We start from the raw sequence: 71,552 nt of genomic DNA, 5'->3' as shown, positions 1-71,552 counted from the left end.
CGTCTTTTTGTACTTAGAGCTACTACAATATGTCAATTTCCCTCTGGGATTAATAAAGTGATCTATCTATATCTAGATCAATGAACACAAGGCCTCACTGTCGCTTGGTTTTAATGTCAGATTTACATTGTGTTGTTTACATTGGAAAATTTAATTTAACGATTATACGTGACAATTTCTGAATTGTTCTTGCCTCAGTCACATCTAAGAGGACATTGTTTCAGCGGGTTTCCTGAAAGTACGTTGTATAGCGGTACTAGCTGGGCAAGGAACTACAAGTAATGTATTTTTGCAAGGCCACCGAGGTGATGTAGGTGATGTAGGTGAGGAGTTTACAGATGGAGGTGCCTCCAACACCGTCCCCCGACCCTTTACAAGCGCGACGGTGCGAGAAGGGTAATGCTGCAGGCCGGAGCCCCGGTGGGCGTGGGCAAAGGGCGGAGCATGTGTCAATCATTTTCCAATGCAGCCAATTAGATACTAGACTTTTGTTGTCAATCAATTTTTATTAAGCCAATTATCAGCCAGAGTTAGCTGTCAATCATTTTTTACTGCAGCCAAAAAAAATGCAGGACAGGAACAGGACAGGACAGGAACCGGCGTGGACTGCCGACGTGCAGCGGGGACAGGAACCGGCGTGGACGACCCCTCCTGGGTCGCGGGGACAGGAACCGGCGTGGACTGCCGATGGGCAGCGGGGACAGGAACCGGTGTGGACGACCCTTCCTGGGTCGCGGGGACAGGAACCGGCGTGGATGACCTCCTCCGAGTCGTGGGGACAGGAACCGGCGTGGATGACCTCCTCCGAGTCGCGAGGACAGGAAGCGGCGTGAATGACCTCCTCCGAGTTGCGGGGACAGGAACCGGCGTGGACTGCCGACGTGCAGCGGGGACAGGAACCGGCGTGGACGACCCCTCCTGGGTCGCGGGGACAGGAACCGGCGTGGACTGCCGATGGGCAGCGGGGACAGGAACCGGTGTGGACGACCCCTCCTGGGTCGCGGGGACAGGAACCGGCGTGGACTGCCGATGGGCAGTGGGGACAGGAACCGGTGTGGACGACCCTTCCTGGGTCGCGGGGACAGGAACCGGCGTGGATGACCTCCTCCGAGTCGCGGGGACAGGAACCGGCGTGGATGACCTCCTCCGAGTCGCGAGGACAGGAACCGGCGTGGACTGCCGACGTGCAGCGGGGACAGGAACCGGCGTGGACGACCCCTCCTGGGTCGCGGGGACAGGAACCGGCGTGGACTGCCGATGGGCAGCGGGGACAGGAACCGGTGTGGACGACCCTTCCTGGGTCGCGGGGACAGGAACCGGCGTGGATGACCTCCTCCGAGTCGTGGGGACAGGAACCGGCGTGGATGACCTCCTCCGAGTCGCGAGGACAGGAAGCGGCGTGAATGACCTCCTCCGAGTTGCGGGGACAGGAACCGGCGTGGACTGCCGACGTGCAGCGGGGACAGGAACCGGCGTGGACGACCCCTCCTGGGTCGCGGGGACAGGAACCGGCGTGGACTGCCGATGGGCAGCGGGGACAGGAACCGGTGTGGACGACCCCTCCTGGGTCGCGGGGACAGGAACCGGCGTGGACTGCCGATGGGCAGCGGGGACAGGAACCGGTGTGGACGACCCTTCCTGGGTCGCGGGGACAGGAACCGGCGTGGATGACCTCCTCCGAGTCGCGGGGACAGGAACCGGCGTGGATGACCTCCTCCGAGTCGCGAGGACAGGAACTGGCGTGGATGACCTCCTCCGAGTTGCGGGGACAGGAACCGGCATGGACTGCCGACGTGCAGCGGGGACAGGAACCGGCGTGGACGACCCCTCCTGGGTCGCGGGGACAGGAACCAGCGTGGACTGCCGATGGGCAGCAGGGACAGGAACCGGTGTGGACGACCCTTCCTGGGTCGCGGGGACAGGAACCGGCGTGGATGACCTCCTCCGAGTCGCAGGGACAGGAACCGGCATGGATGACCTCCTCCGAGTCGCGGGGACAGGAACCGGCGTGGATGACCTCCTCCGAGTCGCGGGAACAGGAACCGGCGTGGACGAGATGTCCTCGGGGGGTGGAACCACCGGGCCGACGTCACCGGGGGGCGGGACCGCCATACTGACGTCACCGGGGGACGGGACCGCCATACTGATGTGGCCACTACTCCCCCCCAAAAAATTCTTGGGGAGCCTTCGGGGAGTGGCTTCCGTGGTCAGCGGAGGGAGGTCCTCTTCCTCGGGGTCCTGGGCAAGCCTGGAAGAACACACAGACACAGAAGCCTCTCGGTTGCTCTCTCTGCGACGGCTCCACCTCCCTCGAGGCGTCGGGAGCTCGCAGTGGTCATGGAGAGCAAACCGAGGGTTAAGCCAACGCTCGTCTGTGCGCTCATTCCGTCTGCCCGCGACTTGCACTACAGGTTGCTCCTGCCTGTAGTGTTCGCCAAGCCGGGCAGACACAGAGCGCTCGATAGGAGTCTCGTCGCGAAAGCCAGTCGAAACCGAAAGTGACTGCACTTTCCTCTGCTTGCGATGAGACGTCCTTGTTCCCACAGAGCCAGGGGTATTCCTGTCTCCGGCTCGTTCGCGCTGTAACACACGAGAGTTAAACTACACGGAAGCAGCCAACAACTCGTTACAGCGACTAAACTCACCGGAGTCTCGCTCCCTCGCTGTGTCTTGGTAAGATCCGTGGTTATGTAACGTAGCTCGCGCTACGGAGCGAGGAGACGGACACAAACGCTGAGGAGAGCGAGATTTATTACAGGGCATACCATCATCGGAGTCGGATAACCAGTCCGGGTTCATAACGGGAGGGCAGTCAGAGTAACAAAGGTACACAGGCATACTAAACACGACGGAGAAACACAGACAAACTCACGAGCAAGATGAAACAGCGAACAGCAATCAAAAACCAACAGCATGAACAAAGCACAAACTGACGGATTAGACAAAACCACGGATGACTAGACTGGGGAATAACGGGACTTCTATACATAGAACTGAAACAAGGAACAGGTGATAACAATGACAGGGGGCGTGGTAACAAACGAGGAATCACGGAGACAATGAGCAGGGCGGGATAAACAGGCAGGGAACACAGACACGAGGGAACCCAGAGTGACAGCTAGGAGAGGGGGCGTAGCCATACATGACACCTCTGTTCATTGCAGATGCACTTTTGAAATAATAATGTTGCAGTAGGCAAATTGCCCTAATTTGCACTGGTGGTAGTTGTTGTTTTTTTATTTTTTTACATTTATTATTTATATTTAAAAGTTGTTCTCTGCACTACGTTATGTAAAATAGTTTTAAAATATTTTTTGTGCAACACCTTCATATTTATTGCTTGTTATATGGTAATATTTAAGTCATTTGCTTTTTATTTGTTTCTTTAATAGTGACACAATCAACCCAATGATTGATGATGCAGGGGGCACCAACCAAAATCTCGCCTAGGGCACCACATTGGTCAGGGCCGGCTCTGGTTGGAGTTATCGGACAGAGTTGATCAAATCAGAGTTAATCCAACTCAATGACTCCCGCAAAGATGTAATTAAACTCTGCCCACAAATTTCTCTTGGCGAAAGATGTACACGGTGAGCATACGATAGCTAGCTAGCTCTCCATAATTATGTGCGTATATGGGAGGAACAACACCCCACCGCGTCCCTAGAGCCGCCACCCGGGGCTGTGGGCGGTTGTGTTTCGGGGAAGGGGAGAATCATGCCCCGACGCGCGTCCTCTCCCGAGCGGGTACCTGAGAGCGCCAAGGAGAGGAGAGAGGAGGTGTTCCTCCAGGCGGCGTGGAGAGAGGGGCTCCGCGCTATGACGCGCGATACCAACCCCACTGCCAAAACCAGAGAGGGTACGGAGGACCCGCTGGTCATTTACGTGGGGATGGTGAGCGCCAACCCTCCAGAGGACGAGTCCGGGAGTGAGGACTCGGAGGAGGAAGAGAAGGAGGGTGGAGCCGGCTACTCACCTTCCGTCTACTCCGCGCTGACTGTGTACTATGGCGAGGAGACGGAGGACACCAGCCCTCCGCCGTCGGAGTGGTCAGAGAACACTGAGCACTCTGATGAAGAGGAGAAGGAGGTGGTCAGCCCCCCTCCGTCGTGATACTCAGCCTCGTCGGGAGACGAAGAGCAGGGCGAGGAGAGTGAGGGGGAAAGTCTCCGGTCCGTGAGTTCGCTCCCGACCGTTTATAAAGGGGGTGGGAGCGGACCGAACAGTCCGCCCGCGTCGGAGAGCGGGGACTCCGGTGAGGAGGAACCCATGGAGCACTCGCTGTGTGAGACCCCAGCTCGGTCCATGGACTGGAACGTAGCCGAGGAGGAAGAGCCGGCGATGGACACCACCCCCGATACCGGAGCCAGGGGAGGCTGGCCTGGCACCGGAGGGGCCTCCTACGGGGGGTTCCCAGAGAGGGGGAAGGGGCGCCGGCAGGCTTATGGGGCGGCAAGCCCCTACGGCAATCCCGGAGGAGGGAGCCGCGGACCTGGGAGGATGGTTGCCGCGAGATCCGCCGGTCGCGCTGCCTCCAAGCGGGATACAGGTCGAGCTGCACCTCGCGGGTCCACCGGTAGTGCTGCCACCAAGCGGGCGACCAGTCGCGCTACACCCAGCGCGTCCGCTAGCCGTGCGGCACCTGGCGGTGAGCGGGCGGAACAGGTGGGAGGAGTACCGCCTTCTGCAGCGTCTCCAGCCCCTGGAGCTTTCGCGCCGCTACAGGCGTTGCCTCAGGTGGGATGCCTGGCTCCGGTTATGAATGTCTGTGTACCCGTGTTTGTGTCAGTCCCACTGTGTCTCCTGAACCCACTGTTCCCGTTTGTGCCTTGTGTGTTCAGCGTCCCTGTGTGCATGTTTGTGCTTGTGCCTTTGTTTAATGTTTTCCCCCTGTCTTCCCAGGGAGGGTGTGCTAGAGCTGTTCGCGGCGGTTCCCGCCGTCGGGGGTGAAGGCTCTCGGAGGCTCGTGATCCCGGCGGCTCCGGACCTGCCCGTCGGTGTTGGTTCGGGGCTTTCCAGCTGCGCGGGATGCTCCGGGAGTAGCGAGCCCCTGGTGGGGGGTTCTGTTACGGAACAGCTCCGGACCCTTCCCTGTGGGCGTGTCATGATGTCGTCTGCGTGCAGTTATGTCCATGTTTGTACTTCCGTGGGTGTGGGTTGTTTGTGAGCGTGTTCGTTTGTTACATCTGTGCCTTGTCTCGAGGTCACGTGGGACTGTGTAATTCACCTATTTAATGTGTGTTCGCGCAGTGTCGTGTGCTCGTCTTTGTCTAAAGCTACGTGTCTGTATGAGTGTGTGTGCACTACTCTGACTACGCACGGAGCTTACACTGGTCGTTTACAATAAATGTTATATGTTTCACCGTAATCGTCTTGGTGCCTGCATCCTACACCTGGACGTTACAACAATAGTCTCATTTAAACTAGACTGCAGGATTTTGTTTTGGTTTGTATTGATTCCTAGCCAACTTCATGTCCAATTCTGTCTCTATGGTTCAGCATTGGTGATTACCAGAGTGTGGTTTGCTTGTTACCTTAACCCATGCACCATGTTCCTTAAAGAGACAAACTCTTTGTTGTGTGAGAATCAGCGTTGGAGCAGTTGTGAAATACACCAAGTTGCAGCCCTACAAGCAACACCTAAGCTCCAGTTCCACGTTTTCATTGTATTTCAATGAACGGAAGTACTTGTCTATACAGGTTCTTACCACTTAACAGGCACATTCTTTAGCAAAGTGAAAATGCAAGTGTCCTGGATAAGAGATTTTATCCATGCTAGCTATAAGGAACCAACATTCACTTGTTTGTTTAATCCAAGCATTTGTCAGGCCATCATATTTAAGGCATCATCATAAATGGAAAAATACTAGTACATTATATAAGTATGTTATAGACTACTTACTTCTGTTTGCAGGTCCCCATGCATGATGCTGAAAATCTAGCTATGTGGGAGTCTGAACCCATGAACGTGGACCTGATCTGCATTGACCCGAGGACAAACTTTCCCAAAGTCTTTGGAAAGGGAAGCATCAAACTGCTGGAAATCCTTGATGTGAGACGTGCTTTTCAAACAGCTCCAAAAAGACTTAATTTACGCCCCTCAGTGCCAGTGCTAACATGAATGAGAACAGTTGGATGATGTTTTTGTTTTGTTTTTTTTTGTTCTACAGAAATCACCATTTACCCACCAGTTTAATTTGAAACTCAACAAATGGGTAAAGCTTGTAACATATTCTGCTTTTATTCCTGTGTATTTTATTTGAAAAGCGAATGAAAAGGGGGAATAATTGTGACAATTTTCCCACATGTAGGTGATTTGCAAGCTAGAGGCAAACATGATTTTCACATATGGGTCCTTTGGATATGGATACTCTCACCAGGTCCAGACCAGAGCAGATCAAGATTGTAAAAAAAAAGTCTTGCTGGCTAAGTTGTTTATAATATGGATAATAGTAATATAAATAAGGATATAATAATTCTGGTGCCCATGTTCTTCCAACAGATAAAACACCCATACCGAACAATGCAAGATGAAGTGGAGAGATCCATCTTCCTCCGTGTTCCTCCTCCTGAGGACCGTAGAGAATCTCACTAGTGAGATATTCACTTTTCAGTTATTAGATAGTGATTAAGAGTTTGGGTCATATTCTTTTCAAATCTTCAGACATGTTTGTCTATATCAGTAGTTACCACAAACTTGATTTTCTTGTAATCCCTGACCTCCATTTTCAAAAATTCTCCCTCTGTAACTCAGTAATGTGATTACCCCAAGCACACTGCCCCCAGTAGACATCATTAGCTCTCTGATCCAGCAACACTCCCCAATGAGCAGTGGCTGTGGGATGTCTGTGTTAGTAGAACACATTCAGAAGAGAGGCCGGTCAGTGTCACGTTTCACCAACGTCTTGACTAGGGAAAACTGTAGAGCCAGAGTTGATATACTGGCTTCATTTATTTATGGTTTTTTTCCCAGGAACCTCAAAATAAATTTTATGAAGTAGTTTTTTAAGTAATCTTCATTCAGTATGTCATTGCTGAGTAAACCTAAACTTAATCAAATTTGCAGTAATTCGGTATATTTGTAATTTTACAACCCCTGTATGCGTCCGTCTATGTCAGTGTGCACCCATGTTTGTAGGTTGTTTGTGTGTTTTACATTGTTAGTCATATCACCTGTCTCTTGTCTCCTTGCATCTGTTTCTTTGTCAGTTGTTGAGCTGATTACGTGTTTGTTAGCGCTAAAGCGCTAGACCGCTTTAAGAATACAGACTTTCATGTTCAACACTGTTTTCGTTTTAGCTTCCTGCCTTCACCTCACCTATCTTTACAATATTATGGATGAGGTCTGGTTATAAATGTTTAGGGCTGCGAGAGACAAGATACATAATGTAGCATTGAATCTACATTCTTTTACTATAACCCCCAGCACAGAGGTAAAGAACGGGCGTCACAATAGACCCAGATCTCTCGTTCGATACACATATTGTGGCGTGGTGTGGGAGTGAGGAGTCAGAAACAGATCCATTTTTTAAATATAAGGACCTTTATTCAAATCGCCGTGGCAACGTAATCACGCTTGGAGCCGTGAACACGCAAGACAGACTCAACAACACATGAAACATGAGGGCAGGTCATTAGTACAGTAACATCACACACACATGGCAGGTGGACTCAGACAATGTACAACTACTTAAACTAATACAGGATGACTTAAACTACATAACACACGCAATGAAAGACATAACTAATAAGTACATGCACCAACATTACACATAACAGGAACAATACCGGAGCTGCAGGGGCTCATGGGAAATAGCGCCGTCCCCCAGCGGACCGACGCTACAATATTAATAATATAACTAGGGTAGCGTTCTTTCACTTGCGCAACATTGCCAAAATTAGAAACATATTAAATATTAGTGATGCAGAAAAACTAATCCATGCATTCATATCCTATCGTTTAGATTATTGCAACAGTCTCCTAGCTGGATGTTCTGGTAAATCGATAAACAAACTCCAGCTGGTACAGAACGCAGCAGCACGAGTTTTAACAAAAACTAAAACGTTTGATCACATTAGTCCCGTACTATCGTCATTACACTGGCTGCCAATTAGATTCCGTATTGACTATAAAATACTTTTATTAACATATTGTGACGGCGGTGGACTAGTGGACTGGTGGGCTCCGCCCACCTGCTGTGGAGGATGCTGGGAAGCGCATCAGTCTTGTACATAATTCAGTAATAACGTTTCTTAAAGTGTTCTATAAATGTGTGTTAAGTCAGTAGTTGTTTAGATAGTTGGTGGGAATACTTTGGGGGGAAAAGGTGTGTTCAGGGGGCAAGTCACCATGAGTGGGGAATGTATGTGAATGCATGACATGGCTGCCATTAGCGCCAGTGTGAGAGTGGATTTGAATGGCATTTTCTGTGTTACTCATAAATAAATAAGTCATCTGAGTAGAAATGAGCTTCCTGAGCCAGTCTCCTCACTCGCCGACGCCACAACTGGTGTCAAGAAGTGGGCCTCTGGGCGATCTTCGGCCGTTACTGGACAGGATCGACGAGGTAGAAGAACTAATACGGCGGCAAGAGACAGCGGTGAGACGAGAAAAGCTCCGATGGGAAGCGGAAGGACGAAGCGCCGCGAAGGAGGCGCGTCGACCAGCGGATTGGCTGGAAGCGTTCAACAACGACGCCCAATCAGAAGCCGAGAATCGGATGACGCTGCAGGAAGAGGTGCGTCGGCTGGTGACGGCGAATGGCGCCGCGCAGATTGATGCCGTGAAGCCAATGACGACTGAAAGGGCCGTCGGGGAGCGACGCGACGCCGGAATTGAGGACAGCGGCGCGCCGGATTACACCACACCGAGCGGCGTGGATACAGCAGCCGGCGCCCCACTACTAAACAGGCCGATAACACCGCTCGAGCTACCTTTGTACGACGGATTGTCGGACTGGGGAGAATACGACGCGCAGCTGAGAATAGCAGCCAGGTGCATGGGATGGTCGGACGGGGAGACCGCGGCCCGTTTGTGTTTGTCACTCAGAGGCCAGGCCAGAACCACACTGACGGAGCTGAGAAACGAGGATCACGGCGACCTATACGCGCTATGTGACGCGCTAGCAACACGTTTCAGTAGACAACCCTCGAGTGCTGCTGCGAAGCAAGAGCTGAGTCTGCGGAGACGCGCCTACGGCGAACGGATTGGGATCTTGGGGGCGGATGTTCTGCGACTGGCACGACGGGCATACCCAACGCTGTCAGAGGACACAGTACGGATGTTGGCGCTGGACAGGTTCGTGGAGGCGCTGGAGCCATTCGAACTGCAGTCGCACGTGCTACTGAAGGACCCGTCGTCACTTCACCAGGCGATCGAGGAGGCAGAGAGGGCGGAGCTGATCTTCTCCAGAAGGCCCAGGGCACACTCGACCACCGCAACTGGGCCACGACGTAGAACAGCGGGGCGCCGGCCGATGACGTGCTGGACCTGCGGCCTGCCGGACCACAAAGCAGCGGAGTGCACGATGCAGGGAAACGAGAACGGGGCCGGCCACTGAGGATCAGGTCGGCCCCCGCTCATCTCGTCGGATCCTCATTGGCTTCGTGTCGCTTGGGCCTGGACAGACAGTATGCCCCACTAGAGATCAACGGATTTGCGGTGAGTGCTCTTGTCGATACGGGTTCTGCCGTCTCTGTGTTGCAGCATAATGACGACAACATGTCCAAGTGCGGTATTAGACCCATAAGGGGCGAGCGCATTAACCTCACCACGGTAACAGGCGAGAAGGTGACACTTCACGAGCACACGTTAGCTCGCGTAGATTTCGGACAGGGGCCCAGCGTTCACAAATTTTGGCTTGGTGCAATTAGCGAAGAGTGTATACTGGGAATCGACTTCCTAAAACGCACAGGGGCGCACATAGATTGCAAAACTGGGGCGATTTCGTTTAACGGTGTGCCACCTGATACGCGCGCCGCGAGCAGCATAGGACAAACGGCCGTGACGCGCGACGAGACTGCGATCGCTGCGGCCGTCCGTGACCTATGGAAACGCTGTGTAAGCCACCTTACTGAGGAGCAAGGGGACCAAGTCTGGTCACTCTTGGAGCGTTACATGGACATCTTTGCGGTATCAGAAGGCGACTGCACTAGGACCAGCTTAGCTACACACGATATTATAACAGGCGATGCGCGGCCAATTCGCTCGAGACCACACCGGCTGCCGTTCGCAAGGCGCAAAATAGCGGAGCGACAAATTAAAATTATGGCTGAGGCGGGCATAATCGAGCCATCGCACAGCCCGTGGTCGTCGCCGGTTGTGCTGTCAAAGAAGAAAAACGGGGATTGGAGATTTTGTGTGGACTACAGACGTTTAAATGCGGTGACAAAATTGGACGCGTACCCGCTACCGCGTGTAGACGAGTCCCTAGAACTGCTTGCGGGGTCGGCGTGGTTTAGCTCCCTTGACCTACGCAGCGGTTACTGGCAGGTCCCCCTAACCGAAGCGGCTAAGGAACGTTCTGCCTTCACTATCGGTAAGGAACTATGGCAGTTCAACGTGTTGCCCTTCGGGCTTTGTAATGCACCCGCGACCTTCGAGAGATTGATGGAGAGGGTATTACAGGGGGTCCCGTGCACTAAGTGCATCGTCTATCTTGACGATGTACTGGTGCACGCTAATTCATTCGAGGCGGCGCTATCGAGCTTGGAGCTAGTTTTGAATAGGATCAAGCACGCTAACCTAAAGCTTAACCCTGAAAAATGCAATCTGCTGCAAGAGCGCCTGAGTTTTTTGGGCCACATTGTCAGTAGCGAAGGGGTAAGCACAGACCCAGCAAAAACGGAGGCGGTCAAAAACTGGCCTAGGCCCAATAGCGCCAAGCAGGTCAGGAGCTTTCTGGGACTGGCTTCCTATTATAGGAAGTTCGTGCGAGGTTTTGCGGAGATAGCGGCGCCTCTCCATGGGCTTACAGGGGGTAGGGCGAAATTCGCGTGGTCGGCTGAGTGCGAGAACGCGTTCACGGAACTAAAGAAAAGGCTGTGTTGCGCACCCATACTAGCCTTCCCTGTGTTTAATAATTAATTTATTATCGACACAGATGCGAGCGACCATGGTATAGGTGGCGTACTGTCACAGGTGCACGGTGACATAGAGCGCGTTGTGGGGTATTTCAGTCGCGCCCTGAGCAAGACGGAGCGTAATTACTGCGTCACCAGGCGCGAGCTGCTGGCCATGATAGCATGTTTAGAGAACTTTAGGCCGTACGTATATGGCACTAAATTCTGCCTACGTACAGACCACGCATCCCTACAGTGGCTCATAAACCTCCGTGACCCCGAGGGGCAGCTGGCTAGGTGGCTGGCCAGGTTGCAAGAATTCAACTTCACTATCGTGCACCGGCCGGGTAAAGTTCATGGCAACGCGGACGCGCTGTCGCGCAGACCGTGCCAGAGCACGGACTGCAAGCACTGCGTGAAGGCCGAGGGGAGCACGCCTGAGCCCAGGTGCTGCGCTGCATTTGGACCGGCAGACAGGACTCTGCAACGGAGTGTAGACGCGGTGGCGACCGACCAGTTTAGGGATGGCCAGTTGGCCGACCCAGAGATCAGCTGGGGGTTAAAGCATTTGGAGGCCGGCTCCACGCCCAATTGGGACGTGGTATGCCCGCTGGGTCCAGTAGCAAAGGCGGTCAAGTCAAACTGGGCCAATATGCGCGTGATTAATGGACTACTTTGTAGAGAATGGTCTGAACCCAGCTCAAATAGGCGCACCCTACAAAACGTGGTTCCGGCACAGTTAAGAGAGGCGGTTCTCGGTTCGGTGCATGGAGCGCTCGGTAGCGGACACTTTGGGGTGTCAAAGACGCTACGCCGCCTTAGGCAGCGATTCTGGTGGCCAGGGTGCAGGCGTGATGTGGAGTTGTACGTCCACTGTTGTGACCAATGCGCTGCTAAAAAAGGTCCGGCCACAAAGCCTAGGTCGCCGCTCATACCGATGCAATCAGGCTCACCCATGGAGAGAGTTGCCGTGGATGTGATGGGTCCATTCCTGGTAACCGAAGCGGGTAACAAGTATGTCCTGGTGGCAATGGACTACTTCACTAAGTGGCCTGAGGCCTACGCCGTTGCCGACCAGAGCGCGACCACTACTGCTAGGGTGCTGGTGGATGAGTTTTTCTGCCGGTTCGGGGTGCCAGAGACGCTACACAGCGACCAGGGGCGAAATTTCGAGTCGGAGGTCATGGGTGAAGTCTGTAGGCTGCTGGGGATCAACAAGACCAGGACCACCCCACTGCACCCTCAGGGGGACGGACTCGTCGAGCGATTCAACCGCACGCTGGCAACCCAGCTTGCCATGGTTGTGAGTAGGCACCAGAAGGACTGGGACGTGAGATTGCCCACGGTCCTACTTGCATGCCGGTCGGCAGTCCAAGAGTCGACTGGGTTCACCCCAGCGTGCCTTATGTTTGGTAGAGAACTTCGCACGCCCGTGGACCTAGCCTTTGGGCCGCACCCGGACGCGGATTCACTTTGTGTGCCTGGGCCAGCTTTCGTCAGGGACCTGATGGGCAGGCTTAGGGACGCTCACAGGGACGCGAGAGACGCTCAGGGGTCCGCGAGCCGGAAACAAAAGCGAGCATACGATGTGCGGTGTAGTGGTGGACCACTAGCTAATGGGCAGGATGTGTGGTTATACAACCCTAAGCGTACGAGGGGCCTCTGTCCGAAACTACAGTCAAACTGGGTGGGGCCGTGTTCCGTGGTGGCTCGCGTTAGTGAGGTGGTTTACAGGATCAAGGTGGGCAGAAAACATGTTGTCGTACACAGAGATCGGCTGGCACCGTACAGGCCCAGGGGCTACCTTTGCCAACCGGGCGTTCAAGAGGGCTCACCGCGGTTCGTCCGATCTCACCCACAGGATGCTGACAGTACCGGCGGGGAGGGCCCTGCGGACTTGCACGGTGGCGCGACGGAGAGGCGCGCGGGGTTGGACGATGGACGAATGGACGCTGAGGCGCCTCTGCCTCCCAGCCCTCCCGTTGCGCACGGACTTCAGACACCACCGTGCCCTCAAACTGCTAGACCGCAGAGAGTCCGTGGACCACCCCGTCACCTGGATGATTTCATCACCGGACTTGGAGTTGAGAGTCGCCGGGACGGCTGACTGTAGGGGGGGGGGCTATGTGACGGCGGTGGACTAGTGGACTGGTGGGCTCCGCCCACCTGCTGTGGAGGATGCTGGGAAGCGCATCAGTCTTGTACATAATTCAGTAATAACGTTTCTTAAAGTGTTCTATAAATGTGTGTTAAGTCAGTAGTTGTTTAGATAGTTGGTGGGAATACTTTGGGGGGAAAAGGTGTGTTCAGGGGGCAAGTCACCATGAGTGGGGAATGTATGTGAATGCATGACATGGCTGCCATTAGCGCCAGTGTGAGAGTGGATTTGAATGGCATTTTCTGTGTTACTCATAAATAAATAAGTCATCTGAGTAGAAATGAGCTTCCTGAGCCAGTCTCCTCACTCGCCGACGCCACAATATAAAACGCTGCATGGCTTAGCTCCAGACTATCTTAGTGAACTTATTGAACAATATAACCCAGCGCGTTCACTTCGCTCGCAGGACGCAGGGTTATTAACTGTTCCTAGGATCAAAAAGATCACAGCAGGTGGAATATGGGGTCAAATTAGGGTCTTTAATGGTGACGAAAAAAAAAATAATATCGCAAATTTAAGATTAGCATTTTGCATTTTACGTTCCTAATTTGTTTCTGCAATACTTTCCATCTTTTGCGTTTCTTTCTTTTCTTTGCGTTTCACATTTTATGTTGCTGCTTTTTTTGCAATACTTTCTCCCTTTTGCGTTTCTTTCTTTTCTTTGCGCGTCACTGCTTTTCTTTGCGTCTCGCATTTTACGTTCATAATTTTTTTTTGCGCTTCTCTCTTTTCTTTGCTCCGGTTTTACCCTCTGTGTGGGGGCCGGGAAAGAGGCGTGGCCAAGAGCGAAAGGCGTGCTGTGAACGTTCAGCGTCAGTTCTATGGAGTCAAATTAGGGTCTTTAATGGTGACGAAAAAATAATAATATCGCAAATATAAGATTAGCATTTTGCATTTTACGTTCCTAATTTGTTTCTGCAATACTTTCCCTCTTTTGCGTTTCTTTCTTTTCTTTGCGTTTCACATTTTATGTTGCTGCTTTTTTTTGCAATACTTTCTCCCTTTTGCGTTTCTTTCTTTTGTTTGCGCGTCACTGCTTTTCTTTGCGTCTCGCATTTTACGTTCATAATGTTTTTTTTGCGCTTCTCTCTTTTCTTTGCTCCGGTTTTACCCTCTGTGTGGGGGCCGGGAAAGAGGCGTGGCCAAGAGCGAAAGGCGTGCTGTGAATGTTCAGCGTCAGTTCAGCTTCCTTCCACTCGCTGAACTGAACTGCTGCTGCAGCGCATCTGGTGTTAAAGGAAGAGAGAGGTCGGGTGTGTGCGAGGTGGTGGCGCATTTCAGGGCATTGTTTTTATTCGCTCAGGTTTTCAAAAGATCATTTCAAACCGACCTCAGTAAAATGTTAATAATAATAATAATAATAATAATAATAATAATAATATATATTTTTAAACAAAGTTTTAAAAGGGCACTTTCGTTGATAAAGGGCAGAGTTGGTGGTGCTTTAGCACCTGATGTCTATGTCTGCACGCATATACCTGTGGTCCAGCTGGGCGACTGTCTGCCATGATACCAGTAACCAAATTGCCACGCTGTGTGACGGTTCAACTGATGACGCTGAACGTTCACAGCACGCCTTTCGCTCTTAGCCACGCCTCTTTCCCCGCCCCCACACAGAGGGTAAAACCGGAGCAAAGAAAAGAGAGAAGCGCAAAAAAAATTATGAACGTAAAATGCGAGACGCAAAGAAAAGCAGTGACGCGCAAACAAAAGAAAGAAACGCAAAAGGGAGAAAGTATTGCAAAAAAAGCAGCAACATAAAATGTGAAATGCAAAGAAAAGAAAGAAACGCAAAAGAGGGAAAGTATTGCAGAAACAAATTAGGAACGTAAAATGCAAAATGCTAATCTTATATTTGCGATATTATTATTTTTTCGTCACCATTAAAGACCCTAATTTGACTCCATAGAACTGACGCTGAACATTCACAGCACGCCTTTCGCTCTTGGCCACGCCTCTTTCCCGGCCCCCACACAGAGGGTAAAACCGGAGCAAAGAAAAGAGAGAAGCGCAAAAAAAAATTATGAACGTAAAATGCGAGACGCAAAGAAAAGCAGTGACGCGCAAAGAAAAGAAAGAAACGCAAAAGGGAGAAAGTATTGCAAAAAAAGCAGCAACATAAAATGTGAAACGCAAAGAAAAGAAAGAAACGCAAAAGAGGGAAAGTATTGCAGAAACAAATTAGGAACGTAAAATGCAAAATGCTAATCTTAAATTTGCGATATTATTTTTTTTTTCGTCACCATTAAAGACCCTAATTTGACTCCATACAGTTGGAGCCTACAATACCAGCATCGCTGCTCCGACACGGAATGAAAGCCTGGCGTTCATCAACAGACATTTACAGTGACAATATCATAACCCAGAACTTTCATTTTTACCTTTACTTAGTCTGATTGTGTGATTTGTGTGTGACTTGTGTATTTGTCTGTGTTTTGTGTAATATGTGTGTTAACAGGCCGCCCAATGGAGGATGGGTTCCCTTTTGAGTCTTGGTTCTCCCGAGGTTTCTTCCTATTCCCCACCATCATAGGGAGTTTTTCCTCGCCACTGTCGCCTTTGGCTTGCTCATCAGGGTTCTGGACCCATAGTATTGTTAACCTTTTAAATCCTGTAAAGCGCTTTGTGACAACATGTGTTGTGAAAAGCGCTATACAAATAAACTTTGATTGATTGATTGATTGATAAATGTGTCTAAAATGTGTCATAGAGAGAACCAAAAATGTATATCTAAAAGATTCTGAAGTGAAGAGATGAACGGGGCCTTCAAGGTGCGTTAGTGTAGCTTTGCATATACTTGTAACTTCTGCCTAACTCATGTCCTAACATAATGTTATGTGCTTGGTTCAGGCTAAATGAAGAAGAATGTTTTTAATTATTTTCAAATGTATTTATTGGCTGATTGGATTCACTGCCCAATTAGCAGGGGAAACACATAAAATTAGCACACCTTCAAAGATGAAAGGCTCACCAAGATCACTTTTGAGCATTCACCGACTAATCTCAGTTAAGTAGGTAGTCTTAAAGAACAGTCGTTCTCTTTGCAGTGTGCAACAATAGTTATAGTGCTGCTAAGACATAAGACATTAATCAGAAAATAATAATAATTAAGCATGAGTATTTCTGAGTAAATGCCTGGGTTTTTTTTTCTTCAGGGTGCAACCCTTAATCAACAGGAGAAGTCTGCTTTCTTTTTAAAAGCTCCATCTTTCAGAAGACAAACAATAGTTTACAGACCCACTCACTTACCACCCAAACCTGCTCCATGTATCACCTCGTCCTCAGAGACGAGGAGACCAGGATCACTGAGACATGAGGTTGTAGTTCCACCATCTTCGGCAGAAGAGTCTAAAGAGCAGATACTCTCTTTTCAGAAAGCTCTAGTCAAAAAAGCAGATTCCAAACCCACTCAATCTTCACATGCAATGAAAGCTCCAAAGCAAACATCAAGTTCAAGAACCACTTACTCACCATCCAAACCTGCAGTGTCTAGCTGCTTATGCCCTGGGATATCCCCGAGCATATCGGGATGCAGGGGGGGCAGTTCCCCCAGCTTCAGGGCAAGAGTTTAAAGAACAGTCACCCTACTTTCAGGACGGTCCGGGGAAAGAGTCTGATTTTATGCAGCGGTGCACTGCAGAAAAAAGCAGACCAAAAAGGCTAAAAACTCCTGACACTTCTAGAGGCTTTTTTAGATGGCATTCGGTTCTTCACACTAAAAATAAGAGTGCACTAGCATCTTCTACGGAGACAGCAGAGTTGAGCGCACCCTCTTCTTATGTGGTAAGCTCTCTCTCGGCTTGGTCTGGTGAGGCCATCAGTGGTATGAATGACCAGCTCAACAACAGATCTGCTGGAAGCATTCCGGCTTCACTGGAGTTTGTGCACAGCATCAACAACATTGCTTCTTCTCCTAGTCCTTTGGAGCAGGGGTTGTGTGCTCCCAAAATGGATATAAGCCCCATCCGCAGTTATATGATCTTCTCCACTCTAACGCACACCTCCCCACCTCGTAACTGCCCATGCCCAGGACGGATCCTCAACCTCAGACTTAGCCAAAGGCGTTTTGATTTTTTTCAGTGGCCGTACCCAAAGCGCCAATACCTTCGAGACAGTGATCACTGTTAAGTGGTTTGGGATCTTTCGACACAAATAGTGGCATTATGGCAGTGGTGTGTAGGAAAATTCCCAAGCCACATTTGCCTATTACATCAAATGAACCCATTTGAATTAAATTATACTTTCCCCCTATACTAGTCCTCTACATTCAGTCAATCTCCACCTTCAACAGTCTCCACTCTCATCCACATTTTTCCTCTACCACAAATACCTTCCACAGCATAGTCATCATTAAACATAAATACACCAAACAGCAAATTTCTACACAACCACACATATCCCCCACAACTACATCACAAGCACAATATAACCAGACATATCAAAATGCCCATCAACCACAAATCCCTCACATCTACATCACAATCACAATTAGCCCTAACATAATGCCCGTCAACCACAAAAAACAAAACACCTTAACCACAAATCCCTCACATCTACTCTATTCACAATGGGTGAACAATATTCATGTGCAAATTATCAGACACCACAGACTACAAAATGAAAAAGTGCACTAACATTAAACCTACATAGTTTTTCTTTTATCAGTTAGTCAGTGTGTTGCATAGCAGCTGACACACAGTACAGCTCAACAATGTGAACATGCTCTGTTAACAAGTGCAATACTGAACATTCAGAACACTGAACATCATCTCTGTGTTTTTTTTCTTCGACATTTAAAGTATACAACACGATATTGGCACAGCAGCCCCGAGGGCGTGTGCGTTTGCGAGGTGCCATCATCCTACGTCTGCAGCAAGACAACAGCAACCAGCAAATTAAGGATTAAGAACTAAGTAGCAACGCAAAAGGCCAGCCGAACTCATGTAGCTCCGAATCGGCAGTAATCCCTATAGCACTATGCAGCAGACACCCTGCTTTTAACAGGCTGCAGCAGCACTGGAAGAGACAACCAGCAGGCCTAAATACAGGGGGGCTATAGAGCAGGCACAGGTGCACAGGATTAGTAATGGGGTGAATGGGAGCAGGACAGATGTGGTGGGTGGGCGGGTGGCTGTGTCTCTCCTACTGGGTGCTGGGCGCACCGTGACAGACGGCGTGACCTGTCACCAACTCTCCATTTCCTTTCAGGGACACTAGCTGCATAGTTTTCTGTGGGCCAGGTTATTTTTCCTGTAGTAATAATAGTACTCGTTTGTGTTAGCAAGCAGCCTTTCCATTTTGATCATTCCTCCCCAATACCTCGATCACACAGCACAACCATTTTTGCAGTGTTACCGTGACACCTGTCATGGGTTGGGATATGTTGGGTAGCAGGTGAGCTGGCTGTTCTGAAAGTTGGCGTGTTGGATGTTTAGGTGACTGAGTCGGAGAATCTCCAAACATCTTGTTCCTGGTATGCGGTAATTAGTACCTACCCAAAATAGTCCAAGGAAGGACACCTTGTTAACTGGCGACAGGGTTATATGGTTGCAATATGTATTTATTTAAGTAGTGACAATATATATATTTATTCATTCATTTTGTAATGTGATGAATCTAGATGGAACCGGTGGCATTGAACATGCATTAATTATGTCGGTGGCTTTGCTCACCGTGTAGGTCAGGACGGATCTACAGTGTAGGAGAATGCTTGGTTATATAATAGATAGAATCCATGTGGAACCAGAAGCACCATTATGCATAAATCACTGGGAAGGCCAATTTGGGTTTTTACCAGTTGTTTGTCAGCTGTTGTCTTGACTACGTGGTGTTGCATGTTGCTTGTTTTTAAAGCGCTAACCTGTTATCCGCGCTACTCTTAAATAAAAGCTGCCTCAACCTTGGCGTCTGGCTCTCACCATACACCAACATTACACAAACATTCATTACATCACTAGACGTGTTTCAGTAGTCCTGATGTTTCCACACATACTTCCCTTAAGATCAGTCTGTTTTAGTTACAATAATGCCATTTTTACACATCCTAGTCCAATACAGATTTCAACAAAATATGTTGCATCTATAATTCTGTTAGATTTTGTTAGTTTTATTAGACTAACAAGCCTAAAAAGACATGAAATCTGAATATAGGTGAATGTTTTTATCACATGCACAGACAAAACATGGCCAAAACAATCCCCCAACAATCTGGGCATTTTTAGGCCCTGTTAATGCACCATGCTGATAACGAATGAATGAATGTTCAACTTATATAGCGCCTTTCTAGACACCCAAGGTCGCTTTACAATTTTAATACAGGTACAACTCTTACACAACCAATCACACACCGGTGAGAAGCGGCAGCCAATTGAGCACAGCGTACTCTCTACCGGGATCCACAGCCCCCTGGGGGACTGAATGGGGTGCAGGAAGGGGAGAGAGGACAGACCCCCAGAGCACCATCCACCACTGGGCACACAAGCACACACACATTCATTCTGAGACAACTTTTTTTTATTGAACATGAAGAGACACAAACACACTCAGGGAGAATTTGTCAGGGACTGCTAATTTTTACCTAACCTCCATGTCTTTGGACTGTGGGAGGAAACCAGAGACCCCGGAGGAAACCCACGCAGACACAGGGAGAACATGGAAACTCCACTCAGATAGGGACTTGAACCCAGGACCCCAGTGCTGAGAGGCAAACGTGCTAACCACCAAGCCACAGTGTTGCCCATAATAATGATAATCATATATAAAGTGAACTTAATTTATCCTCTCTAGCCACACACTTCTGTGAAGTAGCCACACACACACACACACACACACTGAGAAGCAGTCTGACCAATGCTTGCATGTAAAGCATGTACATGATCGACTAGTTATAATGTGCCAGAAGGCAGAACCTATAAAGAATGGTCAAAGCAATGTAGAAGCATCCGCACAGCATGAAGTACAGGAAGTAATGTCAATATAAAAGGAAAAGCCAAATCCTGGACAATTTAGGCATTGTAGGAATCCTAGCAGTGATAAAATGTCTTAACTCCCATAAAGAAGAACTGCACAAACAAATAAGTCAAACATCACACATTGTGAAAAGTTACCCATTAAGCACCATTTTGAAAAATAATGAATACAAACTCGTTTTTCATACTATGCTCAGAACGCAAATATCAGGGCAGTTTGTGTTTTTGGTTTAGTGGCGCATCCCTTGTATGTCCACTGATTAGAACAGACCAGTAGTATTCCAAAATGGTTTGGGAATAAAAACATGGCATTTAAACAGCAGTAGTCCGTTATAATGGCCTTGATGCCTTTGTGTCTCTGATGCCCAGTGTCTGGCAATCGGTAAAAATATCAGAGATTAGTAAAAACAGCAGCTCACATTATGGATCAGTGGAAGCTTCTTGAAAACTTGACTGTTTAAGTCACCTACAGGTCAGACATATTTTGATGGCATGGAAGCTATAAAGTACATCATAACTTTACTCTTTGCTCTGATACAACTCTACTGTTGTCCCTTTAAAATCAGACACCCATATCCGTTCTGAATGGGAGCACTATAATGAAGACAGCACCACTGATGCACTTGGAGGCGTTTACAATGTCACTGCAGAGTGAGAGCACCTCCCCTCACTTCAGAATTAGTGAACAACTGGTAAGTGTGACGCGGTGGAGCTCAGGGGGAAGTGCGTCGTATTGTGGCGATCGGTGATCGGTTCGATGCTGGACGCGGCGATATGCTGGCTGTCTTTCTGTCCAAGTCCTCTGATTTGACGCACCTTTCTCTGAAAGGCATCCGTACGAGTCCTGGAGTCCCGTTCCTACAGATCAGTGCAGGATGCGGGACAGAACTGTGTGCGTCTTGTCGAGTCTGGGCGGGTCGTGCTCACTATTCATTGGAGAACTCCGCCCCACAATCTGTCACCATCACATGCTCATAGGCTGGAAGGTCGGTGGTGCAGTAATTTGGTTCAGAGAGATGTCCAATAGTGTATTGATCATTGCCGACCACTTCCTCATAGCTGGGCACACCATAGCATTCAGCTTCTTCTCTTTGCCTACACATACAAAAATACAGACATATGTTGCTCAAATCGACCATGCTTTCATTTCCCCCCATATTTTAGGGTGGGGGTTGTTTCAACGATTTAAGCACTGAAAAACATTTAGCATAGAATGGGTTTCTAGCTTGTATTCTGTGCATTCAACATAAATGTTTTCACTTGTTCATATATGAACATCTGTTTTTCTTCTGTATGGGGTACATATGACGAATTTACAATACATTTAATAGTGTTGAAAAATGCAAATGCTTATTTTGTAGTTATACTTTAGCATTGAGAGAGGACATGTACTGAATTGAAAATGAATCAAGGTACACCGTGTAGCAATGTAGCACTTGACCTTACCCGGTTTGACCCCAGGTGAATAACCACACAGCCTCCAATGATGGAATCTAATTTCTCCCGTTTCTCAATTTATTTACGTGTCTGTTTGCTCCCTTACAAATAAATTTAAGCAAACTGTTTGCAGCTTGTCTCTCCATCTCTACATCGAAAAGGTTATTGTGTTCTTGAATAAACGTGTTCTGAGCAAGACTGACTGTGCCTAATGTCTTTAGAATGCTCCAACAACACCACTGCATCGGGGTCTGTGTTTGAACCCCTGTAACGCGTTCACTTCCTCGTCCTGACTGAGCGTGCTCGTTCTGCGGCTGGGCGGGAGCTAGAGTGTGCTGGAGGGTGCGCTCACCTCTCACCCCCCCCTGCTGAAGAGGGCACGCCGTCGCTGGACTGTTGCTCTCCCCGTGTACACTGTATCATTTTGAATACCAGAGACAGCAGCAGAAAGATCATGCCTGTGCACAACGGCACTATCGACCAGGAGATTTCGGGGGAGCCCGTGCCGCGCTGGTGTTTGCTCTTGTCCCTGTTCCACATTGTCATGATCACACCCATGACCACCAGACCCAGGCCCAGAGCACCCATGGCACACAGAGTGCGAGACTTCATGCTGTCGGTCTGGCCAGAGCTCGGAGGAGGCCGGCCCCTGTAGGGTATGGTGGCTCTCTCAGATACACGCCTGTCTCAGTCATTCCCGCACTTGCGTCTTTCAATTAATCTCATCCTGATGCTCTTGGAGAGGCGTCTGTGTTGTGCACTTTCTCTGGCGTGTAGTTTCTGACCTGAAAACAAGAAGCACAATTAGTCAACATTAACAATGATGAGTATTTTACTCAAAAACGCGAATCTTAAACTCACATTGGAAACAGTACAGCACTGTGCACCTGAGAAGATTGTGTTTAAAGTTCCAGATCATATTAATATGAATATTTATATGAACATGTTAATATTTACTTGCTTACACAAAGAAGAACATGGCAAACAAACAAAATAATAAAACCTTCCAGGATTCTTCCACCGAAGCTGGCTGCTCTTCATTCTCTGTTAGTGTCTGACTGTCACGAGAGTGTTGCTCTCTGACTTCAGATAAGGTGGCGTACTGCCCAAACTGCCAAGAGACAAAAGAAGCTCTTAACTGTATTTTAGTTGCAGTTGAAGTCATGTTCGAGATTTTTTTGGTTTTGTAAATCATGACTGCATCATTGTTGCTGTGCCATGCAGAACAGTAGAACAGAAGGTTTACAACTATATATTTTCCAATAGGAAACAAACAACTTTTTATAATACTAATGTACAATTGCCAAAGTATTTTACTGTGGTAGTGTTTTTATGTATTATAGAGTGTTCTGCACATTAACACTTCATGCCCAGATAAATGACTTTTCATTTCTCATTATTTCATTTTCTCGGTTGCCTAAGATTTTTGCAGTTGTATATAATCGCAATCACAACCAGAATTACAAATATGCTCACTTTTTAGGTAATATATTTCATTATTAGGAACACCTGTGCATTTGCTTATTAAAGTAATTATTCAATCAGCCAATCATGTTGCAGCAGCACAAGGTCAAGCGTGGCAGTTGTGTGAATGAAAATTAGGGCTGCCATGATTAGTCGACTAGTCACGACTATGTCGACTACTAAAATAGTCGACGACTAATTTATTAGTCTATGCGTCGTTTTTTTCCCTCTCCAAACTGCTGCGACAGTTTCCACTGCTGCGTCTGCGTTTCTGTCCTTGACGCACAGTTTAGTGGAAACCGGGGTAGACAGTTGACGACATCCCAGGACGTTATACAGACAGGCTCTGTTATCTAGTGATGGGCAAATGAAGCCTCTTGAAGCAATGAAGCTTTCCAACCCTTTGCTTTGCAAAAAGGTTCATTACTCGAGGCTTCATTCATCACTCACTAGTGACATCTACTGGTGAAACTGTAACAGCCTCGTCATTCAGTTGGATCATACTTTCAAAAATTTGTAAATGCAATATTGTCACAAAGTTTCCATCAAACTCATGTTTAGTAACAGGAGAATCAATTAAATCATACTTAATTGTCATGTTTTAATTATTAAAATGATTTGTAGCCAATCTAATCCTTGACCATTAGTGGTTGTGTTGGGTTTTCTTGTATGTCATGAACGTATTTGACAATGAAGATATGTTGTACTTTACTATATTGGGAATTGAGTGGTTGTTGAGGCAGACTGAATATTTTGAGTTAGAAACTGATTTAAAAAAAAACAAAATGTGTTTTAAATAATTGCTTTTTGGGGGTTCTAGATCTGGTTTGGTAGTCATGGCCTGGTGGTTAGGGAAGGGAAGTGGTTAGGGAACTGGTCTTGTAACCGGAGGGTCGTGGGTTCGATTCCCAGACCTGAGGCCATGACTGAGGCGCCCCTTAACCCTCAATTGTTCACTTATATAAAAATGAGATAAAATGTAAGTCGCTCTGGATAAGGGCGTCTGCCAAATGTAAAATGTTTTTAACATTACAAATAAGGTTTGCCTCTTCCAATGGTTTTTAGTCTGTTTTTGATGTGTGAATCTGATGTACATCCTGATCAAACAAAAAGAATTTAGAACGTTCCAGATTTTAAATTTAACCACCTTCTACAACACGAAGCAACAGGGTTCATAGCGCTTTTATTTTGAAAAACGATACGCAAAATGAAGCAATGACGTAGCCGATGTAATGCGAGGCCTCGTTTGTTGCTGATCACGTGATTTTGCTCAATCTAACACAAGCTCCGAAGCGGGGCTTCATCGGACACGCCCCTTTTTACTCGGTACACGCTTCGAAGCGTAGCTTCAGATGTCCCATCACTACTGTTATCGTGGCTACCCGGCTACGGAACTCAAAAGTGCGGGATCATTTTCCGTAGTCGGGTTCCGAAACGCGTGCAATATCTGCAAGGCAGAACTTGCCTTCCACGGCAGCACAACCACGTACCTGAAGCATGTTGTGGCTACTTGTGACAACGATGAATAGGGACCGTCATCTCTGTAATCTAAATTGCTCGTTAGCTGCTAAAGTTACCATAAACAGAGCGCTAACTTAGTACTTAATTATCGCAGGGTTGCCAACTTTTTTTTCGGCGTGAGATATCGGATGTGTGGTGTGTGAGCGTGTGAAGACGGTCAAATGCGTGTGTCTCACTCTCAATGCGTGAGAGTTGGCAACCCTGCTTATCGTGGTAACTGTAAAAGTTAACATTAGTGATGGCAATTGGTTTAATTAGCCTTAGCACGCATTCGTGTATTTTCTGTAACGTCAGTGAGACCAAAACTTTATTTTTGTGAATAACTCCTTAGTTTCAGGTCCCTACCTAATTTGATTTAAATATAGCGAAGTTTGATGCCAGAGACTAATGAAAGAAAGAAAAACCTAAAAAAAAATTCTTTATTAATGTAGGCCTATTTATTTTTGTGTTTTTAAAGGCAGTGCCTTATCCTTATTTTAATAATTGTTTGTTGCAACAAGCTGCATATTTCATTAAAGGTTTAATCTTAATTGTTTTTATTTTTAGTTATAGCTGAAATCTAATGATGGTTATATAATAGCAGTTGCATTCTAGTGTGATAAGCTGTATGTTTTATATTCAATTAACGTACAATCCGACTAGTCGACTAATCGCAAAACTTAATCGGTGATTAGTCGACTATTAAAATAATCGTTTGTGGCAGCCCTAATGAAAATGTCTTGCTGATCACAGGTCAGAGAAGAACAGCCATACTGGTTTGAGCTGATAGGAAAGCTGAGATTTTTAAATTTATTTTTTACAACTGAAAAAGTAAACATTTCTTGTTGTTCAGAACCTTTCGCAAGGTCCTTGGAAATACAATAAAATACACAAAATTGACTTCATACAATGCACCAGACCACCTGCCTAATACTGGAAATACTGAGATGTTCAAATCACCAAGAGTCAGGAATCACTAAAACCAAGTAGAGAAGAATGTGTGTAAGGCCACATGCCAGGTGGGAAATTCCGTCTTGATGACAGTGGTTCTAAGGTCTGACGTTCTTCGAGTGCACCTGGATGCATTACACTATGTCAGCATGGACGCGGACTTCAGAAAGCCATACAGCCAGTGACCTGGATGCGTTGTGGGGCAGGGGGGGGGGGGGTGGGGTTGGAAAATATCAATATCCCCTGTAGACCTACTGGTAACATTCTTACGATCTAATATTGTGGCAGCCATCACACAAAGTCAGTGTTTTGTAGACAAATCTTTAAAGACATGTCCCAAATTTACTAAGGCAAGTACACATCTGAGAAATAATAATAATACAATTAAAAGTAATAAATTATTTTAATGTTTATAGCTAAATTAATGCTTTCTGGGTAATCTGAATGAATAGCTTGTTTAATTAATTAGATTCCTTCCCATCTTTCATTTTATGCAAATTGGCATTTCAGAACATACATGTCAAATCTTGAGGTGGACTGAAGATAACAGCAGAACAGCCCAAGACATCAGGCTCCTGTCAGCCAAGAACAGGAACCCGAGCAGAATTAGGCAGAAGCCCTTCAAACTAGATGGCTGTAGAAAGTTTAGTCTGGTGAATCTCACTTTCTTCTGTGACGATCTGGTTTTAGGGTCAGCACTGATAAATCGGCAGCAGTTACGTGACTCAGTCACAGTTGTGGGTACAGCAGAAAGAGGGGCAGCCTGCAGCAGGTTTTAGAATAAAAACAGATGCATAAATGATTCTAAATGATGTTTGGAACAAGAGTAACGCTGAATGTACCGTAAACATTCAGAAAAGGCAATTTCCAATATGGTTTATTTTTACAAATCCTGCTGACCAATCAGGAACCTGAGAATTATCCAACTGTTTTCTAGTCCTTAGTAACAACCTGGTTAACTAGCATTTAATTTCCTCTGGGTCTACCTGTAATTACTGAATTTCAGATTTATCTATAGTGAAGTTCCTTCTTCCTTGAATTACAGCCTTTTTTCCTTTATCCCTACAAGTAATAATTCCTGATAACCTGATGCCGAATACTTCCCAATCCTACCTGGTTACGAGATGTTTATATTAATTAATTAATTGCTATTCAAGGATAGCCATACAATATGACTGCCACGTGAATGGCCAGATTTTTGTCTCATCTGGAGAAACTGTCAGAAGTGATTAGAAAAGTAGGTTCAGTGTAACCAGAATGATCTCCAGATCTGGATCTGTTCCTGTGCAACCTGCTGTGCATCACCATATGGCAACAGCGGAGGTGGCACAATGAGCTTTAGCCTCTGTGCTGCTCTGGACTGGCTGCCACAGAGCAGCAGTCCAGAGACGTAAGCTAATCATGCCACCTTCACGTCTCTTCCATTGTTTGAGAAGACCATGTTGTTTATGAAAATTAGATCTCATAAATCAATCTTGCAGCTTACAACTAAGCTAGTGTCTTGACCTGCTGAGTCCTGGTGGTTCTTTCTAAACTACAGTGTATTCAAGTATGAATTGACTTACTAAGTGTGAATGACACTTACTGTAAAGCATGTGATCCAATTAAGGAGAACTGTAGAAATACAGAATGAATAATACAATCATCTGTGATCAACAAAACTATATTTCATAGCCTTCATAAAATGGAAAGACATGGGAATAAAAATCTTGTGTTGTCACTACAAGGGGTTTAAAAGTGCACACGCATGGTGAGTGCACCAGAATGTGGTTAATTCTGTGGAAGATCTTGTGCACTCCCTCTGCCAGGAAGTGCCAGTTCTTTCCTGCTTTTGAATGGCTTTTTTTTTTTACCTCCAAAAAGACCAAGAAATAACAGTATGGGATAATAGAACATACCATGAAGATGCTACAGTTCTCACTGCACAATATACCTGTATTTCAATAGAATTCAGTTAATTATCCAATTAGATTTACATTTGATTTAAAACACAAAAAATACATACATATTTGAAATATAGTATTCTGATTTGTATTTGTACAAATTGATTAATTAATTAATTAAAACTTAAAGCAGTAGGCCTACCATCCATAATAACGAACCTGTGCATACAAGTATCTGGTGTATCTCGAAACCTTATTACTACTGAACTGCTGCTTTTCACACAACTACCTCTAAAAAAATCAGTTAAAAGAATCAGATGTAATGTAGTTCCAAAGTCCCACCTTTTTAAAACTCATTTTTTAATTCCTTTACCGTTCATACTCTTCAGTATCATTTCATGAGTTACCTACCCACAATGTAATAACTAAAGGTTTGTTAAGAAAAAAGATTTTGACAATTTTCTCTGTGGATTTTTCTAAAACGTACCTAGAGAGGACTTGAACCCATGGCACCCAGAGTGGCCCTTACAGCGACAGTGTTGTTGAACACTATACCAACCTTGTAAAGTATTTGTAACGTTACTAAACCCAAATAACATGCCAGAGAGTGTAACTAGCTCGATAGTAGTGACTTGGACACTTTTTTCAACATTAATTAATCACACTTAAAATAGTTGTATTAGATGCAGCACAATATAACAAAAAAGATGCCTTAATTGTCAAATTTGATCAAGGCAGTCCAAAGATATTCAAATTTAAATCGGCCTTAATTTTTAATGCAATTAACCTAAAACAAAAGGAAATCGTGTGATCAGGAAATGTGCTCTAGTTTTAGCATGTGGCTAGTTTTTCTTTTTCGTGTCCGCCGTGATACTTGGTTCATCGGACCAACACGTTGTCTTGGGACCCTTAAAACTATCTTAAACTGTTCAGACTGAGATAAAACTTCAGGAAACAATAAACAAGAATATAATGTAACAGTCCACTAACCTATTAATATCTTTTGAACAGTCCAACGATGTTTTTGAACGGTCCAAACGCGAAGTTAAATTTCAAGCAGGCTCAAAAAGAAATAGAAGCGCGAAATGCGAATTCTTCTAACGCAGGCATCCCCAAATGGCGGACCTCGGTCCGAATCCGAATCCGGACCGAGTGATTGTTCTGTCCGGACCCATGCCCAACATGATAAATTCACAAAATTAGATCATTTTCATGGAGCATTTTTCCGGCGAAAGACAGGCGCAGAGTCAAGCAGAAATGTGGGCAAGAGGCAGGGTTGCCAGGTCCTACAAAAATATCCCGCACAAAGTCAGTGTAAAACCCGCCCTTCAGAAGCCTAAATTAGCCCAAAGCCCAAAGTTGTTGGGGGGGGGGGCGGCGAGTGTAAAATGGAGACAAATTGAGTATTATATCGCGATCGATTCTTAGTGTTGACTTGTAACTCCCGTGGTAGCCCAACTCAAAAGTAGCCCAAAAAACCGCACCCCGCGACTCCTGAATTTTTATCCGCGGCTGGATTTTCAAACAAGCCAAATTTGGCGTGAAAACCGCGAACCTGGCAACTATGGCAAGAGGTTACCTCTACTACAGTTATTACGGTAATAGCGGCACTCAATTGTGCTAATCAAATCTTTAGTTGGCCCTGCGCAGCCAGTGCCGCTATCTCACCCGGGCAAAGCCGAGCAGAGCGAAGGTATGGCTTGTTCAAAATAAGAAAAGTTGATGCTGAAAACCACTGTTTTAAAGATGAGTGGACAGATAAGTTTAAAACATAAGCCAAAACATGTTTGTCTTATATGCTCAGAAACGGTTGCATTAATTAAAAGTGGCAACGTGAAACGCCACTACGAAATGAAGCACAGCTCTTTTGAGCAAAGTTATCCGCTGAAGTCCGAGCAGAGCACGCAAATTAACCGAACTGCCCAGTATGACAGATCTACCCGACTCATCACATCACAAAGAATCTTAGGGTTATATATAAGCAGAAAGGTTCAGTTAACTCCAAGGACCAGATTCTCATCCAGGGACCCAAATTGGCCTGATGGTGGCGCTATAGCAGACTATGTTGACTTTTGGTCCATATCTCCTACACCAGGGGTGGGCAATTAATTTTTACAAGGGGCCACATGAGAAACCTGAATTGTGTCAGAGGGCCACACAAACAATAATGACGTCATCATAATGGCTCCGCCCACCTCACGAAAACTTCCGCCAACGGCGGAGGCGTTTATACTTGCCGCGTCACATTCTGTGCAGTGTTCTCCGAAACGATGTGTGTTGGTATAAAGAAACACCCCTCAAAAACAGGGGAGGGAGCATTTACCTGACCAATTTTAATATTGCTCAGACCCTCCAGAAAGTCGCGATGTTGCGATTTGCAACTTCAACGCAACTTCAAGCAAACCCCGCGAATTCAGGGCGGTGTTGCAACTTCAGCCAATCACCGCAACTTTCCCGCAAATTTGACCAATCACTGATGTCGTCTTGATGTGACGTCGACAAACTCCCGCCTTACTTCCGTATATACGTTCAAGAGGAGCAGACTGAAAGCAGCATGAGCGACGCAAATAACGGCAAAAAGATCGGGAAAAGCAGTATCCCGGTACACTACATAAAAGCGGGGATAAACTGTCCAGATCCGACCCGCGAATTGATTATCTATGGCCCCCTGGATGGTATTTAATTACTATTAGAACCGGCCCGCAGGCCACAGCCGCCCGATGGTGTTTTGCACGCACAAACACTACATTCCCCACAATGCAACGGTAGCCCGCGAAGTCACTGCAGCTCACGCAAGCGACGAGGGTCTGAGATAAAGTTTATAAGTTTAAACTTTAAACTGAGATAAAGTTTAAAGTCAGAGATAAAGTTTATTTATCTCTGATCCATATCTATGAGTCACTAGTTCGCTCTGGCGCCAACCACTGGCGATCGATCTCGATATAATACTTAATTTGTGTCCATTTTACAGGCCGCCCGGTAACAACTTACGTTCGCCACCCCCTCCAGGTTCAAATCTCATTTCAAGCAATCTTGAAAAGTTGGCAACCCTGAATAAATAGGTAAATAGATAATTAAAATGGACTACTAAATAGAGGAAACCATACAACATTTACTCCCTATTGTAATGTACTCACAAAAAAGCAAAAACACACTGCAACTTCCATCGCAATTTTTTTTTAAAAACACCCGCAACATCAAACATTTTAGCCCGCAACAATCACAAAAAAGGCCCGCGAAATCCTGGTGGGACTGATTGCTTTTTGTTTCAGATTTGAAAAGTGCTGGAATTTAGACTAAATACTTGAAAATGTTTGAAATTGTAACTACTTCGTTTCACAACAAATAGCCATCTGAATCAACAGTTTTCTTGTATTACGTTAACAAATACGAGCCTCTTGTAATTCCAGGACGAAACATGAGAGAACGTGAAGACGTTAAGATTGGGCGTTTTGAAAATAAACAACAATTAAATAATGTGATAAAAAAGCGAATTATTTCACTTTTTAAAATTTATTTAAATATTTAACTTAACTTATTTAAATATTTAACTTAATTAAGTTTAACGTGCTGGGAAATATTGAAATGGACCTTGAAAGTTACGTATAAATGCTTTAATTCCACCTTGTAAAGGTGTATGAACCCTGCAAACATGACTTTGTTCATTGCGCTGAAGCGCAGCGCGCGCGCGAAGTTACAAAATTCGAGAGGTGCACGACCTTGCGAATCAACAGCGCGAGGCCCTCCGCCACCACGATTACATAATTTTCGCCGCGCGCAGGTATAAACCTGGCTTAAATCTAGCTTTAAAGCACTTCTACGGCACTTTCAAGGTCCATTTATTTCCCAGCTGACTCAGGTTCTTTCTAAGCTCGGTTTCTGGAACGGAAAACCTGAGCTTTCGTTAACTCTGAGTTTACTTACCCGCTTTCTGGAATACCCCCCTGTTCAGTCAGATACAGTAGTACCTCGAGATACGAGCTGCTCTACATACGAGCGATCCAAGATACGAGCACAGAGCCGAGCAAAATTTCTGTTCGACATATGAGTGCACACTCACAATCTTTAAGTCTAGGTTGAAAACCCACTTATTTAGTTTAGCGTCTGATAATTAATATCCCCCCTTAGATAAAAGTACAGATCCAGGGGTTCATAGACGAAGGGTTTTATGGTAGACTGGGGCGCTGGTGCTGTCGTCCTGTCACTGCTCGTGGTCACTCAAGTTTGTTGACAGTGCAGTGGACGGATGCCATTGTCTCAGAATGCCCCCAAGCCTATGTTACCTTCTGGTTCTGCCTTATTAGCTAGGCTGTAATAATTTAACTAAATGCCGGAGTTGCTGCCACACTCCGGAAATGTTTATAATTTTACCTGTCCTGTATATGTCCTCATACAGAGCTAATTTTCCCTGTTTCATTTCTCCACATGGCTGCCCGCCTGCTTGAGGAATAATGAGATGAGGAGACCAGCGATCCATCCTGAGCCAGCCACCTCCTGCCTAACCGGATGCATACATCATGATGGACATTATTACATATTTTTCCTTTTCTTTCTCTTCTTTCTGTCTAAATTGTTGTTGTTGTCATGGTGACCGGTGTCGGCCAGAGGAGGATGGGTTCCCCCCCTGAGTCTTGGTTCCTCTCAAGGTTTCTTCCTCATGCAAAAAAACTAGGGAGTTTTTCCTTGCCACTGTCGCCTTTGGCTTGCTCACTGGGGCTAGGACTCGGCACTTGTAAAGCTGCTTTGTGACAACAACTGTTGTAAAAAGCGCTATATAAATAAAATTTGATTGATTGATTGATTGATTGATTGACGCTCGAGATACGAGCATCAACCACTAGGTGGCAGTACAGTACTATATGGAAAAAAAGAAATCATTAATTAGCTCGTGTGCTTTGCGCTCGAGTGCTTTGCAACGAGTAACAGTACGTACGGTGTATACAGTACTGTACAGTATTTCAATACTGTACTACAAAGGTTTTTTTTTGCATTATGGCTCCAAAGAAAGGCTCTAGTAGTGGAAAGTCCAGTGAGAGGAGAATGATAACTGTTGAAACTAAGCAGGAGATTATTCACCTGCATGAGAAAGGCACTCGTGTAGCCGAACTCGCTCGAGTACATCCACCATTAGCACAATCCTGAAGCAGAAGGACAACTTTAAAAGTGCAAACACAGCGAAAGGCTTGACGATATTGTCCCAATTTACTGTATTGTTTAATTATACATGTTGCGTGTGCCTTTATTAATAAAGAACATGTCTTTTTTCCACATTTATGCTAGTTTTGTGATTTTTTTAAGGACCGGAACCAATTACAATACTTTACATTGTTAAATTGCTTCGAGAACCGAGCAGTTCGAGATACGAGCACGGGTCTGGAACGGATTAAACTCGTATCTCGAGGTACCACTGTATTGTGAATCGAAATACAGTTACAATTTCAAGCATTTTCAAGTACTTTAGCCTAAATTCCAGCACTTTTCAAACCTGGAACACAATGCACAATTAAAATTTGTCACGTAAATTTTCCGCCGTTTGCGTAGGTTCGCACGAGGTGCAACGTTCACTCCCGAAAGTATAATTTCAGCTTTAACTTGTCGCTGATCACCTACAGTGTTTCTCGCACAACTCACACACACACGCAGGTACGTCCACACGGAATTAACACAAACGTAGCGCTTTCAAGATAAAAGCGTCACAGTTGTATCGCACGCACGACATAGATATTTGTTTCATTTATGATTGGCCTCTCGCGGGCCGGACAGGGACGCACAACGGGCCGGATGTGGCCCGCGGGCCGTAGTTTGCCCAGGTCTGTCCTACACCGTAGGTCCTACAACCAAAATTCCAGTTCCTATACATTCCTTGACTAAATTCAATAGGACAATTAATATACAACCATCAAGCTCCGCTCGCTTAGATTTCGAGTTAATTTGCATAATGTGCAAAATCGCACATATCTTTGAGCGCAAACTAGTCCCTGGATTTTTCACATTCATGCACATATGTGGTATCAAAACATTCAGAAGAGGCTGACCTTTAAAAGGTATCCAACGAAAATGCTAATTTCTTCACTACCTAGTCAGTATACGCCAATCAAATGAGGGGGCGTAAACTCAATAGTAAATTTTGCGCATATGGAGCTCTAACTGAAGAAAACTTGCATGCAATGAGATGGCACTTCACAGACAGCTTCCCTGTGAGGGTCTGGGGCATTTCGCAGAGGTTGCCATACCTCACCTGCTAGGGGGTGCTATAACATGCAAAAATTTGCCCCATGCACTCAGATTGGCCGATCCACATGAAACTTGGCAGACATCATTTATGGGCCTCTGGGAACCAGGTCCTAAAGCAGACACGCCATACTTCCAAAATGGCTGATGTAATCGGCCAATCAGTGATCGGCACGAGTTTGACAGGCTTACCATTGGTCGATCTGCACAAAACCTCTTGGGTGTGGGCAAGTGCGCTATGAATATGACATGCAATTGGACTCTTTTGATTCCTTGCAGTAGTGCGAACAACTTTCCCATTACATGTCCTATTAAAAAATGCACAGTTCATTTACAGTTAATAATAGTTTGAAATCATCACTTTTCATACTCCTCCTAGGATTTTCATACTATCATGTCAAGCAAAGTCTTATAATACTCTACAGAGTGTGAAAAAAAACTATCCAAAGATTTTGGATCTTAGGCCACTTATACCTGCTAAATATTTTTTAAATGGACAGCATCGATACATATAATATTCATATTCTTGAAGCTCTTTCATATTTTATCCAATTCTGACCAAAATGCACAAGCCCATTCACAATCTCATCCTGAACAAATTTGCCAAGTTTCATCCAAATCGGTTATTGTATGGCTCTACAGTGCAATATTATATACAATGCATAAAAATGCATGTTACAGTGCCTCTGTCACATTCTCCCTCTCACACACACTCAGTCTCTCTCACACTCTCACCCACATTCCCCCTCCCATCTCTGTGCCCTAAGTAAACATTGCTCTGGCTACCTAGAACCCTCTGTGTCTATTATACAGGCACAGGCACAAGCAGGCCTTCCTATAGCATTCACAATGACATTTCTCTAGCCATACCCACCCATATCTCAGTGACTAACACATGCTCATACAAACTGATATTTGGCTTCTTTTTTTGTCTATCTCTCACACAAACACACAGACACACACACCTTTATACCTATATGTATGTATAGTTTCTATGTATGCTTATGTATGTATATATATGTATTAGTATACACTACCATTCAAAAGTTTGGGGTCACTTAGAAATGTTCTTATTTTTGAAAGAAAAGCAGTTTTTTTTTCAATTTAGCTAACATTAAATGCATCAAAAATACACTCTATACATTATTAATGTGGTAAATGACTATTCTAGCTGTAAACATCTGGTTTTTAATGCAATATCTACATGTATGGAGACCCATTTCCAACAACCATCACTCCAGTGTTCTAATGGTACATTGTGTTTGCTAACTCTGTAAGGAGGCTATTGGATATTTAAAAAACCCTTGAAAACCCTTGTGCAAGTAGGTTAGCACAGCTGAAAACAGTTTTGCTGATTAGAGAAGCTATAAAACTGACCTTCCTTTGAGCTAGTTGAGAATCTGGAGCATTACAATTGTTGGTTCGATTAAACTCACAAAATGGCTAGAAAAAAACAACTTTCAATTGAAACTCGACAGTCTATTCTTGTTCTGAGAAATGAAGTCTATTCCATGCGAAACATTGCCAAGAAACTGAAGATTTCCTACAATGGTGTGTAGTACTCCCTTCAGAGGAGAGCACAGACATGCTCTAACCAGAGTAGAAGGAGAAGTGGAAGGCCCCGCTGCACAACTGAGCAAGAAGACAAGTACATTAGAGTCTCCAGTTTGAGAAATCGACGCCTCACAGGTCCTCAACTGACAGCTTCATTAAATAGTACCCGCAAAACGCCAGTGTCAACGTCTACAGTGAAGAGGCAACTCCGGGATGCTGGCCTTCAGGGCAGAGTGGCAAAGAAAATGCCAAAGATTAATATGGCCAAAAGAACACAGACATTGGACAGAGGAAGATTGGAAAAAAGTGTTATGGACAGATGAATCAAAGTTTGAGGTGTTTGGATCACACAGACGAACATTTGTGAGACACAGAACAACTGAAAAGATGCTGGAAGAGTCCCTGACACCATCTGTCAAACATGGTGGAGGTAATGTGATGGTCTGGGGTTGCTTTGGTGCGGGTAAAGTGGGAGATTTGAACAAGGTAAAAGGGATTTTGAATAAGGAAGGCTATCACTCCATTTTGCAACACCATGCCATACCCTGTGGACAGCGCTTGATTGGAGCCAATTTCATCCTGCAACAGGACAATGACCCAAAGCACACCTCCAAATTATACACAAACTATTTAGAGAAGAAGCAGGCAGCTGGTGTTTTATCGGTAATTGAGTGGCCAGCGCAGTCACCAGATCTCAACTCCATTGAGCTGTTGTGGGAGCAGCTTGACCGTATGGTACGAAAAAAGTGCCCATTAACCCAATCAAACTTGTGGGAGCGGCTTCTGGAAGCATGGGGTGAAATTTCTCCAGATTACCTCAGCAAATTATCAGCTAGAATGCCAAAGGTCTGCAATGCTGTAATTGCTGCTAAGGGAGCATTCTTTGACGAAAGCAAAGTAGAAAATTATTTCAAATAAAAAAAAAACATTATTTCTACCTTGTCAATGTCTGGACTATATTTCTATTCATTTTGCAACTCATTTGATAAATAAAAGTATGAGATTTCAGGGAAAACACAAAATTGTCTAGGTGACCCCAAACTTTTGAACGGTAGTGTATGTTGTCATAGTTTAAGTACATACACTACCACACACACACACACACACACACACACACACACACACACACACACACACTTCTACCTAAATGTATGTATAGTTTGTATGCATATCTATAGTATATGTATAGTATATGTCAGTCATGCCAGTGATGTCAGTCAAATCAGTCATATCAGACATGCCAGTCATGTCAGTCCAGTCATGCCAATCATATCAGTCCAGTCATGTCAGTTATATCAGTCATGTCAATCATGTCAGTCATGTTCTGCAAGTCATGCAAGTCATGTCATGCCAAACCAGAGGAAAATTTTATTGCTTAAATGTTGATCTTTGATGTCTCAGGACACTTATTTGAGATTCTCATTTATGTTTCATTAAGATATCAACTTTGTCACAGATGTTTCTCCTAAAAGTTCTTAGGAGAAATAGAATTAGACAAAATTGAGACTTGAGAAATCTCTGAGGTTAAAGGAGTCAAAACTGAGAATTCCAAATGATATCTCTTTCTTGTATTGAATTAATCTCCTTCAAGGCTCCATTTTTACTATAGAATGAAAAGGAAATGACTCAGTTACATTTTGTTTCCCCAAATAAACAAATTCATTTTAATTAAGACACAACATTTTACATACATACATTTTATTCTTGCATGCATCTTGCAACTTCTTTTTTCTTGAACAGAAATGTTGCATATGTACAAAAAGAAAAAAAAAAGAAATTGCAGGAGTAATAACTGAGGTGTTGGTGCAATGTCAGAAACTGAAGTACAATTTATGTACAACTGAATTAGATGCTAAATAGATTCGAACAAAATACAAACAAAAAACAGTAGCATAATATGATACATCATACACGACAAAGGTAAGACAATATTCCCTGCAAAACACTGTCTTTTGAGCCTTATTAATTTAACTTAAAAATTTAACTTAAAAAATTAAAATAACTTATGTTAACAAACAATGCTAAATATTAACAATACCAAAGCGTAAAACAAAAGAACTCACACTACAAATATGAATTGTCAAGTCAAATCTGGCCAATAGACTGTATGTAATGTAATATAATATATTATATAATATGTACGTAATAACTTGTATCCTACAATTTTTCCCCTTTTCTTCAACTGAAAGATTGCTATGCTCGTTTCAAGCATTACTTCTAATAAGTAATATAAACAATTTTCATTAAAAAGATAACACTTGTGTGTTAGAACTGTGTATTAACCACGAACTGTGTATCTAAAACTAAAATATTATTAAAAAATACCTTGTTCATGAAGTTGTACATCAGTGTTCTGCACAAAGAACCTTAGTTTCTTTGGTGGACAGCGGGTTCTCTTGAGCATTTCCCGTGCACCTCACCTACCAGGACTTGCCATTCTGTGAAAAAGATAAAATTGTAAGATTGTCTAAACTCAGGAAATCCAATTTAGCAGAAAATATTTTATTTTAATAAAATAATTGTTTGTACATGTGGAGTCTAGGCTAACATACATACATTATATATATATATATATATATATATATATATATATATATATATATATATATATATATATATATATATATATATATATATACACGTGCACACACAAACACACAGTATACAGAGCAAGACCAACAACACTTACGTGTCTGAGCAAACTGGAACCCCAGTGATTTTCCAATCTAAACAACCCAAAAATAAATATTTCTGTAACACACTAAAGTAGGAATACTAGTGTATATGTTAATAAAGCAGGCATTTGACGATCATTCTTTTTGTCTGGATTATAATGGCTGCAAAAACATGTTTGCAAGTAAACTAAACTATATTAGCATAAATATAGGATGATGCTTACTAAAATTAATCTGGAGAAGAGCTGTATTTTCAGACATATATGCTAAAAATGATTTAAGAAAAAAACGTAATGTTTTATGACAAGATGCAATTGGCATGTATTTGTCAAACTACAAACTCTGAACAAAATGTAGAAAATGTCTTGGTTATATTGCTAGCATACCAACATCGTTAGCCAGATATCCAGCGGACCGTTACGAAGCTATACCACTAGACTAACAAGTTGTTAGTAATGACACCTGAAATATAACTTAAAACATAGCCTTGTCTTTCGACAAAAATATCACATTTTAAACCAAGTAATGTTAAATAACGTTACTCGTATAACATTCAATGTTTGGGTCTATTTACCGTGTGACTTCCCGTCGGATTCCTCAGCAGTTCTTCGTGACTTCACTGAAGGAGGGACTTGCACTTGAACGGACCAATCACAGTCCATCTCCCGTACTATTGACTAATTAGGATCGCACACCGCTTTCAGCAGTTCTTTAATTGGATGATGTGGGATGACAACGAAAGGTGCGTTCACAGATCTCTCCTTCAGAACTGGGGCAATGGCGCAGCGTCTTCTGAAGAAACAGCTGATCCACGGTCAGTTGTTTCAATCTCTTTCATTATTTCCCAGTACAAGTTGATCGCAAACCTGGCGCATGCGCGATGCTAGGATGGTTGTTACGGTTACGTGGAAGTTCAGTGCTACTTCTCTCACATAATTTGGCCCGCCTTCTGGCTTCGTGCCTGAATTTGTAGTATGCACTGATAAAATGACAAATGTTCAATGAACTTTGCGTTGGGCAAAAAAAATCTAACTGGGTGTTATAAATATAATTTATCTTATATTGTAGAAGGAATCTAACTCAGGAGCCCAAAACAACAATAGCATTATTGGTATTTATGGTATATGATAATTATACAGGCAAGTATCTGGTAATTATATAGGCAAGTTGAATCTGACACTTGACCAAATGCAGAGTTTGTCCAGTAAATCTTGTCATGTATTTGTATCGTTAGGGTTTTTTATTAGTGCTTGCTGTTTTACCATCCAAACGTTCTATGTGTAACCCTATAATGTGAATTGACTTATTCCAGTCTCTTCTCTGAGGTGTGGGAAGGAAAAATAGTCGGGTTACAATAAGGAATTTCTCTTTATTTCCAGCCGAACAGCTCAGTACAGGGAAAAACTCGTAGCGCAACAACGCACACACTCTCCTCTCTGCGAACACAAGGTCAGCCCCCTCAGGTGTCCCTTAATTAGTCCCCCCACTGGGAAGTCAGCCCATCGGAACTAAAGTGAACCAAACTGCAGTACAGAGCTACGGAACTTGTATATAATATAACATATAACATTGCATCCCCACATTTTACCCATACATTTTAACTATGAAATTAACTCTGAATAATAAACATATATATCCATCGCCCTCACAGACGTCCCCTTCTTCCAAAGAAATGTCCTCATTTCAACTCGTAAGTCATCAAACATTCAAAAGCAATACTGACCAACAATCCATCAACAAGTTGTTTTTTTTTTTTTTTTTAAATCATCAGTGCCGTAAAGGCAAAAAGCCCCCTGAGGCATTACCCTCGCTTAACCTGCAAATCACACCACAAAGTTCTTGAATCTGGCAGGGGGTCTAACTATGCGGCCACTGCGTGTTGTGGCTAGATGAGCAGGGGTAACTGGGGAGGGAGACCCAGGTCCGGAAGAAGGCACCTGCTCTGGAGAAGTACTAGGCTGAGAGTCAGTCCGGAGGACAGGATCAGAAGCAGTTGGGCTACCCACAAGGGCAGGTACCGTATGCACCCTTGGCCGAGAAGGCACAAAGATACGGGCTGGAGGATGGAAAGGAAGAGCTCCTGATAATGCAGTAAGGTTGGATTGCGGTGGGCCGTGCTGCGTTCCGGCCTCAGTTGAAGTGGCAGGTTTCGGACTATGGACTGTCTCCTTTTGAAAAGTCCCTTTGTAAGGTTTAAGACGATTGTGGTGTACTACCCACCGTCTGGAATGCTGGTCCTTGGAATCTGTAATTTCATATGTGACACCTAAGTTGCCGTCTTTGTCCATCCGTTTGAGGATGACGAATGGTCCCTTCCATCGAGGAGCTAGCTTGTTCTGGCGTTGAGCCGGATCATCAAGCCAGACCAAGTCTCCGGCCTTGTGAGGGTGAAACACAGTCTTCTTGTCATATTGAAGCTTCTGCTGTTGTTTGGCAGCAGTAGAATTCTGAGCAGCAGCTCCAAGGGCTTGTGACAACCGTGCAGTGAGGTCCTGTGCATAAGCAGCTGGGGTACCAGGTGTGGGTGAGGTTAGTGTTGGGTCACACTTTAACAGAATGTCAACAGGTAGGTGTGGCTCCCTGCCATGGGCCAGGAAGAAGGGGGAAAACCCTGTGCTTGAATGTACACTGGAGTTGTAAGCGAGTTCAAACTGTGGCAGATAACTGTCCCATTCACCCCCTCTCTGTGACATGTATTTAGCCAGCTGGTCCTTCAGTGTCCTATTCAGTCTCTCAACCATGCCATCTGACTGGGCATGATATGGTGAGGTGCGGGTTTTCTCGATGTTCAGCATCCTGCACAGTTGTTTCATCAAATCAGAGTCGAATTGTCTGCCCTGATCCGTGTGAATGGCTTCAGGAATGCCATGCTGACGGAGGTATTCCTCAAAAATACACTGAGCTACAGTAATGGCCCGCTGGTCTTTCAAGGGGAAGAGATTGACATATCGGGTGAAAAAGTCCATGATGACCAACACGTACCGATGTCCCTTGGATGTAATGGGCAGCTCTGTGATGTCCGCAGCAATTCTCTGAAAGGGACGGGTGGCATGAATAGACTGCAAAGGGGCTCGCTCGTGTGGAGCCGGGGAACTGCGTAATTGGCAGGGGAGACACTCTGAGCAAAACTTGTGAATGTCACGAGACATATATGGCCAATAGCAGATTCGTCTTGCTCTCTGCAGGGTACGATCTGCTCCCAGATGTCCACTAAACTCATTACCATGCAGAGCTTTCAATGCAGTAGGTATGAGCACATCAGGGAGGACAACCTGATACACAGGCAATGCGTACGGTGAGCCTTTGTATTTTCTGCATAGTATTCCATGTCGCAGAGACAGTTTGGGAAATTCATGCCAGAGTTTCCTCACAGCAGGAGACAGACCCTTTAAAGAGCCTAACTGTGGCCGGCATCGGCCTTCCTCCATCCAAGCTCTCACCGTGCCAAGTGAATCATCTGCCTCCTGGCAGTTGCGCATCTCATCTGGATCAATTTCCAAAGTTGGGCAGAAGTCTGGAACATGCTCGTCAATCACCCTGTCACCACTAGATGTCATCTTGTCCCCCGGAACTAGGGTGGTTAAAACACTCTGGACAGCTTTAGTGTCCCCCTGCAGAATGGGATGTCTTGACATGGCATCAGCGTTGGCATGTTTCTTACCCTCTTTGTGAGTGACCGTGTAGTCATACACACCAAGTTCCAGTATCCAACGGCCCCGTCTACCAGTCGGATCATTCTGAACAGCAGATTTTTGGAGACTCAGCAGGGGCTTATGGTCCGTAACAATCGTGAAGGTGGTACCAGCCAGGAAATGTTTGAAGTGTCTCACGGACCAAACAATTGCCCAGAGCTCACGATCATATGTGGACCATTTTTGCTGTGAAGGTGTCAGTGTATGACTCGCATAAGCTATAACTCGCTCCGTCCGCTCTTGAACTTGAGCCAGGACTGACCCTATGCAGTGCTGCGAGGCATCAGTGTACAGTAGAAACGGCTGAGAAAAAACAGGGTGGGCAACAATGGGAGGGTTCGTGAGAGCATGCTTTAAGGATTGGAAAGCGTCCTCACAAGACATAGTCCAGCTAAACAAAGCACCCTTTTGTGTGAGAGCATGAAGGGGTGCAGCAATGACTGAGAAGTTCCTGATAAAACGTCTATAATATGAGCACAACCCCACAAATGCTCTCACCTCTGTTGTGGTCCGAGGGGTTGGCCAGTCACGAACTTTGCCCAGGTTCTTTGCATCCGGCTGGAGTCCTTGGCTGGAAACCACATGTCCCAGGAATGTAACTTGGCTGCATGCAAAGTGACATTTGCTGGCTTTCAGCTTAAGCCCAGCAGAACGGAAACGAGTCAAGACTTCTTCAAGGCTAGTCAGGTGTTGTGAGAAAGTCCGGCTAAAGATTAAGACATCGTCAAGATAGATAAGGCATTCTTTCCAATGCAGGCCACGAAGCACCAGCTCCATCAGACGTTGAAATGTTGGGGGAGCATTTGTAAGTCCCATAGGCATGACTTTAAATTGATATAAAGCCTGCCCTGTTGTAAAAGCCGTCTTCTCCCTGTCCTGTGGCTCTAGTTCCACTTGCCAATAGCCGCTAGCGAGGTCCATGGTGCTGAACCAACATGAACCTGACAAGCTGTCCAAAGCATCAGCAGGACGTGGTAATGGATAGGAGTCTTTAACAGTAACAGCATTGAGTTTACGAAAATCGATGCAAAATCTGTAGCTTCCATCTTTTTTTTTGACTAATACAACAGGGGAGGACCATGGGCTACAGCTTTCCTCAATGATGTCTCCATCCAGAAGCTGTTGGACTTGTTTGTCTATTTCAGCTCGAATGTTGTGGGATGTCCGGTAAGCTCTCTGTTTTATGGGCCGGGCATTATCTGTCCTAATGGCATGCTTGACTTTATCAGTACGACCATAATCATGCTCATGAGCACTGAAAACATCAGAGAATTTAAGGAGCAAGGACTCCAAACATTGCAGCTGTGCAGGATCCAGTGCTGAATCGCCAAGTTTGACTTTGGCCAGTGACTGTGACTGTGTCTGAGTGTTTATTTCTGCCACTGTGGCCTCCACTATGCAGAACTCTTCTCCAGTTTGGTGCATTAAGGAATGAAATTCCCCTATTCTAGTATCTCTGGGTACATGGCAATCGTCTTGTGTGGGGTTCATTACACGCACACTAATGACACCACTTTTAACAGGGGTCAATGTTCGTGCCACTAAGAGACCTGGCAGACTATAAGGGTCAGGTTCCAAGACACCAGTGTATGTGAACATGTGCTCTGGGTCACCGGTAGCTAACTGAATCTTAGCTAAAACATTCATTTGGGACATGGCAGGCACCGTCACTGGTGATAATGAGACAGCACTACATTTAAGGGGAGCAGTCTGTGAACAGCACAGCAGGGGAACTGTCCAGTTCCATAGCTTTAGGTGCTGCTCTCTCAAATCAATGACTGCATGATGCTTTTGTAGAAAATCCCAACCCAGGATTACTGACTGTGCTGCATTTCTCACAACCTGGACATCATGAGTAAACCACTCCTCGCCCAACCTAATGGTGACTGATAATGTGCCTAGAGTGTCCAAGGAGTCACCGGTCACTGACTTTGCCAGGATGAAGGACTTTTGAATGGGTTTTTGTCTAAGAGAAGGCACTGCCAATTTGAAGGCTTCACTAATTATGGAAATCTCAGAGCCCGTGTCCACAAAAACTTTGACAGCTGTGTCTTCCAGAACAGCAAACACATATGACATAGGCTTACCATGTATGGTACTAGAGAAGAGAGGTTGCGGGCCCCCGTGTTCCCGTGAAGCAGATACTTGGCCCTCAGTGTCTGCTACCAGCCGTTTCCCTGATGGAAGGTGTTCTCATCTCTAAAACTGACATGACGATCATGCTCCCTGGAGGGTCGACGTCTGTCCCCTGGGGAGGCACTGCGCCTTGGACCGTAAGCAGGCAGCTGCGAAGCATCTAATTCGACAGGGAAAGAAGAATCCTGATGGGCAGGGTATCTGGAACCTGGGCTGAAACCCCGTCGTGGGTCGGTAGAGGAATACTGAACACGACCATACTCCCGAGATGAGTGGTGGGCACGACGAGGAGAGGATGGGGGTGTTGGTGAATGTCGCCGCCGTTGTGAGCCATTTGGTGCAAAGTCCTGATAGTGAAGGTTGTCATAACGTCCTGGGGATGAATGGGGAGAGTAGCGATGCGTGTCTAAACTTCTACCCCACCTAGACCTATCAGGTGAATAGTGTCTGTTCCCCTGAACATGGGTCGGGCTGAGATAGGCAGAACGGCCACGATGCTGCTTTAGCTGGTTAACCTCGAGCCTGAGAGCCTTCAGCTCAGTAGACAGTTCTTTCACCACTTGCACTAATTCTGGAGGTGAGCCCTGCTTCGTAGATACCATTGCTGTGGTGGTCTCGACCGGGAACCCGAGAGTAGAGACTGTCTGAGCATTGGAAGGGGCGGCTAATCTCAATGCCTCTCCTGCACGTTCCAACTTGCATGCAATGGAAAGAGCTTCATCTAAAGTTGTGGCTCCATGTTCATGACACTTAGATTGGAGGACTGGGTCTAGACCAGCTACAAAGCGCCTAAAACGTTCCATGGCAATGGCAGGCTCACCATAGTTAGGAAAAGCTTCTAGTACAAGTCGTGTGACTTCAGCTGCATAGACTTCCAATGGCTCTTTGGGCAGACGCGGTCTTGCATTCACAAAAGTTTGAAAATGGAGCAAAAACTGTTTCCTCCCAAAAACATCACTGAGCTTTGCAGTGCTCTGTTCATAATCCTGTTGTACTGACGGTGGTAAGGACAGCCAGTAAGCTAAAGCGTCTCCACCGAGCCGTGTGGGGAGAATCGTGACTAAATTCTGAGTCTGTGCACTTGTGCAAGCTTTAACAGCAAGTTCCAGTCTGGCTTTCCACAGAGAAAAACTGTCTTTATCTTTGCCATCACCCTGAAAACAGGGAGGAAGTTCAACTTTATAGTGAATGACCCGCGTGGTAGTAGACTGATCGGCTGAATACACTTCCTGCCTGCCAGCCCCACTAACCGACGGAACTGCAGGAGAATCCTCTCTTTCGTCAGAATCCGACATTTTAATCTACTGGCTAGTTAGTTAGGTTAACTTAGTACTGTCCACTTAGAGAAAAGAGCAGAAACTTGCCAGTAACGTCGTAGCAGTGAATATGTGCAGCTGCTAGCCCACTGGTTCGCGTGCCAATTAGCTCAGTGACGCTGAGGGCAATCCGCCGTCGTAGTAATGCCTCGGCTGTGTGAAAGTTCGAGAAAATCCAAGCGGTTTGGAAAAACAAAAACACCGCTGCCACCAGTCTGTAACCCTATAATGTGAATTGACTTATTCCAGTCTCTTCTCTGAGGTGTGGGAAGGAAAAATAGTCGGGTTACAATAAGGAATTTCTCTTTATTTCCAGCCGAACAGCTCAGTACAGGGAAAAACTCGTAGCGCAACAACGCACACACTCTCCTCTCTGCGAACACAAGGTCAGCCCCCTCAGGTGTCCCTTAATTAGTCCCCCCACTGGGAAGTCAGCCCATCGGAACTAAAGTGAACCAAACTGCAGTACAGAGCTACGGAACTTGTATATAATATAACATATAACATTGCATCCCCACATTTTACCCATACATTTTAACTATGAAATTAACTCTGAATAATAAACATATATATCCATCGCCCTCACATATGCATAATTGTTTTTCCAGTGAACTAGTCCTTTTGATCCAGTGTGTGATTTATTAAATTAAGGATACTGCAAAATTGCTAGTTTATTCTAATAAAATGTGAATTCCTGTATTTGTCCATACTGAGACTCATTTAATGCAATTGTTTGGTAAATCTGAGCACAATGTGAGACTTTACAGTGATGTGTGAATAAATTCAGAAGGAGACATATGTATAATACTTAATTTCTGTAGTCTTTACTGAGATCTCTACTAAAATTAAGAAGAGACACATGTAAGATTACTGGAGTCTTTACTAAGATTTATACTAAAACTTAAGAAGAGACATGTGAGATTACTGGAGTCTTTACTGAGATTTATACTAAAACTTAAGAAGAGACACATGTGCGATTACTGGAGTCTTTACTGAGATCTCTACTAAAACTCAAGATGAGACACACAGAAGATTACCAAGATCTTTATCTCAAGAGACACATTTGAGCAGCAGGAGACTTAAGGAAAAATCTCATTTGTCTTTCCATATAATCTCAGTGTTGTCTAGGAGAAACTGCAGAGATATTAAGGAGATCTCCTTTTTGATTTTTCTTTCCTCTGGGAATCATTTCAGTCCAGTCATATCAGCTATGTCAGTTAAATCATCAAATCATTCCAGTCATGCCAGTTATGTCAGTCATATCAGTCATGTTACTTTTGTTCGTCATGCCAGTGATGTCATTCCCATCAGGCCAGTCATATCAGTTATGTCAGTCATGCCAGTCATGTCAGTCATGTTATGCCAGGCTTTGCAGACTACATTCATACTCTGAATACACGGGCAGTCATGTTAGGCATACTAGGTGTGCAAGGAGTGAATTAACAAAGCATATCTCTCTTTCCAGATCTCTTTCCAGTCGAGGTTGTTAAGGATGGTGTTCCAATAGATACATATGGATTAGATACACCATCTTTCTGAAACAGTGAGCATATATACTGATTACTATTGTGTGATGTAGAGAAACATATTTTCCCTATTTCAAGATTGGTTGGGTCGATGGTTAATAATGTTGGATCATGTCCTGCTGTACTTTTAAATAACATACTCACTCCAGCATGTATAGCATTTTATAACTAATTCAGCAAAAGGAATTGCAACATTGAATTTAATTAATAAATCTTAGTTACTAAATATTACTAAATTCTTGATTTGTCAGTAGAGAGCCCTTTGAGTTAAATAACTGTTGTACCAAGAGTATTATTAAACCATAGATGGTAAAATAAAGATTTGTTTCTATATACAATGTATTTTTTGTTTCAATCTCTAGGTGAATAATTATCAAAACAATTTTGGATTTTTAAATTTTCAGGTTGGTCTTTTTTTTCATTATATCATTCAGGCCATGCCATATATGACCTATGTTGCTATAACTCAAACCATGTAAACCAACTCTGAGAGCAAGGGGGCAGTCCCCCTGCTTATATACAATCCTAAACACAATTCAGCAGTTCTAGCAAGCAGGTTATCTTAAGCACAGCATATTCCAAAACATAGGCGCCCAACAGGCTACTTTGTCTCATGTATGTGTATCTCCTAATATGGACTTCCCTAGAGTTAGCGGAAGCAACTGATGTATCAGTTGAACACAGAGAAAGCTAAATGACCCAAGTATGGTAGCCTAGTGACTACCAGTTAACAAGAGTGCTCTTACCCTCAGCACTCTCCCTGACCTGGGTCACGTATAGCACACATGCATAATATGAACTAAACATAAGTACATGATTACACTGCATCACACTACTTCATTATTGCAGTCCTTCTGCTTAATCAGAATGACATAAAGTTCATAATGATCTCTTAAAATCTAAATGACGTGACCTAATCAAGAATGACACAATTTCTGTCACAGTGATCAACTCCTAATTTCAAATGCTGTCATGAATTGAGGTTCCTGTGATGTGCTCCAAGTTTGGTTCAAATTGATCTGTTGGGGACGCTACTGTACACAAAAATCTCTAAAATCATCAAAACTAATGCTGCAATCCTGTCATGCAGAATACAAAAAAGTAATGAGTCTTGTATGATTCAGACCAATGAGCCAAATAACTTTGTAATTACATCTTATAACAAAAAGTATACTGCCTGACCAGGAATGAACATTTTATTTCACTAAAATTTATGTTCATTGCTGTAATATCTGTATGGTAGTACTTTGGCTTCATCTACTGGCCAAATACTGGAACCTACTGAAAAGCATTGCTTACAACATACACATAAATCTAATCTCAGCATGTGATTTAGTTCTATGATCTGAATCATTTTTTGCCAATACATTTAGCAACATTTTGATTTTTTGTAGACTTAGTGCCTAATCTGAGATTAAAAAAACACTTCATACATTCATATCAAAGGTCAAACATTTGCTCAAAACAACACATTGGTTCTCTTTGGCTGCTTAGGCCCTATAGGTGTGTGAACCTGCAATCTCTGCTTGCCGCTAGATTTAAATAATTGTTTTTATTATTCTGACATGCATAAAAAGTCAAATGGTTTATTATTTTACATAAAAATGTTTTTAAAATAGTTATTCAACTGTCCACATATGTGGACACCATGCAAAAACGGAGTGAATATTTTCTATAAAAATTGCGAAAATATATAACAAATTGTGAGAATCTATCCTCTTTTCATTAAAACAAGTAAGTTTTGTTCTGTTAATATAATCTTGAAACAAACAACTCAACATTGAACAGTTAATTGCAATTTAATGCTGTTCAGGCTACAATTTAGCTTGAATTGGATAAATATAGGCAGTGAAGTCAAAACATTCAGGTTATTCCACAGCTATTTCCTTGTATGAAATCCCCCAAAACAGTCTCATCTATTAGTGAGTCTCGAAACAGACTGGAGAATAACTCAATGGGTACCTCACCCTGCACTTTCACCTCAAAATTCCCCATGAACATAGATGGGACCCCTTGGTAATCAATATCCTTGCATCTCCAGATTCTATTCCTGCCTCTGACATTCTGTTTTCTTTGATAATTATTTACACCTCCCTCATTTCCTTTGTTCCCTTCCTCGATTTGTTCTTGTTCTTCCTCACATCTGGCTCATATTCTCCTTCGCTGATGTCACTGTCACTATAAGTGGACTCTGACACACTGTCTACTGGATTATCCTCAATAACTGTATAGTGTGATGTTGATAATCTACACTGCCCTGGTTGAAAAACAACACATATACATGTGTACTATAATGTATTGTCATTGAAATTTGAACCTTAATGGTGAGCAAGAACAGTCAAAAGCAGTTGGGTATGGTATCAGAGTACAAAGTCTATTAAAGACAAAAGATAGAAAAATAGAAAGATGAATTGTGACATGACACTTCCAATCACATACCGGCGAGAAGCGGCAGCCAATTGCGCACAGCCTACTCTCTACCGGGATCCACAGCCCCCTGGGGGACTGAATGGGATGCAGGAAGGGGAGAGAGGACAGACCCTAGTGGCAGAGCACCATCCACCACTGGGCACACAAGCACACACACATTCATGCACAGACACTGAGACAACTTTTTTTATTGAACATGAAGACACAAACACACTCCTAACCTTAGGTTTTACCTAACCTCCATGTCTTTGGACTGTGAGAGGAAACCGGAGACCCCGGAGGAAACCCACGCAGACACAGGGAGAACATGGAAACTCCACTCAGATAGGGACTTGAACCCAGGACCCCAGTGCTGAGAGGCAAACATGCTAACCAGAGGCGGTCTTTGCATAGAGGCATTGCTAGGCAACTGCCTTGGGCCCCTCCCACTGCAGCCCACTGTAGGGGCCCCCTGACTAGCTGCAAACTTCCCATAGGCCTACAGCTGGTTAATGTTGTTGGGCCCCCTAGCTAAATTTGCCTTGAGCCCCCAAATTGCTAAGTCTGCCACTGATGCTAACCACCAAGCCACCGTTGCCCATAATGATGATAATCATATATAAAGTGAACTTCATTTATCCTCTCTAGCCACACACTTCTGTGAAGTAGCCACACACACACACACACACACACACACACACACACACACACACTGAAGAAGCAGTCTGACGTACATCATCAACTAGTTATAATGTGCCAGAAGGCAGAACCTATAAAGAATGGTCAAAGCAATGTAGAAGCATCCGCACAGCATGAAGTACAGGAAGTAATGTCAATATAAAAGGAAAAGCCAAATCCTGGACAATTTAGGCATTGTAGGAATCCTAGCAGTGATAAAATGTCTTAACTCCCATAAAGAAGAACTGCACAAACAAATAAGTCAAACATCACACATTGTGAAAAGTTACCCATTAAGCACCATTTTGAAAAATAATGAATACAAACTCGTTTTTCATACTATGCTCAGAACGCAAATATCAGGGCAGTTTGTGTTTTTGGTTTAGCGGCGCATCCCTTGTATGTCCACTGATTAGAACAGACCAGTAGTATTCCAAAATGGTATGGGAATAAAAACATGGCATTTAAACAGCAGTAGTCCGTGATGCGGTGGAGCTCAGGGGGAAGTGCGTCGTACTGTGACGATCGGTGATCGGTTCGATGCTGGACGCGGCGATATGCTTTCTGTCCAAGTCCTCTGATTTGAGGCACCTTTCTCTGAAAGGCATCCGTACGAGTCCTGGAGTCCCGTTCCTACGGATCAGTGCAGGCGGCTGGTCAGAACCGTGTGCGTTTTGTCGAGTCTCGGCGGGTTGCGCGCACTATTCATCGGAGAAGTCCACCCCACAGTCTGTCTCCATTACGTCCTCATAGGCTGGAAGGTCGGTGGTGCAGTAATTTGGTTCAGAGAGATGTCCAATAGTGTATTGATCATTGCCGACCACTTCCTCATAGCTGGGCACACCATAGCATTCAGCTTCTTCTCTTTGCCTACACATACACAAATACAGACATATGTTGCTCAAATCGACCATGCTTTCAATTCCCCCCATATTTTAGGGTGGGGGTTGTTTCAACGATTTAAGCACTGAAAAACATTTAGCATAGAATGGGTTTCTAGCTTGTATTCTGTGCATTCAACATAAATGTTTTCACTTGTTCATATATGAACATCTGTTTTTCTTCTGTATGGGGTACATATGACAAATTTACAATACATTTAATAGTGTTGAAAAATGCAAATGAAATTAGCATTGAGAGAGGACATGTACTGAATTGAAAATGGCGCTCATTTAAGCTGAATCAAGGTACACCGTGTAGCAATGTAGCACTTGACCTCACCCTGTTTTACCCCGGGTGAATAACCACACAACCTCCAATGATGGAATCTAATTTCTCCCATTTCTCTATTTATTTACGTGTCTGTTTGCTCCCTTACAAATAAATTAGAGCAAACTCTGTTTGAAGCTTGTCTCTCCAGCTCTACCTCGAAAAGGTTATTGTGTTCTTGAATAAACGTGTTCTGAGCAAGACTGACTGTGCCTAATGTCTTTAGAATGCTCCAATAACACCACTGCATCGGGGTCTGTGTTTGAACCCCTGTAACGCGTTCACTTCCTCGTCTTGACTGAGCGAGCTGAAGTTAAGCCCCGCCCCTGCGGTGTGTTTGCTCCAGCGTGCTGGAGGGTGCACTCACCTCTCGTCCTCCCCTGCTAAAGAGGGCACACTGTCGCTGGAATGCGGCTCTCCCCGTGTCCACTGTACCTTGTATATCAGAGACAGCACCAGAAAGCCCGTGCCTGCGCACAAAATCACAACCGCCACCGACCAAGTGCTGTCCCTGTTGCACAAGATCACACCAATGACCACCAGACTCAGGCCCAGAGCAGCCATGGCACACCGAGAGCAAAGTTCCATGCTGTTGGTCTGGCCGGAGCTCGGAGGAGGCCGGCCCCTGTAGGGTATGGTGGCTCTCTCAGATACACGCCTGTCTCAGTCATTCCCGCCCTTGCGTCTTTCAATTAATCTCATCCTGATGCTCTTGGAGAGGTGTCTGTGTTGTGCACTTTCTCTGGCGTGTAGTTTCTGACCTAAAAACAAGAAGCACAATTAGTCAACATTAACAATGATGACTATTTTACTCAAAAACGCGAAGTGGAGGTGGCACAATGAGCTTTAGCCTCTGTGCTGTTCTGGACTGGCTGCCACAGAGCTGCTGAGTCCTGGTGGTTCTTTCTAAACTACAGTGTATTCAAGTATGAAATTGACTTACTAAAACTGTGAATGACACTTACTGTAAAGCATGTGATCCAATTAAGAAGGAGAACTGTAGAAATACAGAATGAATAATACATTCATCGGTGATGACAAAAACTATATTTCATAAGCAATAATATGACCTTCATAAAATGGAAAGACATGGGAATAAGAACCTTGTGGTGCCACTACAAGGGGTTTAAAAGTGCACATGCAAGCATACACACACGTGGACGTACATGTGCACACACACACACACACACACACACACACACACACACACACACACACACACACACCCACACACTGCTGAATCAATGCCCACCCACACACAGCTCCAGGACGGCAATTGGTAAACTGCAAACAGTTTCCCATGAGCCTGTCTCACACTTCCAGATAGAATTGCAAATCCTAGCAACACATTTGGGAACCAGATGTCATGACAATTGCACAGCACATTAAAACATGTCCATATTTAGTCCAATGCATGTCAGTGCATGTAGCATGTAGTATTGGTGAGTACAACAGAATGTGGTTAATTCTGTGGGAGATCTTGTGCACTCCCTCTGCCAGGAAGTGCCAGTTCCTTCCTGCTTTTGAATGGCTTTAAAAATGTATGATGGAATTTACCTCCAAAAAGACCAGAAAATAACAGTATGGGATAATAGAACATACCATGGAGATGCTACAGTTCTCACTGCACAATATACCTGTATTTCAATAGAATTCAGTTAATTATCCAATTAGATTTGCATTTGATTTAAAACACAAAAAATACATACATATTTGAAATATAGTATTCTGATTTGTATTTGAACAAATTGATTAATTAATTAATTAAAACTTAAAGCATTACCATCCATAATAACAAACCTGTGCATTAGGAATGTATATCGTCACTACTAAGCTAGATTCGATACACATCTCGATACACTGCCAACGATGCGATATAACTGCAATACTCTGAAACCCCTTGTCGATGCGATGCGATACAAATGCGATGCGATGCGACACACTCACGAACGTAAGTTGTTGAGCGGGGGGGTTACGAGGGGGTAGCGGCCGCAGAGATGTCCACACCGTGCCGTCTTTTCATGCGTGTCGCCAGGTTCGTTGTGCTACTAACGTATTTAGCCTCACGGCATTGTTTGCAGATTGCGTGACCGCCTCACTGAAGGCGATGCATCGTGAATTCACCCGCAAATGAAACTCGATGCATGTTGAATCTACCGATGCAGTCGCATCGCAGACATGTGTACCGATTCACCGATGTGAATCGATGAATCTCCACATCCCTACTGTGCATACAAGTATCTGGTGTATCTCGAAACCTTATTACTACTGAACTGCTGCTTTTCACACAACTACCTTTAAAAATCAGTTAAAAGAATCAGATGTAATGTAGTTCCAAAGTCCCACCTTTTTAAAACTCATTTTTTAATTCCTTTACCGTTCATACTCAAACTCTTCAGTATCACTTCATGAGTCACCTACCCACAATGTAATAACTAAAAGTTTGTTAAGAAAAAAAAAGTTTGACAATTTTCTTTGTGGATTTTTCTAAAACTTACCTAGAGAGGTCTTGAACCCATGGCACCCACAAAGTGGCCCTTACAGCGACAGTGTCATTTAACACGATACCTATGGAGATAAATCTGTAGCAAAACTTGAGAGCGTGAAGGACCTGATTTGAGAACTTGTAAATCAAAATCTGTATGTGTATTTTTAATTTGAGAACCTGTAAACTAAAAGTTGCACTTGTAGTTTTGATGTGAGAACTTGTAGAATAAAAATCTGAGCGTGAATGTTAAAAAATAACTGGCAGGAAATGTACAGGAATTCAGCACAACTTCATATCTGCCCACCTCGACTTTTGCAACACGTTTCTCGGTGTACGTGTTGCAAAACAGATTTGACCACTTGTACGGGGAAGTGGGGAATGGGACAAGAATCGTGACTCTTATTTTTTGCTGCAAAAAAAAAAAAAGAATTGGAGGCAGAACAATTGCGTAAAATCCTTCTATGATTGCACAAACACCAATATGGTTTTTTAACAGCAATATTTTTCTAATGATACAAGTGTGAGGGGGATATACACTGTATATATTTAGTTTATTATTCAGAGTTGATTTCATAGTTTAAAATTAATAGTTAATATATATGGTTAAAATGTAAGGTGATGCAATATGTTATATTTGTTATGCATGTGCTAAATGAAAATGAGCACTTTCTTCTTTGATTTACACCTTTGACCTACCACCTGAATCACTTTGTGCTCAGCCCCCTGATGGGTGAAAAACCTACAGAAAAGCCGCACCTCAGTATAAGTCGCATGGTTCAAAGCGTGGAAGGAAAAGTAGCGGCTTATAATCCGGAAAAGACGGTAATTAAGGGACACCTTGGGAGCTGGAGCTGGTGCTCGCACAAGAGAGAGGAAGAAGAAGCGTGTGTGGTTTCTACTACCAGTTATCCTGTCCTGAGCTGTTCGGCTGGAAATAAAGAGAATTCTACTTTACTTGTAACCCGACTATCTTTCTTCCCACCCCTTGGAAAAGAGACCTGGAATAATAGTGACATTCAAATTATACGGTTACACAAGCATGGCAAATTATATTAGACAATAAAGGCACTTGATGAAAACTTGAATCTAATGTCATTATGATGTTTCTTTGCTTAGACAAATAATAATTATTAGAAAAATACCTGTCACTAGCTAGTTTGTGCCATCATAGAAGGAATTATCCGCAATTGTTCTGCCTCCAACTCTTCTCTTTTTGCACCGAAAAATAAGCTGAATCACGATTCTTGTCCCATTCCCGACTTCCCCATACAAGTGCACAAATCTCTTTTTGCAACACGTACACCGAGAAATGTGTTGCAAAAGTCAAGGCGGGCAGATATGAAGATATGATTTTTTTTTACATTCATGCTCAGATTTTTATTCTATAAGTTCTCACATCAAAACTACAAGTGCAACTTTTAGTTTACAAGTTCTCAAATTAAAAATACACATACAGATTTTGATTTACAAGTTCTCAAATCAGGTCCTTCACGCTCTCATGTTTTGCTACAGATTTATCTTCATATATACCAACCTTGTAAAGTATTTGTAACGTTACTAAACCCAAATAACATGCCAGAGAGTGTAACTAGCTCGATGGAGGGCAGGGAGGAACCTTGAAGCATGTAAATATTCTCTAGTTGACCAAAAAAAAAAGAATGACCACTCAAATGAGCGTAATGGGTCCCTTCCTACTCATACACATATATTTGGACCATCTAGAAATCAACGACTGACGACAGAGTACAATGAGACACGAACTTTGGACGGACAGTTTACTTCTGACACAAACTCAACTGCAGCTATCGCTTCTGCTCATCAAGAAAAATGTCCTTTCCATGGAGTGTGTTTCTCTTCACAGACGGTAACGCCCAAGATCTAAGATACATTAACACCAATCTCCAGGGCCACGTTAACAACGTCGAACAACGAATTAAAAACTAAAACTGAGAAGATTCCTTAGTCGAGCACTGTGGCGTCTAGTGGGGTCTTCGAGGTAAACTAGGGTAAGTTTAACATCGATAATCAAGTCAAAGAAATGACGTTCCATAGTAAATAGATTCTGCAGGGCTGTGATTTAACCCCCGCCCTCAACAACATAAAATCACCTTAATGCAACTTTTAACGTCCAATATAGCATAAAAATAGTGTTAGGTTTGTTCATGTTAATCTTAATGGAAATAAAGCCATTACAAGTAATGTAGAGAAAATCCAAAAAATGTTGAGAAACTCTGGTCATGCTCCTTACCTACACATCGATTCAACCCAGACCCGCGAGTGAGAGCCGCTTGGGCATTTCGTGAAGAACAACCCAGAAAACAATACCTGCGTCCTTCACAGGGAAATGAACACAGAAATACTAAAACCAGTAACTCAACATTACATTCTTACAACACTACTAACACAAGTGACCCAACAATAAGTGTACGCGATTATTTGCGGACAAAAAATTTATTTCTTCACCCTTTAACTCCGTAGTAATAAAATAATCTGTTAAATAGGGCTCTCAAGTTTAGAATTCATTTCAGAGTGTGAGAATCGGTGGCGAACGTAAGTTGTTGAGCGGGGGGGGGGGGGGGGGGGGGGGTTGTATACGTTGTATATCGCGATCGATCGCCAGTGGAGGGCGACATAGATATGGATCAGAGGTAAATAAACTAATTTTTTTTTCGCCGTGTGAAATCGGCGTGAGACTTGAGAACACTGCTGTTAAATGTCGCCGCCCCTGGTTTAACCCTTTGGCTGCGCGCTACAGTCAGCCTCGTCTGGGCAAAACAAGAGTCTTAACTCCCCCCCCCCCCCCCCCCCCCCCCCCAAAAAAGTGTTTAGTGCTGTTATTTTAATGACTTTTTTTGTAAATTGTACATATTCCTACAAAGACTGATTAGAAATCACGAACTGGCACTTTATTCGACACTAGGGTTAAACTAACGCCACGACACGTCAGCTCAATCAGGTCCCGTAGCGTTGGCTATTGGGGCAATTATTGACGAACCAACGTTCGATGCGAAAAATTCTGGCTCAGTAATGTGTTCCAACCAACGTCCGATGCGAAAAATTCTGGCTCAGTAATGTGTTCCAAACTACGTTGTACTTTTGTAAGGGTGTCATATAACATCACTCCTCACCGCCTAGCAGATGTGTGTTTTTTCCTGAATAATACTGTGAGTTCGTTAAGCACAACCCAGCCAATCATCAGGCACTATTTATAGTCAACTCTGAGGCGATTTCAGGTCGGGCGACCAGCGATAAGATACTTTGTTGTTTTCAAGCGGTCTGTTTTCTTCATCAACGCTCCGGACACCATCGAAATATATGTGGACCTAAAAATACAGCTTTTATCTCAATACTGACCAAATTTAATTGAAATCCGTGCAGGCGAAAGTATTTTACTAGACCGCGGAAAATAAGTAGTCATGATTGACATTGGTGTATCGAACGTCACGGTAGCTAGCAACTTTAGGCTAAAAGCGGCGTCTCGGTTTAACTCGTTCCCACAGTGTTTTCTTGAAATCGGTACTGATACCAGTGTTGTGTTGTTTAATCTCATTGTTTTCTGATATAACTTGTTGTTAAATGGTAATATAGTTAACATCACTTCGAATTAGATTATGATTAATTAGAATTAGATTATGTGAATTTCAGTCACACGACTTCTATTGTAATTAATGTATTATTTTTTAATGTGATACATGATATTATAAATATCATAACTTTATCAATTCTCAACCAATTTTCAAAATCCAGGTATCATTTTAAAGGTCTATGTCAGCTCTGTCTAGATATGTGATTCTTTTTAAGCTTGGGGCTGTTTGAAAATTTTGTCATCATACCTATTGTTTTGGTTAAAATAACAAACTAACATTTTTAGTACTAATAAGTATTGTTAGTGTGTTTGTGGGGAAAATAACACCCATTAAATTAACTGTAGCTTTCCTGGTGCTGTCACGTTGAGGACCCCGGCCCCTCCCCTTTGGGCGTGTGTTCACGTAGTCCGCGTGTCATCGTCTGCGTCTGTGGATACTCGTGGTGGTGGTTCCGTCTAGTGATTATCCGTCTCACATGTGCCTAGTCTCGTCATCACGTGGGGCTAATGTGGTTTGTCTACTTAATGTGCGTTCGCGCAGTGTCCTGTGCTCGTCGTTGTCTAAAGTCTACACGTGCTGTATCTGTGTAATGTTCTCCGTGCGCTATTGCGCAATCCTTGTTGTAATAAAACAGTGACGTTCGCTGCTATAGAGGGATTCTGTGTCTCGTCCTTCACGCCGCACCCAACGTCACAGAACGACGAGCCGTTTGAGACACCTAGAAAGCATGCCAGGCTACAAGGGCAAGCAAAAGAAGGGCAAGAAGCCCAGTAAGCGGCATCACCGCTCTCCAACTTCTCGCCCACCCCGCACAGGTCCGCCGACTCTGGCGCAACTGCAGCAGGATCCGGAATGCTCCTACCTGCTGTGTGCGGCCCGGGAGACCGCTATTCCCGAGTTGGCACAGGAATACCGCCAGACAGCGGTCCGAGTGTGGAGAGAGAGGCACCCCTCGCCTTCCCGGGGACTCTCGCCCCTACGGGTAAGCGTCCCAGAGTTTTACGAGGCAGGGACGCCGCCTGAGGAGGAGAGGGAATCACCGCCACAGTGCGACGCCACACCGACGTCGGAGCAGCTGGAGCGGGACCCGCAGTGCGCCGACCTGCTGCGGATGGCTAAACAGGCGTCCAGCCCCGAGTGGGCGGTGGTGCTCCGACAGGAGGCGGTTAAGGTCCGTCTCCTCCCCGTGCCCTCTCGCCGCTGAGGGTGGGCTCGTGCGTCTTTGGAGCCACCGAGTCCACCCCAGAGAGCGAGTTCGGGGAGGAGAACTCCGATGAGGAGGAAGAGGAAGCCTACCCTCCGTCGCTGTACGACGCCTCCACCGTTGACTACGGGGGAGAGGGAGAGGACTACCCCCCGTCGGTGGGCGAGGCGTCCACCGTGGACTACGGTGGAGAGGAGGAGGAAGAGGAATACCCTCCGTCAGAGGACTCTGCCTCCACCGTGGACTACGGTGGAGGGGAGGGAGAGGAATACCCTCCGCCGGAGGACTCCGCCTCCACCGTGGACTACGGTAGGGAGGAGGCGGAGTCGGAGGAAGAATCGGAGGACGAGGATTACCTCCCTCCGCCCGTGTGCCCCTCTCGCACCGCAGAGAAGGGTGAGGAGGAGGAGGGCTCCTATACTACGGAGGAAGAAGAGAGCCCTCTTCCCTCAGAGAGGTCTGCGGAGACCGTAAGAGGAAAGCGGACGCCCTCTTCCGCTCGCTCCAGAGACAGTGCTATGGACTGCTCCCGGGGTGGCAGCCCATGGAGTGGAGCCGGGGAGAAGAGGAAGAGGAGGAAATGGAGACCGAAGGGGACCACCCACACGGCCCGTTCGGTCAGTCCGTCAGCCCCGGCGCACCATGCGCGTACGCCAGCCCCGGCGCACCAGGCGCGTCCGCCCGCTGCGCTGCTCCTGGCACGTCCCCCAGCCGCGCTGCACCCAGTGGAGGGATCGCAGCGAAGGCAGGAGGGAGACTGCCCAACGCAGCACCAGCAGCGCCGGATCTCTCTCCTCTACTCGCGCTCCTCCTGGCGCAAAGCCTGGCGCCCGTTATGTGTTTGTCTGTGCCAGTGTTCGTCAGTCTTCCCGTATGTGTGCCGAATCCCCTATTCCCGTTTGTTCCTCTATGTGTTAATGTACCAGTGTGTGTGTTCGTATCTGTTCCGTTGAGTGTGTCTAACGTCTTTTCCCCCGTCTTCCCAGGGAGGGTGTGCTAGGTGATTCATGAGGGACGCTTCGCCAAGGGCAGTCACCTCCCAGACGCAGGACTGAGCGCGTCGGATCCGCCCATCGTCGTGGGTTCGGGGCACTCGGTCCTGTTGGCACCCCGGGACGGGTAGTGCCCTTGGAGGGGGCGTCTGTCACGTTGAGGACCCCGGCCCCTCCCCTTTGGGCGTGTGTTCACGTAGTCCGCGTGTCATCGTCTGCGTCTGTGGATACTCGTGGTGGTGGTTCCGTCTAGTGATTATCCGTCTCACCTGTGCCTAGTCTCGTCATCACGTGGGGCTAATGTGGTTTGTCTACTTAATGTGCGTTCGCGCAGTGTCCTGTGCTCGTCGTTGTCTAAAGTCTACACGTGCTGTATCTGTGTAATGTTCTCCGTGCGCTAGGGATGCAAATGATTAATCGACTTTCGATTAATTGTCGATTAAGACGTTACTCGATCAAAATGTATTAATCACGATTAATCATTAGAGAGCGCTCCTGTATTAACTTGAACAGAGCGTAAGAACGAGAGGTGAACACGTGTCGCGAAAGACCAGAGTGGAAAACAAAATGAAGCGGGCGAAAAGACGTGCGGTGTGGGACCATTTTGAAGCGTGTTCGGGAAACGAGGCAGAAACTGCGTAATCCAGAAAATCCCAAGGAGGGAAACTTTATTTTCCACGCAACTCAAACAATAGCACTGTTCTCTTCCCCTCCCCTGGTGCACGCAGGCGCCGCTCTCCCAGTGTCACTTAAAGGGCCAAGTGCCTGTCTGTTAGGGAACTCGCTGCGAGGAGTAGTAGTCGCTACAATTTCAACATTGTTAATTTAGGCTAAGAAGTCAAATGTTCTGTGTGTAATGCGGTATTGAAGTACAACAGTTCCACTAGCTCACTCAATTATCATTTGAACACCATGCATGCAGCTGTCCTGCATATCACCAGTGCACCTGGTCAACCTAAAATCACAGCTACACTGGGAAGGCGAGCGTTTTCGAAGCTCGCTACAAAAAAAATACGAGTGAGCTAAAAACAAAGCTATCTACTGCTACTACTGTAGCCCTTACAACAGATTGTTGGACGGCTCTAACAACAGAAAGTTACATTACTGTGACGTGCCACAACACTGACGAGAACTGGCAGCTAAAATCTGCAGTGCTGATTACGACGAACATGTCGGATAGACACACCGCTGACAGTTTAACTGACAAGCTCAATGATGTTGTGGAAACTTGGGCACTCTCCGGTCGCGTTACAGCATGTGTTCACTACAAAGCTAGAAACATTGTCCAAACATTGGCTCAATAATATTCTGTTTGGCTCTCTATTTAATTTCTTCTTTTTTTTAAATATTTTTTTTTTATGTCTAATGTTTCAAATTGAACTGAGCCAGTCCTTAATTTATTCCTTTTTTAAAATGAAAGAATGTATTTTGTTATACCATAAAAATTTCCTCATGCATAATTACTTGAGCAATATATAATATAATACAATATAATTATCATAATATAATATATACTTTTTGAACAAAGTGTTTTAACTACACTGCTCAAAAAAATAAAGGGAACACTTAAACAACACAATGTAACTCCAAGTCATCCACACTTCGTGTTCAGATAGGAAGCAACACTGATTGTGAATCAATTTCAACTGCTCTTGTGCAAATGGAACAGACAACAGGTAGAAATGAGAGATTTTCAACTGATTTCAAAGATTTTTATTAATTGAGATCTAGGATGTGTTATTTTAGTGTTCCCTTAATTTTTTTGAGCAGTATATTTAGCTGATATTTTTAAAAGCCCTATTGAAACACTGAAATTCAGGTGAAAAACGCCGCTTATCGATTAATCGAAAGTCGATCGATAAGATCAGTCAACTAACGATTAATGAATTAATCGATAATTTGCATCCCTACCGTGCGCTATTGTGACGTTCGCTGCTATAGAGGGATTCTGTGTCTCGTCCTTCACGCCGCACCCAACGTCACAGGTGCGATGATCCTGCAGTGTTTAAATAACTTCATGAGCAGTACGATGGGTCACAGGGGCCTGCTCATCAGATTAGTCCCATTAACTGTTCATCACAGTCAAGTTTTAATCACAGGGTTACCAAAAAGATTGTAGATAATCCATTTATTTTACAGGGAGCGACTGAGAAACACCATGAGATCACAGTGAAACAGCTTCTAATTATTAAAAGTAATTTTGTAATACTGTTGCAAAAGATAATGAAAAGCACTGTTCTCTCTCTCTCACACACACTGCTATTAAAGGATTATGTGAGTCAGGGTACAAGGGGAGCCATGGACGTAATTTTGATTTCAAAAGTGGGGGGGACATGGATTCGTCGCTATTTAAATATTTGGTTTTAACCGTAAAAACTGGGGGGGACCAAAGCCGGCTTTTGAAAAAGTGGGGGGGACATGTCCCCCCCCCAAAATTACGTCCGTGAGGGGAGCTACTGATTCAAATAACTTTTCTAAGGTCTTCCATTCTGTCAGGATGCCCACACTACACTACACTTCCCAGCATCCTCGACACAGAGGCGGGGAGAGCGAGTCAGCCAATAGACTGAACAGATCATCCTCCCCGGAATTCTAACTGGTTCCATCTGACTCTTGCAACCTATAAATTCCAACCTATAAATTCCATCACACACAAGTCTGTTTAATTGTGAAGTTTTGCTACGGTTCAGCCTACGTGTACTAAACCCTCGCTGGGTATACCGTGTCTAAGTTGTGTGCATCATTTTCAGTTACTCTTACCTGTGTCTCTGGATCTGTTGTGGATGTACATAAAATAATTACTTGTTTGCCCTTACACATGCGTGTCTGCGTCTTAACAGCTCGTTACACATTCACAAGTTTAGTTTAATCTTGAGCTTAGTAATGTTGGTCATGTTTCTTTCCTTTACACCTTACCTATGCCACCCATGCCTCTTAGGTATAAGTTTATCCAGTGTCTTCAGAACCAGTATTTTGTGTGTGGGTGGGGGTGGGGGGGTTTATTAGGCCTGGTTTATGTCCAGACAACAAGCCAGAACTGTAGTATTTGGAAATGGTTGCAGGTGTGCAGTAATCCAAATGTGTTGCGTTACAGAATGTCACTCACATTAAAGGAACTTTTCAATAGCTTTACTGTTAGCATGGCCATTGAAAACATGTGCATAAATATATCTTATTGGGTTCATGAAAAAAAATATTCGGGAAGTCAAGGGAGAAAGTGATGCACAACACATTTTTGTGAATAAACTGTGTCCAATTTTCACCTTGGTGACTGTGAGGCAAAAAATACATTTAGTAAAATTACTGCAAAAAATCTTGACCAGAAAAATGTCCAAAACATTTGTCCATTGTCAAATATAAATCTATATCAACCAGACAACCATATTCTGCCTTTATTTATTTTTAAGTTTTTAAGGTGACAGTTAGCCATTAGTGATTCCAGTGTCAGGAAGCTTTTCTCTTACAGCTGTTCCCTTAGAGTTATTCTGTTTGGGCTGTTCTGTTTGGGTTGCTCTCTTAGTGCTGTTCTGTTTGGGTCGCTCTCTTAGGGCTGTTCTGTTTGCGCTGCTCTCTTGGGGCTGTTCTGTTTGGGCCGCTCTCTTAGGGCTGTTCTGTTTGGGCTGCTCTCTTTGTCTCCTTGCATCTGTTTCATGTTACTTGTGTATTTCAGTCTACGCCTTGTCCATGTTCTTTGTCAGTTGTTGAGCTGGTTACGTGTTTGTTAGCGCTGAAGTGCTAAACCACTTTAAGAATACAAAGGAAACTTTCATGTTCAACACTCAGGTATCAGGTATCATTTATTCAATTTGACAAGGCAGGACATGCCAGCATAAAAAAAAAAACATTTTAATGCAGTGAGACCTGAAATGTGTCAAACATTCAACAAAGAATATAAAAATCAAAATTAATTAAATTAACTTTAAAACATAAAATAGTAATTCAGTCACTTAAAAAACAATTTAAGAGCACGAGGAATAAAAGAGAGTTCATGTCTTTTAGATCTGCTCAAGGGTACTACATATTCCCGCTGCCGACGAAGTGAATAGGATTGCCACCTGTCCCGGTTTTGCCGGGACTGTCCTGGTTTTCACGTTGCTGTCCCGGTTTTCCCGGGCTGTCCCGGTTTTCCTTCTTTTTAATATTCGGTCCCGGCAAAAAAAAAAATTAATTTGTCCTTGTTTTTTGTCAGACCTAGGTGGCAACCCTAGTAGTGGGAGAGATGATGAAGGGATGCCAATAATCCTGCAGCATCACTTTTGTACCCTTTCTAACTCCTCTGAGAGTTTTTTGGTCAGCTCACCCCAAACAGGGCTAGCATACTCAAGGACTGGACGAATAAAAGTCAAATATATTTGTTGGAGGACCTCACATGGAAGACCAGCTCTTTTAGCCACTGCAAGATAGTGGATCCTTGGTCTTGTCTTTATAATCATATGTTTGATGTGAGTGTCCCAGGATAAATCAGATGAAATCTGGACTCCCAATAGTTTGAAAGTAGTGACTCTACTGATATTTTAGCCAGAAATGATTGGAGATGGTGGAGAGGGAATATTATCCTGATGTCTAGCACTAATAACCAATTACCAACCAACCAACCAACTGTCCCCAATTAGCCACAGAATCCAGGGCTTTCTGAGTCAAGCCTGGTAGAGACCCCATCAGAAACTCTGTGATTGTAAGATCATCAGCATATTTCACTGGAATAAGAGAAGTAGGCAGATGAGCATCCAGGCTATTAATACAAATAACAAAAAGTAATGGAGATAACATTCCTCCTTGTGGAACACCAGCTGGTACTGCACAGTGCTCAGATACACAGGATCCCCACTGCACCCTCTGCACTCTGTCACTCAGATAGCTTTTAACAATAAGCCAGAGGGGGTGTCTGATGGCCATACTAGCCAATGTATGAAGCAACTGACAGTGATTTATTGTATCAAATGCTCGTGAGAAATCAACAAACACTGCATGAACATCCATCTTGTGTTGATTATTAAGTGCTTCATGCCAGCTTTGAAGAATCTGGATCAAGGCAGTCACAGTTGATCTTCTTGCCATAAAACCATGTTGGGAAGTAGCAATTTTGGAAGTTATATCCTCCAGAAGGGCATCTCTTAGGATCCCTTCAAACACTTTGCCAACAAAGCTGACTAAGGATATTTGACGATAGTCAACTGGAAAATTAGGCCTACCGTTCTTAGGAACAGCTTTGACCAGAGCTTCTTTCCACGGCTTTGGAAATTTACTGTGTCGTATACATGCATAAAAAAATCTCAACACAGGTGCCAGTTCTTCATAAAAAATCTTTAAAACCCAAGAGGGTATACAGTCAGGTCCAGTCGACTTCCCCCCATTGACTCTACGGAGTCTAGCTTTGACCTGTCCAATACTTAGGAAGGGTATAGGAACATTCAAAAGTTGATTGGTAACCTCCTCCTCGGAGGGAGTAGTCTGAGCCACTTGATCCCATACTGACGCAAAGTGCTTAGCCAACGTATCACATTCCTGCTGCATGGTCTCGGGATCCTATGATATTACGGCTTGCTTACGATTCTCCATTCCCATTAGTGCTATAATGGATTTGTACCACTGTTTTGACCTAGAATACTGCAGTTCCTCCACCTCTTTCTTGTAGTATTCCTGCTTTGCTGTCTTGATCTTTCTAACAATGACTGTAAGTGACTGTAGGTTTCTGTAAGCAGTTTTGTTTCCAGAGCAAAACTTGCACCGTCTCTCCTTTATCAGATGTTTAATTTGCACACAGATGTTTAATTTGTCATCCACGGCTTGTCTTTATTCGTAATTGATAATTTCTTTAATGGGACTACTGTATCCAAAATAGACCCCATCATAGAGGTGAATGTTGTAACCTTAACCTCTGGGTCAGTGACCGCAAAAATAGGAGAAAAATCAGTGGTGTTCATAAGAAGTCCCAACTGCCGTATTGCCTCAGGTGTACGTTTACGACATATGGATTGAGTGCGTTGAGAAGGCCATTCACCAGCATTTCACATGATGGTTTGATGATCAGAAGTGCCAACAGGTTTCAAATGGACAGTTAATTCATACAAGGAAGGAATGTTCGTGAATTGCATCAAGTTGGCTAGCCCTCCTTGTTGCACCGGTCACAACTTGCATCAATCCATTGCTTCAATTGGTTAAAATATCAGAGATTAATAAGAACAGCAGCTCGCATTATGGATCAGTGGAAGCTTCTTGAAAACTTGACTGTTTAAGTCACCTACAGGTCAGACATATTTTGATGGCATGGAAGCTATAAAGTACATCATAACTTTACTCTTGGCTCTGATCCAACTCTACTGTTGTCCCTTTAAAATCAGACACCCATATCCATTCTGAATGGGAGCACTATAATGAAGACAGCACCACTGATGCACTTGGAGGCGTTTACAATGTCACTGCAGAGTGAGAGCACCTCCCCTCACTTCAGATTTAGTGAACAACTGGTAAGTGTGACGCGGTGGAGTTCAGGGGGAAGTGCGTCGTACTGCGGCGGAGGGGTGATCGGTTCCTGTACGAGTCCTGGAGTCTCGTTCCTACGGATCAGTGCAGGCTGCGGGACAGAACCGTGTGCGTCTTGTCGAGTCTGGGCGGGTCGCGCGCACAGTTTATCGGAGAACTCCGTCCCACAATCTGTCACCATCACATCCTCATAGGCTGGAAGGTCGGTGGTGCAGTAATTTGGTTCAGAGAGATGTCCAACAGTGTATTGATCATTGTCGACCACTTCCTCATAACTGGGCACAGCAAAGCATTCAGCTTCTCTTTGCCTACACATACACAAATACAGACATATGTTACTCAAATAGACCATGCTTTCATTCCCCCCCATATTTTAGGGTGGGGGTTGTTTCAACGATTTATGCACTGAAAAACATTTAGCATAGAATGGGTTTCTAGCTTTGTATTCTGTGCATTCAACATAAATGTTTTCACTTGTTCATATATGAACAGGGGTTTTTCTTCTGTATGGGGTAAATATGACAAATTTACAATACATTTAATAGTGTTGAAAAATGCAAATGAAATTAGCATTGAGAGAGGACATGTACTGAATTGAAAATGGAGCTCATTTAAGCTGAATCAAGGTACACCGTGTAGCAATGTAGCACTTGATCTCACCCTGTTTTACCCCGGGTGAATAACCACACAGCCTCCAATGATGGAAACTAATTTATCCCATTTCTCCATTTATTTACGTGTCTGTTTGCTCCCTTACAAATAAATTCAAGCAAACTGTTTGCAGCTCGTCTCTCCATCTCTACCTCGAAAAGGTTATTGTGTTCTTGAATAAACGTGTTCTGAGCAAGACTGACTGTGCCAAATGTCTTTAGAATGCTCCAATAACACCACTGCATCGGGGTCTGTGTTTGAACCCCTGTAACGCGTTCACTTCCCCGTCCTGACTGAGCGTGCTCGTTCTGCGGCTGGGCGGGAGCTGGAGTTAAGCCCCGCCTCTGCGGTGTGTTCGCTCACCTCTCGCCCCCCCCTGCTGAAGAGGGCACGCCGTCGCTGGACTGTTGCTCTCCCCGTGTACACTGTATCTTTTGTATGCTGAATATCAGAGACAGCAGCAGAAAGGCTATGCCTATGCACAACGACACCCCCGACCAGGAGATTTCGGGGGAGCCCGTGCCGCGATGGTGTTTGCTCGTGGGCGAGTCCCTGTTCCACATTGTCACGATCACACCTATGACCACCAGACCCAGGCCCAGAGCAGTCATGACACACAGACAGCAAGACTTCATGCTGTTGCTCTGGCCGGAGCTCGGAGGAGGCCGGCCCCTGTAGGGTATGGTGGCTCTCTCAGATACACGCCTGTCTCAGTCATTCCCGCACTTGCGTCTTTCAATTAATCTCATCCTGATGCTCTTGGAGAGGTGTCTGTGTTGTGCACTTTCTCTGGCGTGTAGTTTCTGACCTAAAAACAAGAAGCACAATTAGTCAACATTAACAATGATGACTATTTTACTCAAAAACGCTAATCTTAAACTCACATTGGAAACAGTACAGCACTGTGCACCTGAGAAGATTGTGTTTAAAGTTCCAGATTATATTAATATGAGTATTTATATGAACATATGAATATTTACTTGCTTACACAAAGAAGACAGCAAACAAACAAAATAATAAAACCTTCCAGGATTCTTCCACCGAAGCTGGCTGCTCTTCATTCTCTGTTAGTGTCTGACTGTCACGAGAGTGTTGCTCTCTGACTTCAGATAAGGTGGCGTACTGCCCAAACTGCCAAGAGACAAAAGAAGCTCTTCAACTGCAACTAAAATACAGTTGAAGTCATTTTCAAGCTTGGAGATTTTTTTGGTTTTGTAAATCATGACTGCATCATTGTTGCTGTGCCATGCAGAACAGTAGAACAGAATGTTTACAACTATATTTTCCAATAGGAAACAAACAACTTTTTATAATACTAATGTTCAATTGCCAAAGTATTTTACTGCGGTAGTGTTTTTATGTATTATAGTGTTCTTCTGCACACTTCATGCCCAGATAAATGACTTATTTCTCGGTTGCCCAAGATATTTGCAGTTGTATATCATTGCAATCACAGCCAGAGTTACAAATATGCTCACTTTTTAGGTAATATATTTCATTATTAGGAACATTTGTGCATCTGCTGATTAAAGTAATTATTCAATCAGCCAATCATGTTGCAGCAGCACAAGGTCAAGCGTGGCAGTTGTGTGGATGAAAATGTCTTGCTGATCACAGGTCAGAGAAGAACAGCCATACTGGTTTGAGCTGATAGGAAAGCTGAGCAGATTTTTTTTTACAACTGAAAAAGTAAATATTTCTTGTTGTTCAGCACTTTTCGCAAGGTCCTTGGAAATACAATAAAATACACACAATTGACTCTTCATACAATGCATCAGACCACCTGCCTAATACTGGCAATACTGAGATGTTCAAATCACCAAGTCAGGAATCACTAAAACCAAATATATATTGTGACGGGCAGGGTAAGCGAAACAAAAAGGAAGCGATCACGGCAAGTCTCAGGGAAAACGGATGGTTTAATAGAAAACGTGCGCAAACCAAAAACCCGTGACTCGATCCAAATGAAGGATATAATGACCAGCGGTCAACTGGTACAAAGAAAAGACTATAGACCCCCCATACTCAAATAGCGGCCCGTGGGCCGCATGTGGCCCTATCTATTTCTGGCCCGCGAGCTGTTTTGAAAAGTGTTTTCTTTTTTTAGGAATCTTTTTTTTCAATCGCGCTATCCGCTCTTATTTTGAAATCGCAAACTATGATGACTTTCAACTTGATAGTTTAGCTCGGCTGTATTCCTAACCAAATTGCACAGTAGGGGCGAGAACGAGTTTTCAAACCTGTGAATTACAAATCGTACGTGTTTTTACATGGATGCAGCCACGAAGTCGCCAGGTTTGCTTCATGGAAAATTCATTTTTAGGAACGTAAAGTGTTACCGGAGCGGAGCTCGGAGCGGTCGTTTTCTGCATGGTCCTAGCGCTAGATTCGTCGCTATTTAAATATTTCTTTTTAACCGTTAAAACTGCAGAGGACCAAAACTGACTTTTGAAAATTACGTCCGTGAGGTTAAATGTACTAAATGTTGGCTTACATTTCAAATATCATGTTTAGCTGAATAACCATGTTATCAACCCCTTTTAATGTACAGTATGTAGGCTTACAAATTCATGTTTAACTGAATAAACCGTTGAACACGAGTAGCCTACATTTTATTGAGCATGTTTTTTTCTTCAAGTATCAAAGTAGAACAGCTTCCTCAAGCAGTCATTGATGCATTTTGAAAACAGGAGATGAGCCCCTGGTCTAATGCACCCTCTGTATTAAGAAACCCTATCTCAAAAACTGACTTTTAGTCATTACTTGGGTAGCACGCATATGAGCCATTTTAATATAGATTAATTTCAAGATTTCAGTGAGATTAATCTAGATTAAAAAATGTAATCTATGCCCACCCCTAATATATATATATATATATACACACACACACACACACACACATCATACATACATAAAGGTCCTTCTAAAAAAATTTGCATATTGTGATAAAGTTCATTATTTTATGTAATGTACTGATAAACATTAGACTTTCATATATTTTAGATTCATTACACACAACTGAAGTAGTTCAAGCCTTTTAATATTGATGATTTTGGCAAAAAAAAAAAAAAAAATTAGCATATTGTATCCGACTAATAAAAGAAAAGTGTTTTTAATATAAAAAAGTCAACCTTTAAATAATTATGTTCAGTTATGCACTCAATACTTGGTCAGGAATCCTTTTGCAGAAATGACTGCTTCAATGTGGCGTGACATGGAGGCAATCAGCCTGTGGCACTGCTGAGGTGTTATGGAGGCCCAGGATGCTTCTATAGCGGCCTTAAGCTCATCCAGAGTGTTGGGTCTTGCGTCTCTCAACTTTCTCTTCACAATATCCCACAGATTCTCTATGGGGTTGAGGTCAGGAGAGTTGGCAGGCCAATTGAGCACAGTAATACCATGGTCAGTAAACCATTTACCAGTGGTTTTGGCACCGTGAGCAGGTGCCAGGTCGTGCTGAAAAATGAAATCTTCATCTCCATAAAGCTTTTCAGCAGATGGAAGCATGAAGCGCTCCAAAATCTCCTGATAGCTAGCTGCATTGACCCTGGCCTTGATAAAACACAGTGGTCCAACACCAGCAGCTGACATGGCACCCCAGACCATCACTGACTGTGGGTACTTGACACTGGACTTCAGGCATTTTGGCATTTCCTTCTCCTCAGTCTTCCTACAGACTCTGGCACCTTGATTTCCCAATGACATGCAAAATTTGCAGTGCTGCTTCTCTGTAGCCCAGGTCTGGCGCTTCTGCCGCTGTTTCTGGTTCAAAAGTGGCTTGACCTGGGGAATGTAGCACCTGTAGCCCATTTCCTGCACACGCCTGTGCACGGTGGCTCTGGATGTTTCTACTCCAGACTCAGTCCACTGCTTCCGCATATCCCCTAAGGTCTGGAATTGGCCGTTCTCCACAATCTTCCTCAGGGTCCGCTCACCTCTTCTCGTTGTGCAGCGTTTTCTGCCACACTTTTTCCTTCCCACAGACTTCCCACTGAGGTGCCTTGATGCAGCACTCTGGGAACAGTCTATTCGTTCAGAAATTTCTTTGTGTCTTACCCTCTTGCTTGAGGGTGTCAGTGATGGCCTTCTGGACAGCAGTCAGGTCGGCAGTCTTACCCATGGTTGCAGTTTTGAGTAATGAACCAGGCTAGGAGTTTTTAAAAGCCCCAGGAATCTTGTTTAGGTGTTTAGAGTTAATTTGTTGATTCAGATGATTAGGTTATTAGCTCATTTAGAGAACCTTTTCATGATATGCTAATTTTGTGAGATAGGAATTTTGCGTTTTCATGAGTTGTATGCCAAAATCATTAGTATTAAAACAATAAAAGACCTGAAATATTTCAGTTGGTGTGCAATGAATCTAAAATACATGAAAGTAAAATTTTTATCATTACATTATTGAACTTTATCACAATATGCTAATTCTTTTAGAAGGTCTTATATATATATATATATATATATTTATATACACACACACACACACACCTTAACACATTTCATTTGCAAAGTCTAGTAGTTGTACAGCCATGAGAAAATCCTTCCAAATGTTAGATTTGGTCTGGACAGTGACTAACTGGCACCATCTTGATGTCTACAGTGGAACGGTAGGTAATATACATTTTTACATACTTTTACATTATTTTACACTTTTCAACGATATTCAAAGAATATCTTTAATACCTTAATTGCTATTAATTAATGACTATTTTTATTCTGCTGCATGTTTGAGATCATTCATAGGCCCTCCTCCCCACTCCTATCTTTCCATCATTTCTGTCTCTCCTCTGTACCATCTACATATACTAGTCACAGAGATGTGACGATGGTATCAAGAAACCTGGTCGCTAAAAAAGGGACCACATCACCCAACTGTCAGTACTTTGGGTTTGGGCCTAGAAAAATAGGTCATCCAAGAGACACTGAAGTGGTGTGCAGGATTTGTGCTGATGTAATCCGTGCCAAAGACGGACAGACAACGAATCTTTATGACCGTTTGTGCATATACCATTCTGCAAAATATGCTACACTGTCAAATTGCTCAACTGGCTTTAGCAAAAAAGCTGGCTAAGAACAAACAACCGTGTCTGGGGCTTCTGCAAAAAGGACAAAGTATAAGCCTGACAGGGAAAGACGGAAGCAGCTAGTCATGCTGTCACTCACTTCCTAGCAAAGGAAACGGTTCCTCAATACAGTAGAGAAGAATGTGTGTAAGGCCACATGCCAGGTGGGAAATTCCGTCTTGATGACAGCGGTTCTAAGGTCTGACGGCATCAGAACATGTACTTTGGCACCGCTGGAT

General features: G+C 44.4%; 4 protein-coding genes across 14 annotated transcripts in view; 1 reads left to right on the top strand and 3 right to left on the bottom strand.

Annotated features, from left to right (window-relative positions):
• The first annotated feature begins 4,252 nt into the window (after nt 1–4,252).
• On the top strand, nt 4,253–15,827 carry LOC143491035 (uncharacterized). 2 transcript variants are annotated; one of them, XM_076989687.1, is made up of 6 exons: nt 4,253–4,737; nt 5,915–6,052; nt 6,171–6,215; nt 6,312–6,380; nt 6,503–6,594; nt 15,678–15,827. In XM_076989687.1, coding segments are annotated over exons 1-6 (813 nt in total). In that variant the 5' UTR covers nt 4,253–4,269; the 3' UTR covers nt 15,679–15,827. The 2 variants fall into 2 exon arrangements, with proteins under 2 accessions (XP_076845802.1, XP_076845803.1); XM_076989688.1 differs by lacking the exon at nt 15,678–15,827 and having other exon boundaries at nt 6,312–6,405; nt 6,503–6,638.
• Nucleotides 15,828–20,964: 5,137 nt separating this feature from the next.
• LOC143491011 (transmembrane protein 51-like) lies at nt 20,965–28,697 on the bottom strand. 4 transcript variants are annotated; one of them, XM_076989634.1, is made up of 4 exons: nt 28,413–28,697; nt 22,590–22,735; nt 21,977–22,409; nt 20,965–21,282 (listed from the first exon to the last, which is right to left on the bottom strand). In XM_076989634.1, the coding sequence occupies exons 3-4, from the start codon at nt 22,234–22,236 to the stop codon at nt 21,114–21,116; spliced, it is 429 nt and encodes a 142-aa protein (XP_076845749.1). In that variant the 5' UTR covers nt 22,237–22,409; nt 22,590–22,735; nt 28,413–28,697; the 3' UTR covers nt 20,965–21,113. The 4 variants fall into 4 exon arrangements, with proteins under 4 accessions (XP_076845749.1, XP_076845747.1, XP_076845746.1 ...); XM_076989632.1 differs by having other exon boundaries at nt 22,628–22,735; XM_076989631.1 differs by lacking the exon at nt 22,590–22,735.
• A 19,337-nt stretch (nt 28,698–48,034) lies between these two features.
• Nucleotides 48,035–55,810, bottom strand: LOC143491014 (uncharacterized). 6 transcript variants are annotated; one of them, XM_076989643.1, is made up of 5 exons: nt 55,585–55,810; nt 52,451–52,485; nt 51,814–51,845; nt 51,216–51,609; nt 48,035–50,509 (listed from the first exon to the last, which is right to left on the bottom strand). In XM_076989643.1, exons 4-5 carry the CDS (start codon nt 51,434–51,436, stop codon nt 50,341–50,343), a joined length of 390 nt encoding a protein of 129 aa, XP_076845758.1. In that variant the 5' UTR covers nt 51,437–51,609; nt 51,814–51,845; nt 52,451–52,485; nt 55,585–55,810; the 3' UTR covers nt 48,035–50,340. The 6 variants fall into 6 exon arrangements, with proteins under 6 accessions (XP_076845758.1, XP_076845754.1, XP_076845755.1 ...); XM_076989639.1 differs by lacking the exon at nt 52,451–52,485; XM_076989640.1 differs by lacking the exon at nt 55,585–55,810 and having other exon boundaries at nt 52,451–54,618.
• A 7,088-nt stretch (nt 55,811–62,898) lies between these two features.
• Nucleotides 62,899–71,552, bottom strand: part of LOC143491041 (transmembrane protein 51-like) — a 13,839-nt gene continuing 5,185 nt past the window's right edge. Inside the window, exons 2-4 of one of the 2 annotated variants that reach the window (XR_013125069.1) lie at nt 67,242–67,384; nt 66,617–67,061; nt 62,899–65,910 (exon numbers count right to left, since the gene is read on the bottom strand). Coding sequence is in view for 1 of the 2 variants with exons in the window: in XM_076989701.1 (XP_076845816.1) it covers nt 65,562–65,910; nt 66,617–66,888 (621 nt within the window). In the remaining variant the exon portion in view is untranslated. The remainder of the gene's footprint in view (nt 65,911–66,616; nt 67,062–67,241; nt 67,385–71,552) is intronic. The other variant, XM_076989701.1, reaches the window with a different exon arrangement.

Source organism: Brachyhypopomus gauderio, unplaced genomic scaffold (assembly GCF_052324685.1).
Source record: "Brachyhypopomus gauderio isolate BG-103 unplaced genomic scaffold, BGAUD_0.2 sc69, whole genome shotgun sequence".
In the NCBI taxonomy this organism is placed as follows: domain Eukaryota; kingdom Metazoa; phylum Chordata; class Actinopteri; order Gymnotiformes; family Hypopomidae; genus Brachyhypopomus; species Brachyhypopomus gauderio.
The sequence above is the reverse complement of the archived record's forward strand: the minus strand, read 5'-3'. Positions and strand labels throughout refer to the sequence as shown.

Coding starts and splice junctions, on each gene's coding strand:
- LOC143491014 (XM_076989643.1), bottom strand. CDS start 51,436: ATGGAACTTTGCTCTCGGTGTGCCATGGCTGCTCTGGGCCTGAGTCTG. Junction 50,510..51,215: donor TTAGCAGGGGAGGACGAGAG/GTGAGTGCACCC, acceptor GTGTATGTGTAG/GCAAAGAGAAGAAGCTGAAT.
- LOC143491035 (XM_076989687.1), top strand. CDS start 4,270: ATGGAGCACTCGCTGTGTGAGACCCCAGCTCGGTCCATGGACTGGAAC. Junction 6,216..6,311: donor ATTTGAAACTCAACAAATGG/GTAAAGCTTGTA, acceptor TCCCACATGTAG/GTGATTTGCAAGCTAGAGGC. Junction 6,381..6,502: donor GATATGGATACTCTCACCAG/GTCCAGACCAGA, acceptor TTCTTCCAACAG/ATAAAACACCCATACCGAAC.
- LOC143491011 (XM_076989634.1), bottom strand. CDS start 22,236: ATGAAGTCTCGCACTCTGTGTGCCATGGGTGCTCTGGGCCTGGGTCTG. Junction 21,283..21,976: donor TCAGCAGGGGGGGGTGAGAG/GTGAGCGCACCC, acceptor TTGTATGTGTAG/GCAAAGAGAAGAAGCTGAAT.